This window comes from Phyllobates terribilis, unplaced genomic scaffold (assembly GCF_046119375.1).
Source record: "Phyllobates terribilis strain yellow unplaced genomic scaffold, ASM4611937v1 Scaffold_10__3_contigs__length_209671492, whole genome shotgun sequence".
In the NCBI taxonomy this organism is placed as follows: Eukaryota; Metazoa; Chordata; class Amphibia; order Anura; family Dendrobatidae; genus Phyllobates; species Phyllobates terribilis.
In genome coordinates this window covers 133,592,092-133,664,180 of record NW_027362770.1, presented here as the reverse complement: position 1 = coordinate 133,664,180, position 72,089 = coordinate 133,592,092, and the positions used below count along the sequence as shown (strand labels likewise).

General features: G+C 48.2%; 1 protein-coding gene across 1 annotated transcript; it reads left to right on the top strand.

Annotated features, from left to right (window-relative positions):
* The first annotated feature begins 37,341 nt into the window (after positions 1 to 37,341).
* On the top strand, positions 37,342 to 70,581 carry LOC141164485 (protein NDNF-like). Its single transcript, XM_073649812.1, has 5 exons — positions 37,342 to 37,574; positions 37,657 to 37,818; positions 44,751 to 44,947; positions 65,505 to 65,605; positions 66,812 to 70,581. Exons 3-5 carry the CDS (start codon positions 44,790 to 44,792, stop codon positions 68,179 to 68,181), a joined length of 1,629 nt encoding a protein of 542 aa, XP_073505913.1. The 5' UTR covers positions 37,342 to 37,574; positions 37,657 to 37,818; positions 44,751 to 44,789; the 3' UTR covers positions 68,182 to 70,581.
* The last annotated feature ends 1,508 nt before the right edge of the window (positions 70,582 to 72,089 follow it).

Here is a 72,089-nt window from a genome sequence, read left to right as displayed (position 1 = left end):
TTGTGCAGTTTAGGGTATTTACTCACTGCTGATGTTCCGGTCACTCCAGCTTCAAGTGACCACCCGAGCCGTGCTGCGTCCACCAGGTCCTGGATTCAGCAAACCCCCAAACAAGTCCGGAGCGTGACCCTGAGCTCTCCTTCTGTCCTTTCCTCTGGCCGTCCCCACTAGTGATCCACCTAGGTCCAGCTCCCTCGGGCCTTCTGTTGGGAGACCCTTGGCCTTGGGTTCCCTGACCCTCCACGTGGTTTGCCTTCGGGGTGGATGTGGTGGGTGGCCGTGGCAGACGCTGCCCACGGCCTCCGGTCTCTGGCTAGGGTGTGCTTTTGCCCCCACCAGTTTGGGATCCGGTACCCTATTGCCGACTCTTCACCCGGGGATTGAATTTGGGTTCTCAGAGTCCTTTCTTTTTCCTCTCTGGGTCTTTCCTTCTCTGCTCCTCTCTCTCTCTGCAGGCTCATCTGGACCTCTGCTTCTTACTGACTCTGACAGACTGACCCTGATCTTTGATGGTGCCCACCTTAAATACTCCCTCTATGTGTGAGCTCAGGTGACCAGCACCCAATGAGCTCCTATCTTTACCCAGACTGCTCCCCCTATCTGCCCTACACTACTTGGGATGTACCACCCCCCTCCCACTCCAGCCAGGAACAGACTCGGTCGTACCTGCACATTTCTAAGTGGGAGTACCGTTGGTCTGTTCCTCGGAAATGGGATGTGTGTAGTGCATGCAGCTTTCTGAGCTCAGTCCCACACTCCATCCTTACCCGGGAGTGGAATATCACACCTCTGGGTTGAGGTGCAATACCCCTGTAGCAGCCGAATCCTCAGGGTGCTACATAGAGACAGAGAAGAGAAGCAGCATAGGAAGAAACAACAGGAGCTCTGTGGGAGCAGTGCTACAAGGAGTCAGGGGCTGGCAGCTGCAGAGCTCGCCCTGACTGAGAAGATTTCTTACCGGACCCGGAGTCCGAGGCTGTGGGGACTAATCCTTACCCAGCAGCAGAAACCGACCGGCAGGGGATTGCAGGTCCTCTGGCCCAGAAACCCGAAGGCACGGTCACACGCGTGGGACCAGCACCGCCATCGTGGAGCGGAAGCCAATAGAAGGCCCCGAGTCACCGGCCATACGGGTGAGCACCACACGGTACACTCAGGGACATGGGCTACTTATACCCGCTTCTAGCAAGGTAGCCAGAAGAGTACAGTTAGCTGGGAAGGCCTACAACTCCGCCTGGCCAGGGGAGATCCCATCTGCTCAAGGACTGACCAGGCCCCGATCGCTAGCAAGTACTCCGGGAGGGTCTATCTTTGTCACCAGTAAAGACCCTGAACTACACGCATCGTCTCTGAGTGGTTCCTGCTACCCCCATCATCCACTTCGGCTGCCCTGAGGCCATACCCCTCCCGTTGGGGGTTATACCATCCCCGCTGCACCATCCTTCCACCGGCCTCAGCGGTCTGCCCTGCAGCGGCAGCTCCAAAGCTGCATTCAACGGGTGGCGTAGTCATCCAACATCTACTGCTAATAGACTCGCCACTTAGTTTGACTCCCTGGGCACGGACCGGGTCACCGCCACGAGACTACTACCCCCATCTGATCCGGCTCCGGGTAAGCCCCCGTGCACGCGATGCCGCACGACACAGAAGGCCCAGGGGCGCGTCAACTTTTGGCGTAGTCGGCAGGATCTCGTGCCCGCAACCACCGGGTACTGCGTGCCTGAAAAAGACTGTTCAAACTTACCAGTGGTGAAGATTCCCGCCATCCGGCGCCATCTTCTGTCTTCTTCCCGCCATCCGCGAAGTTTTCCCGCCATCCGGCGCCATCTTCTGCCTTCTTCCCGCCATCCGTGGAGTTTTCCCGCCGTTGGACGCCATCTTGAAGACGCCGCGTGGGAAGAAGAGGGGCGTGGACTCCGAAAGCGCGCGAGAACTGAAGCCCCGCCTCACGTCCGGACGTTGCGTAAGGTCCTGGAAGGAGCCCAGCAGACGCCGACGTCACAGGAGCGCGACGGAAGGTCCTCAACCCTGACGATCCACTGCGGAGCCGCGGCCTACGGAAGAGGATCATCGCAAGGTAGGCCACGGTCCACTAGGGGGGAGGAAGATGTCGGATACGGAGGAGAGCTTCACCGCTTCAACCCCCGCCAGCGCCACCGCTGTTGCGGTCATGCCTTTCACCATGCCCTATATCCCGGGGGCAGCCTGGCTACCCCAGTACTCAGGGGAGTCACATACCCTGCATGACTTTAGAGAAAAGCTGGATAGCCTCTTCCAGGTGTATCCCCTCACAGAGGAGCAAAAAGTGAGCATCCTGGTGGCCCAATTAACCGGGGCAGCCCAAAGGGAGGTAAAGTCCTGGCCACCTGGGAGGAGGACTGTCGCAGGGATACTAACCCAGCTAACCGAGGAGGAGCTGCAGTACTACCAATACGAGGAAAGCCAAGAGGACCTGGACGGGTCTGAGGACTACCCTCAGGAGGGAGCACAAAGAGGACATAGCTACTGAAGGGAAGTAGCGTGAATAAAGAGCTGTAAATAGTTACCCGTAAGGGTACAAGGACTGCTGCTAATTAAAATATGGTCCCCGTTGGGATTAGTGAATTGTTCCCCATGTGCCCCTATCTTAAACCAGGCTGAGGACTGTGAGCAGCCATTCCTTATCCCCACTGGCCGAGGACTGAGAGCGGCCATATCCTGTAAATAATTATGTGTTTCTAGTAATTTATGGGAGTCTTTGGTGGATTTACCGGGAATCCTTTGTACATGGTTGGAGCGTAACCCAGGAATGGACTAAAGACTGTTAAGGACTCGGGGCAGGACAGACCCCTACCTGGTTACGTCTCCCTGTTTTGGTGAAATGGACACCTTGCTTTTCTTCAAAACTGCACCCGGTAGCGGACACGCCGTAACCATCTTTATGTGTTTTTCTTATTGTATTATTATTGTTTATACCTTGTTATGTTTTTCTAAAAATATGTTTAGTCCCGGAGTACTAAATTTCACTAGGGGGGAATGTGGCACCCCAAGGGTCTGGTTTCCACAGTAACAGCAATGTTATGTCTGAGAGCAGGTGGGAGGTCTCTTGGTCAGGAATCCTATGCATGCCACACCTCCTGCCCAGTCCTGGGAGGGGAAGAACTTCCCCTATATAAACCTGGGGCTGAGGCAGGGTTAGAGAGTTCAGAGGGAGAGTTCAGCCAGGAGGGCTGACAGGGAGCTGTGGCTCCGGCTGGGCCCAGCTCCTGGGCCATGCCAGAAGTAGAGACAGAGAAGAGAAGCAGCATAGGAAGAAACAACAGGAGCTCTGTGGGAGCAGTGCTACAAGGAGTCAGGGGCTGGCAGCTGCACAGCTCGCCCTGACTGAGAAGATTTCTTACCGGACCCGGAGTCCGAGGCTGTGGGGACTAATCCTTACCCAGCAGCAGAAACCGACCGGCAGGGGATTGCAGGTCCTCTGGCCCAGAAACCCGAAGGCACGGTCACACGCGTGGGACCAGCACCGCCATCGTGGAGCGGAAGCCAATAGAAGGCCCCGAGTCACCGGCCATACGGGTGAGCACCACACGGTACACTCAGGGACGTGGGCTACTTATACCCGCTTCTAGCAAGGTAGCCAGAAGAGTACAGTTAGCTGGGAAGGCCTACAACTCCGCCTGGCCAGGGGAGATCCCATCTGCTCAAGGACTGACCAGGCCCCGATCGCTAGCAAGTACTCCGGGAGGGTCTATCTTTGTCACCAGTAAAGACCCTGAACTACACGCATCGTCTCTGAGTGGTTCCTGCTACCCCCATCATCCACTTCGGCTGCCCTGAGGCCATACCCCTCCCGTTGGGGGTTATACCATCCCCGCTGCACCATCCTTCCACTGGCCTCAGCGGTCTGCCCTGCAGCGGCAGCTCCAAAGCTGCATTCAACGGGTGGCGTAGTCATCCAACATCTACTGCTAATAGACTCGCCACTTAGTTTGACTCCCTGGGCACGGACCGGGTCACCGCCACGAGACTACTACCCCCATCTGATCCGGCTCCGGGTAAGCCCCCGTGCACGCGATGCCGCACGACACAGAAGGCCCAGGGGCGCGTCACATGCAGCACCTCCTGCCTCAGTCCAGGGAGAGGAGAAACCTGCCTTTTATAAACTGGATCTGGGGCGGGGTTAGACAGTCAAGTTAGAGACAAGTTGCAGATAGGGACAGGTCAGCAGCAGGCTGAGGAGGAACACGAGGCCAGGAGGGGAGCTAGCAGAGCTCATCCTGGCTAGACACTTACAAAGCCGGACACTGGAGTCCGAGGCTGTGAGGGTTATACGCCCAGCAGCAGAAAACCACCACACAGGGGACTTCAAGTTCTCTGGCCCAAGGAAGCCCGGAGGCTCAGCCACACGAGAGGGACCACTACTGCCCCGGAGGGGTGAGAAGTACGGAAGGCCCGAGTCGCCAGTCATACGGGTGAGAACAACACGGTACACTCAGAGACGTGGGCTACCACCACACTACAGCGGGATAGCCAAGAAAGAGTGAAGTCAGCACGGTAGGCCTACAAACTCCCCCGACCAGCGGGATTTCCCAGTTGCTCTCAGACTGACCAGGCCTCCATTGTTAACCTGTATTCCGGACGGGTCCCTTAATACCACCAATAGTAAAGACCCTGAATTGCATGACAGACTCCGTGTGGTTACTGCTGCTCCCGCGCACCATCACCACCAACATCCCTATTTACTGCCCTGAGGCTATACTCCTCCTGTGGGGAGTTATACTACCCTCAGCTGCACCCATAACACCAGCCTCAGCGGTCTGCCCTGCAGCGGCGGTTCACTCTGACCGCAATCCACGGGTGACGTAGTCGGACATTCAGCATATAGACTGCCATTTATTTTGACCGCCCTGGGCACGGACCGGGTCACCGCCACGGAGACTACAACCCCCAGCATCCACAAAAGGTCCGGTTCCGGGTATCCCCACACACACACGGCCCAGGGGGCGCGTCATACTGACTGCTGCCTTGTGTGCTTAAGTGTGTTGCCAAGTAAAGAGTGCCTTGTTTTTAAGAACGTGCCTGGTGTCCTTGTCTTGAAGGCCAATTGACCTGGCGAGGAGTGGAACGGGACCAGCCTGGAGGTGAAAGTACCATTAGCAACACTGCCAGCCCATACACACACACATCCAGAACTTTAGTTTTTTCTGTAACGTGCCTGGGTGTCGGACTCATGACACTTGCCCATGGCTACCACCCTGGCCACTGTTACAAAATAGGGATGTTTATAAGGGTTGTCCAGTGAAAACAAGTTACTACCTATCCAATGGATCGGTAGAATGTGCCACTTTTATTCCCATTACAATGGAGGGGCACTGCGTTTGCTTATCTGCCCCGCTATTCATTCCCAATTGGGCTGCTGAGTCCTGCGCTCAGCTTTTTCCAGCAGCCCCACAGAGAATGAATTGAGCCGTGGTTGGGTGTCTGACCAGCTGCTCCACTTGTAATCGGGGATGAAGTTCCCCGTAGGGGACACAAATTCCCAGTTCTGCCAATTGGTGCGGGACCCTTACCGATCACCGGACAACCACTTTAAGTCCCACCTATCAACCCTTACCCGGTAACGCCTCCTGGACTAATGCCCAATTTTTAAAAGTGGGCTACAAAAACAACGCCCCTTTCAGTCCAGGATGCCCAAAATTTGCCAGGTTTGTGTTTAAAAATTCAGTACAGTTTGGGCAAATTCAGGACGGTTGTCAGGTATGGCTTTATGACACCTCAGGGATTTTTTATCACTTACTGGTGGGGTCTCGTATTGTGACGCGCCCCCTGCACCGTGGGGTACTCAGTAGCCAGGCCGGTCGGTGCTGGGGGATGTCACGGTGGCAGTGACCCGGTCCGTGACTCAGGGCGGTCAATTAAAGGGAAAGTAAAGGGGAATAAAGTTTTTAGGATAATAATGTTCGTGACGCCACCTGTGGTATACGGCTATATGGAACCGGCGCTGCAGTGCAGATCCACTGGAGCTGATGGTGACGCAGCAGAGTTGGTTCAGCTCTCCACAGTTAGAGCTTAGCTCCAGGGCAGGATATTGTGATGCTATGAGGTAGATGTTGGTGCAGTGTAGTGCAGGGCTGGTGGCACAGTAATGAGCCAAGGACACAGTGGGGTGCAGTCTTCAGGTTTTACTCACAGTTCAAGGCAGTTCCAGGTCACCGCTGCAGCCGGTAATGACCGCCCACGTTGTCCTGTGTCCACCGGGGTAGGGATCCAGCAATCTCTCAGGTACCTCAGGAGCACTTAAACGGGACCCCGTTCTATGTACCTTTCCGGTCAGCTCACTGCGCTGGCTCTCGCCCTCCTGCCCTGCGCCTCACAATCAGTGTCCCAAGCCAGTGACCTCGGGCCTTGTCGGGCGACGTGCTCTCAGTCCCCTGGAACCTATGCGGCCACCTTTTCGGCGATATAATTGTGGATTTTGGCTGCAACACCTTGCAAATGCTGCGTCCTCCGGTTGGCTAGCTGAGCCTGGTTGTTCTCCACTAGTCTGGGGCCAGTCCCCTTCTGAGGCCTGATCCCTCCACGTCAGCATGAATTCGGGCGCCCGGGTGGATTCTGCACTCGCCGTGCCCCTGGGATCCCCTCTGTCTCTCCTGGAGCCCTTCTCACTGCTCCTCTCTCCTCTCGTGCCTCTCTCACTAAGCCAGACTCTTCTCTTCACTCCCCTGAGCAGAGCTCCTCCTGAGCTCCTGCTCCCAACTCAGCTCTGAACTCTGACCACTTCCAGAACCTTCCGCCCTATCTTTTATACTCCTGCCCTCTGTGCTCCACTGATCTACTTCCTCCACCCACACTCACTACATGGTTCCCCCTCTCTTAGTTCCCCCCCTTCCAGCCAGGGACAGGGCTCAGCAGTGGACAAATGCATCTTGCCCTCCTGCTGGTCTGGAGTGGTGTAGTGTTGGATGTAGGTGGGTGGGTCCCGGGTAGTGCTCCCTCCTTACCTGAGAGTGGGGTACCACACCTCTGGGTGAGATGCAGTATCTCTGTGGCAACTGGATCCACAGGGGGGCCACAATTGCACCTCAGCTCCATTTATTTAAATAAGCCTGAGCTGCAATGCAAGAATATTCCTATGGACAAAAATGGCGCTCTCTCTAAAAAAAATAGATTTTTTTCTAATTGTAAAATATAGAAAAATGTCGAATTTCCATGGAAACTATTTAATCTTGGTTTGATTCTGCTGTTTTTACATCCAACCACCATATCCATTTATAACCGCTATTGACCACCATGTGGTTGTAGAACTTTATGCAAAGGAACATTTAGCACACTGCTCTGCTCTGTTATCCCTATGCTTTATTTTTACAGAAGGTTTCCAGAGCAAAACACTAAAAACCTCTACAAAGCCCTAAAAGTGAACCAGATGTTGTACTGGATGATGTATTTGTAGTAGGTGCCAAACATAATGGAACAGCTATGGGGGGAGTATAGGTAGCAGACGTTACCAGTTCCTGCTGCCTACAGAAAAAGGCCCCTTAACCCATCATTTTTTTTCTCTAAATCTGGACATAAACATATGTGTATTTATTATATAGCACGAGATTGTATTGAATTTGGTACCATTACAACCAGTGTAACCTAACACAATTCGGTCTGTGACAAGTCCCGATTTCATCTGTATCAGCGTCCTCGGTGCATAGTGTGGGGGGGCACTTTTGGACCATTATATTGTTTCTGTGATTAATCATTTGTGGGAAAGGCAATGTAGGGCATCAGTTTGCGTGTGGGGCTATGTCAGAGCGTTATATTGTGAGGGCCACCGTGTGGTCATGATACTGTGGGGAGGTAGCATGGAGGTGTCATAATGTGTGGAGGAACACTGTAGGAGCCACATACTATCTGTGGGGGCAATGTCGGGACATAATGTGTGGGGGAGGAACTGTTGTGCACTTGATTTTATGTGGGGGCTCTGTGAGGGCATTATATTATGTGGGGGGCACTGTAGAAGCATTATACTGTGTGGGAACACTGTAGGTACATCATACTGAATGGGACACTGTAAGGAGTGTTTTGTGGGGGCACTGTAGGAAAATGATAATGTATGAGAGGGCACTCTTTTTATTCTTTTACTCACTTATATAGCGCCATTAATATATAGCCATTCTGGGGCTTAATCGTGTGTGTTTGAACACCATATTGTGGGGACATTGTGCTGCTTCATACCATAGATGGTCATTGTGAGGGCAACATACTACAGAGGCTTCATGTGTGAGAGGGCACTATGGGGGCTTCACACTGTGTGTGGGGGCACAGTGGGAATATAACACTGTATTGACGCTGTGGTGGTAGCATACTAAGTGTTTGAGGGGGTGTGTTTGAGGATCATACAATGTGAAGGGGAATCACTCAAGCATTATACTCCATGGGGAGGCATACTGTGAAGGCGAGGCATAAAAGGGTCACTATTTTTGTGAGGGTGCATAGAAAGGACTAGTTGGGTTAGGAGTGCGGCTTATCATGCGACAATACGTGTCCCTATTTCCTGTCTTTCAAAGTTGGGAGATATGTTATACACGGCACATAGTGAGGGACCTGGGTGGAGAAAAGTCACCAGGGACCAGCCTCTTGGACTAGTCATTAGTGAAGAGCGAGCATGCTCGCTACTGCTCGGTGCTCACCCGAGTATCTCACTGCTTGAGATGCTCGGGGCTCCCCAAGTATTTTCAGGATTGCTCGGGTCTCTTCCCTACATGTTAGAATATGCAGGGATTGCCTTCCACTCACTGTAATGCTGTAGCCATGTTGTGGCTTAACAGTGATTGGCTGGCCGCACAGCGTCATCAGGTCTATATCAGACCTGGCGCCGCCATGCTCGTCACAGTCACTCCGGAATCAGACAGTGTATGGAGAGGTGCTGCTGAGCTAGGGAGAGATTTGCTTGTTTCTAGTTAGTGTAGCTGTACCAAACTATATTAGAGACACATATCCATCTCAACAATCAGTCCTTCTGGGGACTAATCCATCTGCAGAGATATCAGGCAGGCAGTGTATATAGGCAGGAAGGCAGTGTAAAAAGCAGACTGCAGTGCATATAGCACAAGAGGCTCCATTCCAGTTCTGTCTGCTGCTGCTGTTAGACATTTCTAGAAATAGGCCTAGGTCTCAGGGGCCAGGAATAATTTTTTTGGATCTTAATCCTCATTATTTGCTTAAAAAGCAATCCAGAGAACATCGTTGTTCTGCGCCATTTGCTTGTTGGCACTGCAAAATACAGCCAGGTCCTTTCCATATTACAGCGCTAAAAATCCAGCTATTTAAAACTGTGGTTTGTCCGTCACACGGATCACATATAATTGCGCTGAAAATACTGCCATTTCTGACCTCCATTAAAAATTTGTTTCAGTGTATCAGTGAAGCAATTGATACCAGTTTGCTGTTCAAAATAGTTACCTACAGGCCAGGTATTTAAAACTATGGTTTGTCCGTCACACGGATCACATATGAGTTCGCTCCAAATTCAGTAATTTGTAATGAGCGTGGAAGATATTGTCCTCCATTTAAAATGGGCAAGGCACGTGGCAAGGGACAGGGAACTGGACATGATGGTGATGATGGTGCATGCAGAGGCCGAGGCCGTGGGCAAGTTGAAATTGTGCCACAACAAACATCCACATCTTCTCGCTCGACCTTCCTGTCCCAATTAATAGGGGACCACAGAACACCACTATTGAACACAGAGCAGTGTGAAAAGGTTATTGGTTGGATAGCAGATAATGCTTCCAGTCACTTAGCCACCACCACCACCTTGTCTTCCACACGGTCAAGTCTCAGTAGCTGTGAGTCTGGACCGCATATTCCTCACCCTGAACCTCCTTCCTCCCACCATGCCGAGTGCCCAGAGGCAACTGATCCCACACTTGGACACTCCGAAGAGCTGTTCACTTTTCCATTTATAGATTTGGGCCTCTCGTCCGGTCCACTTGAAGCGGGGCAAGAGGAGATCGCATGTAGCGATGCCCAAATATTTGAGCAGAATAACGAAGGTGTCGGTGGGAAAGTGTCGCAAGAGGTGGACGATGATGAGACACAATTTCCAGAAAGTCAGGAGGAGGACCAGAGTGCGGAAGTGGAAGACGAGGTGGTGGATGATATAGTAACTGACCCAACCTGGCAGGAGGACATGCTGAGCGAGGACAGCAGCACACGGTGGGAGGGAGGCAGAGCACCCCAACAGGCAGGAAGAAGCAGTGTGGTGGCCGCAGAAAGAAGGCAGGCAACCATTCCCCATAACACCAACACGAAGGAAGTTGCCAGTACAACTGTTAGGTCTTCCCGAGTCTGGTTGTTTTTTAAAGACTCTGCCGATAACCCCAAAAAGGCCATTTGCACCACCTGCCAGGCCAGCATCAGCAGGGGTGGCAAAACGACCAGCCTGACCACCACCAGCATGATCAGGCACATGGCAGCAAAGCACTCGACCTTGTGGGCCGAACCCCAGGGTCCAGTAACAGTGTCTGCAGGTAGCACCACTGCTTCTTCCGCTGTTGTGCATGCAAGCCAATCCCCTCTCCATGGTGCATGCGAAGATGCCTCCTGTCTTGCACCTGTCATTGCACACTCTCAAGTAGCAGCATCAGGAGCCATGTCCACAGCCTTGTCCCAGCGCAGCGTTCAGTTGTCCATACCCCAGTCCTTGGAATGCAAACGCAAATACGCAGCCAACGCCCCACAGGCCACACAACTAAATTCCCACATTTCGCGACTGCTTGTGCTAGAAATGTTGCCTTTTAGGCTCCTGGAGACGGAAGCATTCTGCAACCTGATGGCGGTGCCTGTTCCTAGGTACTCGGTCCCCAGCCGCCAGTATTTCTCCCTGTGTGCCGTTCCCGCATTACACAAGCACGTGTCCCAAAACATTAGCTGTTACCTCAACAACGCAGTTACTGGGAAAGTCCACCTAACCGCGGACACGTGGACAAGTGCTTGTGGGCAGGGACGGTACATCTCGCTGATGGCACACTGGGCTGCCCCCACAGTCTACAGCTCCTGCACCTCATCCTCCTCAGCCTCCTCCTCCTCCTCTTCAGCCTCCATCTCCGAAATGACCACATCAGTCACAAGCTGGAAGCACTGCAGCACTGCCTCGGCCAAGTGGCAACAGGCAGTGCTGAAGCTAATATGCTTAGGTGACAAACTGCACAATGCTGAAGAGTTGTGGACAGCTCTGAAAGAGCAGGCGGATCTGTGGCTCACACCGCTGAACCTACAGCCAGGCATGGTCGTGTGTGACAATGGCCGGAACCAAGTGGCAGCACTGAGGCGAGGCGAGCTCACACACGTGCCATGCCTGGCCTATGTGCTTAACCTCATGGTTCAGCAGTTTCTCAAATCCTACCCGGAGCTGCCGGATCTGCTTGTGAAAGTACGCTGCCTGTGTGCCCAATTTAGAAAGTCACCTACAGCTTCCGCCGCCCTTGCCATGTTTCAGTAGCATTTGCAGCTTCCGGCTCACAGACTGGTACGTGATGTCCCCACACGCTGGAATTGTACACTGCAGATTTTGGGAAGGATTTGTGAGCAGAAGAGGGCAGTTGTTGAGCACCAGCATCAACAAGGCTGTCGGCATTCAGTTCAGGCTCCACACATAAGACCTCAGGAGTGGACATGGATGTCAGACATATGTACCATCCTCCAAAACTTTGAGGACTCCACCAAGATGGTGAGCGGCGATGACGCCATAATTAGCGTCACCATCTTGCTTCTCTGTCTTCTGAAACGCTCTCTGCTCACAATCGAAGAGGATGCATTGCAGGCGGAGCACGATGAGATGGAGCAAGGAACCATACAGGGTGATTACACACAGCCCAGCCTCATCTCATCCCAACATGGATTGGGTGACAATGAGGAAGAGGAGAAGGAGGAAGAACAGGAGCTAGTTTCATGCACTATACACGGCTACCTGCACAACTGTCATACCGTCTGTTCAGCGTGGATGGCCAGAGGACAGAGAGGAGGAGGAGGAGGAGGAGAGCATGGTCAGTCATCCTCTTGGTGAGGTGAAGTCTTGCCTGTTAGCAGTCTGGCACGCATGGCTGAGGTTATGTTACGATGCCTTTCCCATGACAATCGCGTTCTCAAAATTTTGGGTGACAGTCATTACTGGTTGGTGACACTTCTAGACCCACGATACAAGGAGAACTTTATATCTCTTATTCCTGAGGCAGAGAGGTCTACAAAAATGGGGCAGTACCAGAAGGCCCTTGTTGCGGAACTATTAAAAAAATTCCTATCTGAAAACGCTGGCGGCAGAGGTCACAGTTCGTTGGACAACCAACGAGTACAGGCGAGAGTGACACGACTTCAATCCAGCACGGGAACACTGTCAAAGTTCTGGGAGAGTTTTCTCAGCGCCTCCCATCGCACAGGCCCTGAGGCATGGGGTACTCTTACAAGGAGTGCAAAGTTTGGGAAGATGCTGAGAGAGTACCTTGCCGAACGTACCAACGTCCTCTGTGATTCCTCTGTGCCTTATAATTATTGGGTATCCAAGCTGGATATGTGGAATGAACTGGCTCTCTATGCCTTGGAGGTCCTGGCCTGCCCTGCCGCTAGCGTTTTATCAGAGCTTGTTTTTAGTGTCGCTGGTGGAATTATAACTGATAAGTGCATTTGCCTGTCAACTGAAAATGCTGACAGGCTGACTCTGTGAACACGGGCTGGATTGGGCCAGACTTCTCAACATCACCGAATGATAGCAACGTAACATACACTCAAATCCATTGTCTTTTTTTGGGAGGTGTATTCCCAAGCACCTCTTCACACCCACACATGGGTGTACGCTTCCTGATTTTGGCTGTTTGCACTTGTACTCCTCCTTCTCCTCATCCTCATCCTCCACCATATCACCAGGGTGACCGTGGTCCGTGATGCAACACCCACATAATTTTTTTAAAGGGTGTTTATGATGCCCGTAAAAAAAAATTTTTATACAGTATGTTCATGTATACCCCCCCAGGGGTAAATGTCTGTCAGCCCATACACTTAGTGCATGGGCATTCCAAGTATAGGAGACCCGCTTCTTTCTAATGGGAACATTTTTTTATGAGGCCCTCTAAGTCTCTTTCAAGGGGCATTGGAGTGCCTCCCAATTTTTGGCAGCCCTTGCATTCACTGCATAGGCCAACACTATGGGAGACACTCTCCTTTCTAATGGGAATTTGTCGTTACTGTGGCCCTGCTCTATGTGTCTTTAAATTCTTAGTGGGGTTTTTCCTAAATTTGGTCAGTCGTTGGACTCACTGCATACCCTATAACTGTATAGCAGACCCTCTCCTTTCTAATGGGAACATGTTGTACTCGTTACTGTGGCCCTGCTCTATGTGTCTTTAAATTCTTAGTGGGGTTTTTCCTAAATTCTGTCAGCCTTTGGACTCACTGCATATGTGGCGCCCCTGAGGGTTTAGTCGCCACAGGGGTACTGCACCTCAGATAGAGGTGTGGTATCTCCTCTTTCAGGTAAGGATGGACCCCACTTCACACTCAACACTACACCACTCCTGTCCTGTAGGGGGCCTAAATGCACCAGGGTGCTGCCCCGGCCCGGGATAGAGGAGATGGGGGGAACCAAAGATAGGGGGAACCAAGTAGTGGGTGAGGGTGGAGGAAACACTTACAGGAAGCACTTATAGAATCATCTATATATATAATCGTCTTATCCCGTCTGTCTGTCTGTCTGTCCAGGAAATCCCGCGTTGCTCATTGGTCCGGCAGCGGCCAATCAGCGCCGCGGGATTTCTGAAAAAAGATGGCGGCCGTTAGCGGCTCACCTGCGGGACGGAGCTCAGCAGCGATGCAGCCGGGAGATGAGCGTCGCGAGGCGCTCATCTCCCGGCCGGTAGCAGCAGAAGGACCTCGACCGCCGGACCCATCTGCGGGATGAGGCGCTCATCTCCCGGCCAGTAGCAGCGGAAGGACCGCCGGCGTCGCTGACCTCCATGCGGAAGAGAGGATCGGGGAGCGGCGCTGCGGGTCGAGATACTTCTGCTGCGAGCGCCCGCTCATGTCCCGGGTTCTCGCAGCTTAAGTACCCGCACAGGCAGCGCCGCTCCCCGGTGCTCACCAAGACGATTCGATGATTGGTCGCGGTCTTCAGACCCGACCAATCACTGATCTTAGAGCAAAAGTTAAACACCGCTGTGCTGATTGGTCGCGGACGCTGCCCGCGACCAATCACCGATTTTGGCGCCACATTTAAATATTGGCCGCGACCAATCAGCACAGCGGTGTTTAAATGTGGAGCCAAGATCGGTGATTGGTCGCGGCCGATATTTAAATTTGGCGCCCAAATCGGTGATTGGTCGCAGGCAGCGCCAGCGACCAATCAGCGATTATTAACACAAATGTCCGGACCTTTGTAACACCATGCAGATACTGTGGGGACATCAGCGGCTAGGGTGTGAAAGGAGGACCGGGGAGTGGCGCTGCGGGTCGGGATACTTCTGCTGCGAGCGCCCGCTCATGTCCCGGCTTCTCGCAGCGGAAGTATCCGCACAGGCAGCGGCGCTCCCCGGTCCTCACTAATACGATTCCGCTCCCCGCTCCTCACCAATACGATTCGCTGATTGGTCGCGCTCTCCGCACGCGACCAATCAGTGATCTTGGCGCTAAAGTTAAACACCGATTTGGGCGCCACATTTAAATAGCGGCCGCGACCAATCACCAATTTTGACGCCACATTCAAACACTGGTGTGTTAATTGGTCGCGGGCGCCAGCCGCGACCAATCAGCGAGCTTGGCGCCAAATTTAAACAACGCTCTGCTGGTTGGTCGCGGTGGCCGGCCGCGACCAATGAACGAGATGGGCGGCAAATTTAAACTCCGCTCTGCTGATTGGTCGCGGCTGGCTACCGCGACCAATCAGCGAGATGGGCGGCAAATTTAAACGCCGCTCTGCTGATTGGTCGCAGCCGGCCTCCGCGACCAACCAGCGAGATGGCCGGCAAATTTAAACGCCGCTCTGCTGATTGGTCGCGGTGGCCGACCGCGACCAATGAGCGAGATTAGCGGCAAATTTAAACGCCGCTGTGCTGATTGGTCGCGGTGGCCGGCCACAACCAATCAGCGAGATGGGCAGCAAATTTAAACGCCGCTCTGCTGATTGGTCACGGTGGCCGGCCGCGACCAATCAGTGAGAAGGGCGGCAAATTTAAACGCCGCTCTGCTGATTAGTCGCGGTGGCCGGCCGCGTCCAATCAGCGAGATGGACGGCAAATTTAAACGCCGCTCTGCTAATTGGTCAGGGCCGGCCACCGCGACCAATCAGCGATATCGCCGGCAAATTTAAACGCCGCTCTGCTCATTGGTCACGGTGGCCGACCGCGACCAATCAGCGAGATGGGCGGCACATTTAAACGCAGCTCTGCTGATTGGTCGCGGCCGCCGGCCGACTGCGACCAATCAGCGAGATTGGCGCCAAATGTAAACACCGCTGTGCTGATTGGTCGCGGCCGCCAGCGACCGCTACCAATCAGCGATTTTGGCGCCAAATTTAAACACCGCTCTGCTCATTGGTCCCGGCCGCCGGCCGGCCGAGACCAATCAGCGAGGTTGCCGCCAAATTTAATCAACGCTCTGCTGATTGGTAGATTTTATCGCCAAATTTAAACAAGCTCTCCGGTCCTCACTAACACAGTTCGCTGATTGGTCGCGGCCGCCATCCGTGACCAATCACCGATATTGCCGCCAAATTTAAACACCGTTTTGCTGATAGCGCCCGGTCGGCCGCATACGTATTCTAGAATACCCGATGCATTAGAATCGGGCTACCATCTAGTATATAATATACGGCCATCTTTAGTTCAATGTCTTTGATTGTGGTCTTCTGTCAGGGTCCAGCAAGAGTCTGCAGCTGGCTGAAGATTCACGGTTCTCGTTCTCTGGCCTTGAGGCGAGGAGCGGGTCAGAGTTAACCAGTGTCTCTGCCCGGTCAGGGTCCTGTTCTAAGAAGACCTTGGAGGGGAGCAGAGGAGATAGGCTCCACAGGCAAAAGGATCCCAGGGGGATATGATATGGACGGAGCAGAGTCGCCACCTATATTCTTCACTCTGGCCTAGCCAGAGGGATTCCTGCTGCAAAAGGGGTAACCGGCCCCCGATATCTGACTTTGTTACTTCACGTCTCAGTCAGAGAAGCCCAGAGGCTTAGTGGATCCCAGGGGGATACGGACGGAGCGGACTCGCCACCTGTATCTCTCAAACTGCTTTTACCCAGTGGGACCCGGCCTTACACCACGTTCTTACCACACACAGTGAGGAGAAGACTCAGTGGGATAACTTACTAAGGGGAGGAACACACCAGCGGGTTCTCGACAGGTGCTCCTGATCTACCTGGGAAGTGCTGAACCCCCTACCCGGTGGCTGCGTACGCCGTGTGTAGCAGAGAGAAGCTTTGTGAAAGTTCATCCCAAGTGAGTAAAGACCCGGATGACTTCATACACCGCCTCCGCTTTTTTATTCCTGCGCGGCACTGCACCCACCATACTTCCACATAGCCCTCCAATCCACTGCCCTGAGGCCTACTCCGCCTGTGGGGAGTAGTAACAACTGTGCTGCCAGAACACCGGCTTCAGAGGACTGTCGCAGCGCTGGTGGCCTTCACCAGAAAACACAGGTGGCGTAGTCGAACAACCACTCATCACCTAAAAGCCCATCTTTTATGTGACAGCCCTGGGCACGGAACGGGTCAAGGCCGCGACTGCATCCCCACAACATCTACACTGACCCGGCTCCGAGTAACCCCACCGCTCAGGTAGGGCGTCACAAACACCCTATAACTGTATAGCAGACCCTTTCCTTCTAATGGGAACATGTTATACTTGTTACTGTGGCCCTGCTCTGTGTGTCTTTAAATTCTTAGTGGCTTTTTCCTAAATTTAGTCAGCCGTTGGACTCACTGCATACCCTATAACTGTATAGAAAACCCTCTCCTTTCTAATGGGAACATGTCGTACTCGTTACTGTGGCCAGGGGTGGATTAAGAGTAGCAAGGGCCCCGGGCAGTTTAGAAGACGTGGCCCCCCCCCCTCCACACACACACACCTGATGTATCACGTGACATGTCACTTGATCCCCTGTGATAGATCATGTGATAGTTCACGTGAAATCAATTTGACACAATATTAATATATTAATTATAATAATATTTTTACATTAATTGTATGACTTAATATTGAGCACAATTAAGTATGTTGACATCCCCTATATGCAGTATGAGACCCAACACACAATATGAGCTGCCATAATCCTCTTATGCACAGCAGGAGGCCGCACGTATCCATCTATACACAGCAGTAGGCCACACAGTGCCATCTATACACAGCAGGAGGCCGCATATAGCCATCTATACACAGTGGGAGATCGCACGTAGGATCTATGCACAGGGGGAGGCCGCACGGCGCCATCTATACACAGCAGGAGGCCGCACGTAGCCATCTATACACAGCGGGAGGCGGCATGTAGCCATCTATACACAGCAGGAGGCCACACATAGCCATCTATACACAACAGGATGCCGCACGTAGCCATCTATACACAGCAGGAGGCCGCATGGCGCCATCTATACACAGCGGGAGGCAGCACGTAGCCATCTATACACAGCAGTAGGCCACACGTAGCCATCTATACACAACAGGATGCCGCACATAGCCATCTATACACAGCAGGAGGCTGCACGGCGCCATCTATACAAAGCGGGAGGCCGCACGGCGCCATCTGTACACAACGGGAGGCTGCACGACACCATCTATCCACAGTGGGAGGCTGCACGTAGCCATCTATACACAGCAGGGGGCCGCATGGCGCCATCTATACACAGCGGGACGCCATACGGCGCCATCTATACACAGCGGGAGGCCGCATGGCGCCATCTATACACAGCGGGAGGCAGCACGGCGCCATCTATACACAGCGGGAGGCCGCACGTAGCCATCTATACACAGCAGGGAGCCGCACGTAGCCATCTATACACAGTGGGAGGCCACACGTAGCCATCTATACACAACAGGATGCCGCACGTAGCCATCTATACACATCGGGAGGCCGCACGGCACCATCTATACACATCGGGAGGCCGCACAGCGCCATCTATACACAGCGCGAGGCCGCACGGCGCCATCTATACACAGTGGGAGGCCACACGTAGCCATCTATACACAGCGGGAGGCCGCACGTAGCCATCTATACACAGCAGGGATACGCATGTAGCCATCTATACACAGCAGGAGGCCGCATGGCGCCATCTATGCACAGCGGGAGGCCGCATGTAGCCATCTATACACAGCGGGAGGCCACATGTAGCCATCTATACACAGCGGGAGGCCGCACGTAGCCATCTATACATAGCAGGGGGCCGCACGTAGCCATCTATACACAGCAGGGGGCCGCACGTAGCCATCTATACACAGCAGGGGGCTGCACGGCGCCATCTATACACAGCGGGAGGTCATACGGCGCCATCTGTACACAGCGGGAGGCTGCACGCAGCCATCTATACACAGCGGGAGGCCGCACGTAGCCATCTATACACAGCGGGAGGCTGCGCGTAGCCATCTATACACAGTGGGAGGCCGCACGGCGCCCCCCAGATATAGCGGGAGGCAGCACATAGCCATCTATACACAGCGGGAGGCCGCACAGCGCCTCCCCGGAGACAGCGAGAGGCTGCACGCAGTCACGCACACGCACAAACATATAGAGACATATACACTGCTCAAAAAATTAAAGGGAACGCTTAAACAACACAATGTAACTCCAAGTCAATAACACTGCGAAATCTACCTGTCCAGTTATGAAGCAACAGTGATTGTGAATCAATTTCTCCTGCCGTTGTGCAAATGGAGCAGACAACTAGTAGAAATGATAGGCAATTAGCAAGATACCCCCTATAAAGGAGTGGTTCTGCAGGTGGTGACCACAGACCATTTCTCTGTTCTCGCCCTTTTTGGCTGTTGTTTTGGTCACTTTTTCATTTTGCCATTGCTCTCACCCCTAGAGGTACAGTAGCATGAGGCGGTGTCTACAGTACAACCAACAGAAATTGCTCAGGTAGTGCAGTTCATCCAGGATGGCACATCAGTGCGAGCTGTGGCAAGAAGGGTAGCTGTGTCTGTCAGCACAGTGTCCAGAGCATGGAGCAGATACCAGGAGATGTGGAGGGAGCCATAGGAGGGCAACAACCCAGCTGCAGGACCGCTACCTTCGCCTTTGTGCAAAGAGGAACAGGAGGAGCACTGCCAGACCCCTGCAAAATGACCTCCAGCAGGCCACAAAAGTGCATGTGACGCGCCCCCTGGGCCGTGGGGTACTCGGTAGCCGGGCCGGTCGGTGCTGGGGGTGTCACAGTGGCGGTGACCCGGTCTGTGACCCAGGGCGGTCAATAAAAGTGGAAAAGGGGATGTTGAGAAAAGAGGAATTAAAGTTTTATATAAATGTTCGTGACGCCACCTGTGGTATGCGGCTATATGGGGCCGCCGCTGTGGTGCAAATCCTCTGGAGCTGATGATGACGCAGCAGAGTTGGTTCAGCTCTCTACAGGTAGAGCTTAGCTCCAGGGCAGGAAATGGTGATGTTATAGATGTTGCTGTGCAGTGTAGTGCAGGGGATGGCGCAGATAATAATTCTAGGACACAACTTAATGGCAGTTTCCTCTTATCTTTACTTGCGGTGCTTAGGCAGACTGAGGCACGGGTACTAGCTTGTAGTAGAGGTCCGGGCACCCTGGCAGCAAGTTGGGAATCCACCTCGCCAGGTGAAGTTGGAGGCCCTCCCGTTGCGCTAATCTCTTTGGTCCTGCTGCTTATAGCTGTGCTGTAGCCCTCGTCCCTGAGTAAAACGTCTTTGTGCTCACCCGTATGGCAGACAGATTGGGCCTTCCTGGAGTGTCGCTCCTACGTGGCGGTGCTGGGCCCTATGTGTTGCGGAGCCTCCGGGCATCTGATGGGGCCAGGAGACCTGCAGTCTTCTGCCCTCCGGTTTCTGCTGCTGGGCCTTCAGTGCCCCACAACCTCGGACTCCGGTGTCCGGTTCTTCTACGCTCCTCTCTGGGGTGAGCTGCCGTGTAGATCTACTCCCCAGGTCTTTCCTCTTCGCTGTCCTGTCTTCAACTCCTCACACTAAGTCTAACTAACCCCGCCTCCAGATCCCAGTTGCTAAGGGGAGGAGCTCCCCTTGCTGGTCTGGAGCCAGGAAAGTGTTGTATGCTAGTATACCTGACTAGGGGACCCCTGCTTGCTTCCAGGCATGGCATCAACTCTTGTGAGGGAGGCAATGCCACTGTGACAACCGGACCCCTGGGGTGACACATTCCCCCCTAGTTAAATTCAGTACTCCCGGACTGAGGATACCTTTTTCAATTAACAATCAACAATAATAACAATTCACATTACAAATAGTTTACAAAGTCAAAAATTATTTAAAACCGAACCAAAAATTTATAGCAGTCATTGCGGCGCTTCTTTTTCCGGATAACTAAAGTTTGGCTGGTGGGAACCGTGACGCGCCCCCTGGGCCGTGGAGTACTCGGTGCCGGGCCGGTCGTTGCTAGGGGAGATGTCAAAGTGGCGGTGACCCGGTCCGTGACCCAGGGCGGTCAATAAAAGGGGTTATTTACAGGGGATTTATAGTTTTTATATAATGTTCGTGACACCAAAAGGGAGCCGCCGCTGCAGAGCAGGTCCTCTGGAGCTGATGTTAGTGCAGCAGAGTTGGTTCAGCTCTCCACAGGCAGAGCTTAGCTCCAGGGCAAAAAGTAGTGATTTTATAGATGTTGCTGTGCAGGGGATGATGGCACAGTAGTAATAATTCACAGAGACAGTGGGATGCAATCTTCCGGATTTACTCACAGTTCTCACTTTGTTCCTGGTTACAACTACTTCCCACGTCGTCCTGTGCTTACTCAGGGAGGGGTTCAGCCAAACCTCAGGTACCTCCGGAGTACATAACGGGACCCCCTTCTGTGTGTTCCTTCTGGCCGTCTCCCTGCACCTCACACCCAGTGTCCCAATCCAGTGACCGCGGACCTTGTCGGGCGACGTCTTCTCTGTCCCCTGGGTCCTCTATGGCCACCTTCTCGATGAGATAGATGTGGCCTGTGGCTGCAGCACCTGAAATGCTGCACCCTCCGGTTACCTAGTTGAACATTGCAACTCTCACTAGTTAGGGGCCGGTCCCCTCTGCGACCCGATCCCTCCTCCGCCTGGTAGATTCGGGCGCACGGGTGGCCTCCAGCACTGCCCGTACCCCTGGGACCCTTTCTTCACTCCTGGAGCCTTCTCTCTGCTCCCGTTCCTTCCTCCTCTCCTTCTTCTGGGCCTCCTCACTCAGGCCCGCGCTTCCCCTGAGCATAGCTCCTGCAGAGCTCCTGCTCCCAACTCGTCCTTTGACTCTCTCTCACTTCTTCTTCTGACTGGAACCCTTCTAGATGGTTCCATCCCTTTTTATATCACTTCTTACTGAGCTCCCCTGAACTCCTTCCTCCACCCACACCCACTACATGGTTCCCACTACTTTGATTCCCCCCACTCCAGCCAGGGACAGGGCTCAGCAGGAGAGGGACGCATCTTGCCCCTCCTGCTTGTCTGGAGTAGTGTAGTGTTGGATGCAGGTGTTAGGGTCCCGGGCAGTACTCCTTCCTTACCTGAGAGTGAGATACCACACCTCTGGGTGAGATGCAGTACCTCTGTGGCGACTGAACCCGCAGGGGCGCCACAACCGCATTAACCCACTTTGTGTATCGTCCCTGGGCGTGGCTTCAGGGCACTCTTTCGGTTGGCCTGGTCTTCGGCCACGCCTGCGATTTATTTTCAAGGCCACTTACCAACTATTTTCAATATTGTCCTGACCACACCTAGTCCTGTGGTCCGATTGTCCATAAATTTAACAACTATATATCCAAGATTATTTAACGGTTACAACTATATATAACATACACTTTAGTTCCTCCAGCGGGCAGGGAGCTGACCTTTAGTACTTCGGGTCGATCTACGTAGTACATTTGTTGTCACTGACCTATCCTGGTCTCTAGTGTCTATCCCTGGTGTGGTGGGTTTAGTGTGAACTACACTACGGGTAGTCTGAGGTAACACCGGTAGGCTGGGTAATCTCCTACGAATTCTTTGACTCACCCTGGGTACGACAGGTTCACTGCTAGCAGCGGGTAGATTCTCCTGATCTGCTGCTGATGAAGCATCTGTCTCTGGGGCCGATTGCTCTCTGCTGTTCTGGAGCCTCTGCAGCTTCCGGTGAGGCCACTTGGAGAAAGGTCAGGACCGGTTCCACAATTGCTCTGTTCACCTGCGTCCAAGACCGGGGAAATGCTCCAAGGACTGTCTGGACCGTTTTCTCCACTTTTTCTATGGACTGAGGACTGTCTTGGTCTTCTTCTTTGTGTTTCAGCTCTTCAGGGCATATCTTCAGGTGGTCTCTTGAGACTGCCGCTGAAGTTTCCCCTCCATCTTTACTGATGAGGCACACTTTGGTGTTATCGTAATTCGAGGGTAGGACGGTGTATGGCTCAACCTCCCACTGGTCATCTAATTTGTGGGCTCGTCTCTTCCTTTTGAGTACTTGTTCTCCAGGTGACAAGGGAACTGCAGGTGCATGCTGATTGTTAGTTTTCTCCTGCTTCTGTCTCGCCTGGGACAAACTTCTCTCCGCACATTCTTGCACCTTGCGGTATTGTTGCTGCCGCTCTGTATCCCAATCTGCATCTGGGGAATTCGTCTCTGGTGTTAAGACTCCCATGTCTAAGTCAATGGGTAACTTGCCAGGTCTTGCTCTCATCAGGTAAGCGGGTGTACAGTTGGTGGAGTTCACCGGGATGTGGTTATATAGGTCCACCAAATCTGGTAACTTCTCTGGCCACAAGCTATGTTCTTCAAGGGGCAACGTCTTCAACAGGTCTATTACCACCTGGTTCATTTTCTCGCACAACCCGTTGGTCTGGGGATGATACGGCATCGTCCTTATTTTCTTGCAGCCGTACAAGTTACAGAATTCTTGAAACACTTCTGCTTCAAAGGCTGGACCTTGGTCGGTGAGCACTTGTTCAGGGTAACCGTGCGGGCGTCTAATCTTTCACTGGCACTACTACCAGGAATCGGGAGTAGTGGTCTACTATGGTGAGAGCGTAGACATAGCCTGACCAGCTTGGGGCTAGCTTCACATGGTCCAAGGCTACCAGTTCAAGTGGTTGTTTGGTGATTATGGGCTGCAGGGGAGTCCTCTGGCTGTCACGGTCCTTCCGTCTCAGGTTGCATGGACCACATTCTCGACACCATCTCTCGATTGCTTTCCTCATGCCAGCCCAGTAGACTCGCTCACGTAGCAGGGCTTCCAACTTCTTACACCTGAAGTGTCCTGCTCCATCGTGGTATGCTTCTAAGACCATTGGCGCATCCCGCCTCGGGACTACCACCTGCCAGACCAGTTTGTGTATCCGGGAGTTGATACTACTTCGACACAGCTTTCCCTCGTAGATGAACAGTTTGCCCTTCTCCTTCCACAACTGTTGGGTCTCCTGTGGAGCATCTGGATCAGGGTGCGAGTCAGCTTGTGTCAGTAACTCCTTGACTAGACGGGCAGCTGGGTCACTGTCCTGCGTCTCTGCCCATCCATGGTGGGTCAATAGGTTGAACGTGGCCTCTCTGTTGGCGGAGTGCTTGTCCCTCACACAGTGGGAGCACTGGGTCACCCCGTGACGATGGAAAGCGGGTAGCTCTATCTCCTCCAGCTCTTCCAGGTCTTCTCCCCCATCTGGCAAGTTGGGCATCCTGGACAGCGCATCAGCATTTGTGTTTTTATGCCCCGCCCGATACTTGATGGTAAACTCATAGTTAAACAGTCGGGCCATCCATCGTTGTTATAGGGCACCAAGCTTCGCAGTCTCCAGGTGCGTCAGCGGGTTGTTGTCCGTGAAGACTGTAAATCTGGAGGAGGCGAGGTAGTGTTTGAAGCGCTCTGTTACAGCCCAGATTATGGCTAAAAACTCCAACTTGAAGGAACTATAGTTGTTGGGGTTCCTCTCTGTGGGCAGGAGCTTCCTGCTGGCGTAGGCAATCACTCTCTCTCTGCCCTGCTGTACCTGGGACAGCACTGCTCCCAATCCCACGTTGCTGGCATCCGTATGAAGTAAAAAGGGTTGGCCATAGTTGGGGTAGGCTACGACTTCGTCTCCAGTAAGAGCTATTTTCAGTAGAGTGAAAGATTCATCTTCTGGTTTACCCCATTTGAACGGAGGTTTCGGGTTCTTGGCCTTCTTGGACTGGCCCACTAAGAGGTCCTGCATGGGTGCCGCTATCTTAGTGAAACCCTTGATGAATCTCCTGTAGTAGCCTACCAGCCCGAGGAACTGCCGCACTTCCTTGATAGTGGATGGTCTTGGCCAGTCCTTGATCACCCACACTTTTCTTAGCCAGGGCTGCTTCTCGGCAGGGTTGGACGGTCCCACCAGAAAACCGGAGACTCCTCCGGTGGGCCCTGGCTTCTCCTTCAGGAGAGTTCATAGTGCCGAGGTGAGGCCATGATGATGATAGAGGCCACCATCTGCTTAGTTTTCTGTTACTTGGAATGCAAGCGCAAGAATGCAGCCAGCCACCCACCCACAGGCCGCAATACTAAACTGCCAGATTTCTGGGCAGCTGCTTGCACTTGAAATGTGGCCTTTTAGGCTCGTGGAGGCGGAAGCTTTTCACGGCCTCATGCCGGCAGCAGACGGGTGTCCATACTCGGTCCCCAGCCACCACTGTTTTTCCCAGTATCGTCTTCGCCTTCCACAAACATGGGTCCCACAACATTACCAGTGCCCTCCTCAGTCCACTTACTGGGAAGGACCGCCTAACCACAAACACGTGGACAGGTGAATGTGGCCAGGGACGGTATGGAGCCAGTCCACAGATTTTTTTGCTGAGTTGTATTTCACCACAGCCATATTCTTTAGCTTGGTGAAAGGACTTGGGAAACCATATCTACCCAGCTGTCATTTCTCCCAGGAAGTCCCCTTAAGCTGCTTTCGCTTGAAATGTGGACTTTTAGGCTCATGGAGGCGGAAGCTTTTCACAACCTTATGCCTCATGCCTCGTGTCCATACTTGGAGGTCTTCCCCATGCTGTTCACATGTCTTTTCAGCATTGTATGCATGAGTCTCATGATGTGTCACACACCACATGGCTAGATAAGGTTGTAAAATGTTAAAATGACATTTCCCAGTGAATGCATTTGTCTTGGTTGAAAGCAATACAAAAGTGCAAAAACGCATCAAAAACGCTACAAGTCATTACCCTGGAAAGGATGTTCCTTAACATATTTCCCAGGAAAATCCATTTTTGTTTCCTTTTTGTATGTTTTATTGTGAGTCCGTAAAAGTGGCGTAATACTCTGACAACGTTGTTGACAGCAGTGACCTGGGAGTCAGAAATGCTTCCCCATGCTGTTCCCATGTCATTTGAGCACTGTTCCCATTGATTTGGGCAATTTTTAGGCCCTCTGCAGACCGCTGGGGGGAGCCGTCGGAAAAATGCTTGAGTTTCACATAGACTTACATTGGGCTCGTTGCTTGGGTCGAGCACCCGAGTATTCCAATTTGCTCCACCCGAGCATCGAGCACCCGAGCATTTTAGTGCTCACCCATCACTACTAGTCATCCAAGTCACATTGTCCCCAACTGGCTTCTAAAAGTTTCTTTGTGAATGATAATATATGTAAAGCGCTGGGGAATATGATAGCGCTATATAAGCAAAACATAAAGAAAACAATACACGTCTTCAATAACAGTTACAGAATCTGATTAATGCTGGCCATAGTTCGAGCAACACGGTTCAGATATCAGGTTCACTTTAAAGGGAGGAGTATCTGAATACTGCATAATAATTAGGTACTACACTGCTCAAAAAAATAAAGGGAACACTCAAATACCACATCCTAGATCTGAATGAATGAAATATTCTCATTGAATACTTTGTTCTGTACAAAGTTGAATGTGCTGACAACAAAATCACACAAAAATCATCAATAGAAATCAAATTTATTAACCAATGGAGGCTTGGATTTGGAGTCACCCCCAAAATTAAAGTGGAAAAGCACACTACAGGCTGATCCAACTTTGATGTAATGTCCTTAAAACAAGTCAAAATGAGGCTCAGTATTGTGTGTGGCCTCCACGTGCCTGTATGACCTCCCTACAACGCCTGGGCATGCTCCTGATGAGGTTGCAGATGGTCTCCTGTGGGATCTCCTCCCAGACCTGGACTAAAGCATCCGCCAACTCCTGGACAGTCTGTGGTGCAACGTGACATTGGTGGATGGAGCGAGACATGATGCCCCAGATGTGCTCATTCGGATTCAGGCCTGGGGAACGGGCGGCCCAGTCCATAGTTCAATGCCTTCATCTTGCAGAAACTGCTGACACACTCCAGCCACATGAGGTCTGGCATTGTCCTGCATTAGGAGGAACCCAGGGCCAACTGCACCAGCATATGGTCTCACAAGGGGTCTGAGGATCTCATCTCGGTACCTAATGGCAGTCAGGCTACCTCTGGCAAGCACATGGAGGGCTGTACGGCCCTCCAAAGAAATGCAACCCCACACCATTACTGACCCACTGCCAAATGCTGAAGGATGTTGCAGGCAGCAGATCGCTCTCCACGGTGTCTCCAGACTCTGTCACGTCTGTCACATGAGCTCAGTGTGAATCTGCTTTCATCTTCGAAGAGCACAGGGCGCCAGTGGTGACTTTGCCAATCCTGGTGTTCTGTGGCAAAGTGTCCTGCACAGTGTGGGGCTGTGAGCACAACCCCCATCTGTGGACGTCGGGCCCTCATATCACCCTCATGGAGTCGGTTTCTAACCATTTTTGCAGACACATGCACATTTGTGGCCTGCTAGAGGTCATTTTGCAGGGTTTGGCAGTGCTCCTCCTGTTTCTCCTTGCACTAAGGTGGATGTGGCGGTCCTGCTGCTGGGTTGTTGCCCTCCTACGGCCCCCTCCACGTCTCCTGGTGTACTGGCCTATCTCCTGGTCGCGCCTCCAGCCTCTGGACACTACGCTGACAGACACAGCAAACCTTCTTGCCACAGCTCTCATTGATGTGCCATCCTGGATCAGCTGCACTGCCTAAGCAACTTCTGTGGGTTGTAGAGTCCGTCTCATGCTACCACGAGTGTGAAAGCACAACCAACATTCAAAAGGGACCAAAACATCAGCCTGAAAGCATTGGCACTGAGATGTTGTCTGTGGTCCCCACCTGCAGAACCACTGCTTTATTGAGTGTGTCTTGACAATAATTTCCATCTATTGTCTATTCCATTTACACAACAGCATGTGAATTTGATTGTCAATCAGTGTTGCTTCCTAAGTGGACAGTTTGATTTCACAGAAGTTTGATTGACTTGGAGCAGTAGTCACAGTTCACAATGTTTGTGTTTGTTTTCACTCTCACCCCCTTAATCCTTCACCTTTTCCAACCTCCCTTAATCCCTACACCTAGTAATGAACTCTTCATCTCTCCCTCCATCCTCCCCACCCATCTTACCTCCTCCTTAGAGATATTCCTCAACATACAATCCTTTTTCTTCAAACACAGACAGCCAGCTCATGCCCTCTCCTGCTCCCACCTACTAACGCTTTCTCTGCTCCTCCTCACTGCTGGCGACATCTCTCCAAATCCTGGCCCTCCTCACCACATCCATACAATCACTTCCACCTCCTACCCACGATCTATGCAAAACTCTCATAACCCTTCTAACCTTATACCCATCTGGCCAGCACCCGCTTCCCCAGTCCCTCTAACAGGAGCTCTATGGAACGCTTGCTCCGTCTGCAACAAACGTTCCTAAATTCACGATCTCTTCATCACTAACAAGCTTTCCTTCCTCGGCATCACTGAAACCTGGCTCACCCCCTCTGACACAGCCTCTCCTGCTGCACTTTCGTACGGTGGATTCCACCTTTCCCACACCCCCCGCCCCACCGGCAAGCATGGTGGAGGAAAAGGTTTCTTCCTATCAGATAACTGCTCCTTCTCCCAAATCCCACTGCTGCCCTCCATTACTCTTCCCTCTTTTGAAGTGCACTGCGCGCGCATTTACTCCCCTTCCAACCTCCAACTGGCTGTCATTTACCGCCCCCCAGGATCAACCACCACCTTCTTTGACCACTTCACCACGTGGCTACTTCATTTCCTCTCCGTTGACATCCCCACTATCCTCATGGGTGACTTCAACATCCCTATTGACACTTCCCTCCCAGCTGTCTCTAAGCTTCTATCCCTCACTTCCTCCTTCGGCCTTACTCAGTGGTCTTCCGCAACCACCCACAAAGACGGCCACACACTGGACCTCATCTTCACCCGCCTCTGTTCCCTATCTAACCTCTCTAACTCACCTCTCCCTCTTTCTGACCACAACCTACTTACATTCTCTACCCTCTCCTCTCCAGGGCAACAATCCCCACTCCACAAACTTGCACACCCTTGCAGAAGTCTTAAACACCTTGACCTACACTCACTCTCTGAATCCCTTCTCCCTCTTACAGACATTAGTTCCTTACATGATGCAGATGTTGCTGCCACTTTATACAACACCACAACAGCTGCAGCTCTATAATTCAGGCGCCCCCTCACACATACCAAAGCTCGCACAATCAACAGACAACCCTGGCACATCAGCCTAACTAAAGAACTGCGACGGACCTCCAGGGTTGCTGAGGGTAGATTGAAAAGGTCCCACTCCAATGAGCATTTCATCTCATTCAAACAGTCCCTCACTACCTTCTAGTCTACACTCACTGCAGCAAAACACGCATATTTCTCATGTCTCACATCCTCCCTGTCTCACAACCTCAAACTAACTATTCAACATCTTCAATTTTCTCCTCCGTCCCCCAGTGCCTCCTCCCTCTCCTCTTATTTCAGCGGAAGACTTTGCCTCATTCTTCAAGCAGAAGATTGACACCATCAGACAAAGCTTTTGCCTAAATTCCCCACAGCCCCTCCCCACACCTACTCAACCCTCCTCTTCCAAAACCACCTTCTGCACCATTACGGAAGATCAACTTTCCTCTTTACTCTGAATTGTAAAGCGCTGTGGAATATGTTGGTGTGGCACCCCCGGGGTCCAGTTGCCACAGTGGCATTGCCTCCCTCACAAGGGATGATGCCATGCGTGTAAGCAAGGAGGGGTCCCCTAATCAGGCATACCAGCATACAACACTTTCTTGGCTCCAGACCAGAAAGGGGAGCTCCTCCCCTTAGCAACTGGAATCTGGAGGCGGGGTTAGTAAGACTGAGTTGAGAGGAGTTGGAGACAAGGCAGCGACGAGGAAGGACCTGGCGAAGGGAGCTGTGTACAAGCTCGCCCCAGAGGAGAGAAGTGCAAGTGAACCAGACACCAGAGTCCATGGTTGTGGGGCACTGAAGGCCCAGCAGCAGAATCCGGAGGGCAGGAGACTGCAGGTTTCCTGGCCCCACCAGACGCCCGGCGGCACAGCAGCACCATAGGGCCTAGCACCGCCACGTGGGAGCGACACTTAAGGAAGGCCCAAGCTGCCTGCCATACGGGTGAGGAAAAAGACGTTTTACTCAGGGACGAGGGCCGCAGCATAGCTTCAAGCAGCAGGGTCAAAGAGAATAGCGCAGAGGGAAGGCCTACAACTCCACCTGGCTAGGTGGATCCCCAACTTGCTTCCAGGCCGCCCGGACCTCCACTACCAGCTAGTACCCGTGCCCCGGTCTGCTCTGACAAACCGCAAGTAAAGCTAGAGGAAACCGCCATTAATGTGTTGTCTGTTCATTACCTGCGCCCTCAGCCCTGCACGACACTGTCCCAGCCGACAACATCTACTCTTCAAATCATCTACACTGCCCTGGAGCTTAGCTCTGCCTGTGGAGAGCTGAACCAACTCTGCTGTGTCACCATCAGCTCCAGTGGATCTGCACTGCAGCGGCGGCCCCATATAGCCGCATACCACAGGTCGCGTCACGAACATTAACTCTAAAATCTTTATTCCCCTTTTACTTTCTCTTTAATTGACCGCCCTGGGTCACGGACCGGGTCACTGCCACCGTGACGTCACCCATAATCGACAGGCCCGGCTACCGAGTACCCCACGGCCCAGGGGGCGCATTTTCGCTATATAAATAAAGATTATTAATACTCTCCAAATCACACCTCACCACCTGTGAACTTGACCCAATCCCATCCCACCTCATCCCAAACCTTACCACTATCTTCATCCCAACCCTAGCCCACCTCTTCAATCTGTCACTAACAACTGGCGTCTTCCCCTCATGCTTCAAACATGCCTCGATCACACCCATCCTCAAAAAGCCCTCCCTTGACCCATCCTCTCTGACTAGCTATCGCCCCATATCGCTTCTCCCCTATGCCTCAAAACTACTGGAACAACATGTCCATTCCGAACTGTCCTCCCACCTCTCCTCCTGCTCACTCTTTGACCGCCTACAATCTGGTTTCCGACCGCACCATTCTACTGAAACTGCACTGACTAAAGTTACGAATGACCTACTAACTGCCAAATCCAAGCGACAATACTCTGTCCTCCTCCTCCTGGACCTGTCATCTGCCTTAGACACAGTGGACCATTCCCTCTTACTCCAGACTCTCTCATCACTCGGCATCACAGACTTGGCCCTATCCTGGATCCCCTCATACCTAACAGACAGGGCATTCAGTGTCTCCCACTCACACACCACCTCCTTATCTCGCCCCCTATCTGTCATTATCCCCCAACGTTCAGTTCTAGGACCTCTGCTCTTCTCCATCTACACCTTTGGCCTGGGACACCTCATAGAGTCCCATGGCTTTCATTATCACCTCTGTGCTGATGACACACAGATCTACCTCTCTGGACCCGATATCTCCTCCTACTAACCAAAATCCCACAATGTCTGTGTAGCAGCGGCGTCTCTGCCCCCTGCCAGGCAGAGACGCCATCTCTCTCACCTCCCCGCTCCCCACGCGGCGTCCTCCTGTGCTCCTCTTCCTGCTGCTGCCGGCGCGCGCAGCTTCCCGGGCACTGTGCTTAGGGCGCGCGCGCGCTCCCTCTCTCTTAAAGGGGCCGCGCGCGCCATCCTAAGGAGTCCTCGTCCAATAGCCGAGGGTCCTCCCATATATAAGGCACCGCCTCCAAAATGGAGGTGCCCGAGCAAAAGTTGATGCACAGCATACTTACCTCTGCTTCAGCCCTCAGGTCCTGTTGCCAGCCTGACTACTGTTCCAGTCCGCCAGTCTGACTACTCTCCAGCCCGACAGTCTGCCTTCCGTTCTACCCGCCAGTCTGTCTATGGGCAAGTCCGCCTGCTTACCAGGAAGCACCTGCCAGTTACCTGCCTGCTACCTGCCGTGCCTTCTAGCCCGCTCACCTGGGAGCACTCGCCTGTTACCTGCCTGTTACCTGATAGCCTACCTGGAGGCTCCTGCTGTCACTTGCCGTGACCACCCGCCTGCTATCCTAGAGACTTCTACCTGCCCTGCTGTCACGTGCCGTGACCACCTGTCAGCTATCCAGAGACTTCTGCCTACCTGTTGTGTCCATTCGCTATACCGGTCAGTTCCAGTCTGCTGACCCGTGGGAGCCACCTGCTCTCTTACAAGGTCGTCCCCAGAGTAGCATCTGGTCCCTCTGCTCGGTCCCTCCCTGGTCACGGAGTCGCTAGCCGACGTACGACCAGGGTCGGTCTGAGTTGATACTTAGTTACGCCCCTCTGGGTCCCTCCCTGCACCTCGGCACAGAGGTTCCACCACCCGGATCCGTAACAGTCTGTCTGCTATTTCATCCTTCTTCTCTGCTAGATTTCTGAAACTTAACATGGACAAAACAGAATTCGTCATCTCTCCGCCATCTCATTCATCCCCCCCAACTGACCTATCTATCAACGTCATTGGCTGTCCACTCTCCCCAGTCCCTCAAGCTCGCTGCCTTGGGGTAACCCTGGACTCTGAACTCTCCTTCAAACCACATATCCAAGCCCTTTCCACTTCCTGTCGACTTCAACTTAAAAATATCTCTCGGATCCACACATTGCTCTACCATGCATCTGCAAAAACACTAGTGCACGCCCTCATCATCTCCCACCTTGACTACTGCAACATCCTGCTCTGTGGCCTCCCTTCCAACACTCTCGCACCCCTCCAATCTATCCAAAACTCGGCTCCCCGACTAATCTACCTGTCCCCCTGCTACTCCCCATCCTCTCCTCTTTGTCAGTCTCTTCACTGGCTCCCCATTGCTCAGAGACTCCAGTTCAAAACCCTAACCATGGCATACAAAGCAATTCACAACCTGTCTCCTCCATATATCTCTGACCTAGTCTCCCGGGACATACCCACACGCAACCTCTGATCCTCATAAGATCTCCTTCTCTACTTGTGGCGCCCCTGCGGGTTCAGTTGCCACAGAGGTACTGCATCTCACCCAGAGGTGTGGTACCCCACTCTCGGTTAAGGAGGGAGTACTACCCGGGACCCACACACCCACATCCTTCACACTCCACTTCAGTAGGGAAGGGCGAGATTGCTCCTGAGGGAGAGCACAGTCCCTGGTCCCTAGCTGGAGGGTGGAACCATGTAGTGGGTGTGGGTGGAGGAAGTAGATCAGGGGAGCACCGTCAGTAGGAATATAAGAAGAAGGGGAACCATCTGAAGCAGGTCAGTGGTGAGGAGAGAGCTGGGAGCAGGAGCGCAGAAGAAGCTCTGCTCAGGAGGAGTGGAGAAAGCAGTCAGGCCTAGTCTGAGAGGCCCAGGAGAGCGTGAGAGACGATGGGAGCAGAGGGAAGGCTCCAGAGGCAGAGGGGATCCCAGGGGCATGGTGAGTGCAGGAAGCCACCTGTGCACCCGAATCTACACGGACGTGGAGGGATCAGGCCGCAGAGGGGACCGGCCCCTAACTAGTGGAGAACAACCAGGCTCAGCTAGAAAACCGGAGGCTGCTGCATTTGCAAGGTGCTGCAGCCAACAGCCACAATTACATCGCCGAAAAGGTGGCCGTATAGGGTCCAAGGGACTGCACGTCGACTGACAAAACCTGAGGCTACTGGCTTGGGACACTGATTGTGAGGCGCAGGGCAGGAGGGCGAGAGCCGGAGCAGGAAGACGACCGAGAAAGGCACATAGAACGGGGTCCCGTTTAAGCGCTCCTGAGAGACTTCCGAGTTGCTGAACCCCTTCCCTGGTAGACACAGGACAACATGGGAGGTTACACACTGGCCTTGGTAACCTGGAGTCTTGAACAACTGTGAGTAAAACCTGAAGACTGCACCCCACTGTGTCCTGGAATTATTGCTGCGCCATCACCAGCCCTGCACTACACAGCACCAGCAACATCTACCTCATACCATTCTACATATACTGCCCTGGAGCTTAGCTCTGCCTGTGGAGAGCTGAACCAACTCAGCTCCAGAGGATCTGCACCGCAGTGGCGGCTCCATATAGCCGCATACCACAGGTGGCGTCACGAACATTATCTCTAAAAACTTTATTCCCCTTTTACTTTCCCTTTAATTGACCGCCCTGGGTCACGGACTGGGTCACTGCCACCGTGACATCCCCCAGCATCGACCGGCCCGGCTACCGAGTACCCCACGGCCCGGGGGCGCATCATACTCCCCTCTTATCTCCTCCTCCCACAATCGCATACAAGATTTCTCCCGTGCATCCCCCTACTTTGGAACTTCCTACCCCAACACATCAGACTCCCGCCGACCGTGGAAACCTTCAAAAGGAACCTGAAAACCCACCTCTTCCGACAAGCCTACAACCTGCATTAACCATCGCTCCACCATACCGCTCCACGACCAGCCCTACCTCCAAATACTGTATCCTCACCCATCCCTTGTAGACTGTGAGCCCTCACGGGCAGGGTCCTCTCTCCTCCTGTACCAGTTGCCGTCACGTTTTGTTCAAGATTATTGTAATTGTTTTTGCTATGTATACCTCTTTTCACATGTAAAGCGCCATGGAATAAATGGCGCTATAATAATAATAAATAATAATAATAAATAGGGAATCAAACAGTTTTATTTTGTAGGCAATATATGGCAGTGATACATGGGCACCATATGGTGCTATTTAGTTACTCTGTGGTGTGTGCATGGCTGGTATGCACATGGTGGTTTATTTGGGCATTGAATGGCTGTATTATGGGCTCATTATGGGCTATGGAATTATTATTTGAGTATTTTTGACTTAAAAAGTAAACATTAAGGTAAAGGTTGTTCTGAGATTATAACCTTTACCAGTGTCATCTTATGACATATATCTATAACATCATGACGACTGCTCCTCCCAAACCAAATAATATCAGCTTTGGACGATCCCCCAGTCCGTCAGTGTTCAGCCTCATTTCTTATTATTGTCTAAGAAGCCAACAACAGTAAATCCTGACGATGTTGGCGTATAAGTTTGGCATTTCGGTGTAGGTTCTGGGGAAGCATGGCTCTGTTTCAGTAAGGTGTCTGATAGATTTAGGATACCAGCTCGATGTCTTGCCGTGGCTTCGTGCTGTCAAACATTCTTGAACACAACAGTAAAACATATTTATAGCCGTCATTCTTGAAATATGTGACATTTTCAACTAGAACACAGTGCTTTAGGCGTCCAGAACATCAACATTCAGAAAATAAAGCTATCACCTCATTGTATGGTTTATGTGTATGGGCAACATGGTGGCTCAGTGGTTAGGACTGTTGCTTTGCAGCGCTCGGGTCCTGGTTTCAAGTCCCACCAAGGACAACATCTACAAGAAGTTTGTATGTTCTCCCCGTGTTTGTGTGGGTTTTCTCCGGCTTCTTCCCACACTCCAAAGACATGGGGTATTTAGATTGTGAGCCCCAATGGGGCCAGTGATGATGATGTTTGTAAAGAGATACAGAATAAAATGGCACTAATAAAGTAAAATAACTAATAAAACATACTGTATGTGGACATTCTGTGAGCTGTATACAGAATATACTTTATGGCCTGGTAAGTAAATAATGGGACTACTTGTTGCCACCAGTTTTGCTACCATGGGTTGGGGTTTAAGGACTCTCTAGTCCTGACTCAAATCCATTTGTGGGCAAATTTTGTGTAAACCCTGTCCATCTTTTGCCCACGACACCATGAAAAATTAGGACAGTCCCATCAAATTTGAGACAGTTGTTATGTATGTATTAGATGAGCACAATGGTAGACGTCAGTATTATTAATGGTATAGGACTATTGATGAATAAAGCCTATCTGTCAGCTCAATATACTCTTCTTAGTAAGGGTAACATATTACAGCTAGGCTACAGCTAAGGTATCCAAAATGGCACAAAAATGTGCCACTTGATAAATATAAGCCATCCAAAAATTTCGAGGACTCATAGTCATGATGAGTCCAGTTTATTCATGTGGAGGACGCTCTCAGCTTAAGAGACAGTGGAGATGGGCAGAAGTCTGTTGTCAAGAATTCACTGGACACCGATGGGTCTATTTTATTCTTTCATTAGCCAAAATGGTCAATATTTTTGTATTGTTTTGAAGTACAAAATTTGGTGATAATATGCTCTAACATAGGGAAGCATATTCAAACTAGCTCTATTAATTAAAGGGGGTTTCCAGTTTCAGAAAATCCCTTCTCCCACCCCTACTGCAGTTTAAAGAAAACAAACAAAACTTGGCTGTATTTACCCTCCCCAGGTCCAGCCCTGAGCCTCATCTGCAGCTCCCATTGTTTGTAATTGTTAATGGCATAACGTTGACAGCGCTGCAGCCAATAACGGAGCTCAACACGCTGGCTGAGTTGACAACAGCAGCTGCAAAGCTCATCGATTGGCTGCAGCGCTGTTGATGTGAGGTCAACACTGCAGACAATTACAGAAACCGGGAGCAGTAACGGAGACAAACTGCAGCAGGGAGACATGGATTGGGGAGAACAGCAGCATTTACACCTGGGGAAAAATTACATATTTATGGCAGGTGACAGGTTCTCTTTAGTCACCTATTGACTTGTTATAGAAAAAGAATGATGTATTCCGCATGGTGCACTTTTTTTATGGTGCATAAAAGGTATGTTGACTCATACTGTCTCAACTGTTGCCAAAAGGACTCTTTTGTGGCATACTGGCAGGACTCATTTTAATTTGAGGATTAGACCGAGATCTATTCAATCATGTATTGCAGTTTCTATTGTGAAATCTGGTGACAGATCTGTTATGAAAATTTAAGGGGGTAGGGCGATATTTAAAAAAAAAATATGGCGGCTTCAAAAGACAGCTCCACACGTATCCATAGGTTTTGCATGGTATTACACCTCAAACTCATTCACTTCAATAAAGCCGAGCTGCAATACCAGACACAACCAATAGACTTTAGGGGTGCTGTTTCTGGGGAAAAAAAAAGAAGCCATATTTTTCTAATCTTGGACCATGCCTTTAATATGTTGTATTGAGATCCTACTTGGATTAGATTATATACATGGAGTTTTTTAAGGAGTTTTTGAATGGATCCTCTCCAAAATAATCTTCAAAAACTCTTGGGAAACTATTCCAATTCATTTTTTTAGGAGGAAATCCAATCTTGTTTTTGAGCATTTTGCTTCTGGAAAAGGTTTTGAAAAACAGCTGGTGGAAAAAAAGTCCACTTCTATGAAATGGATCCTGAAGAAACTTCTCTAAACTAAGTACTGTCCAATCAAAAGCCTGCAAAGAACAATACAGCAAAATAAAAAAAACGCTTTCAAAACTATGCAAAAAAAGGAAAACAAAAACTCCTTCAAAAATAATTTCAAAATGCTCCAAAATACATCTGGACAGCTCTATAGCTTTCACATTGACTTGTAAAGTACAGAGCTTCTTTTGAGCGGAAAATGTCAATTCTTTTAACCACTTTGCGTTTTTAGAATCCTGAAGACATTAAAAAACCTGAACATGTGAACGGCAAGTAATTTTTACATAGAAATGCTTATGTTCATTTGTTGGTAAAAAGACGTGTTGTGCACATATCCAAAAAGGGAGGGTTGTTCGGAAGCAGCTTCTGCTTGAAATTTTTTTTTATTTTTGAACAAAGCCTAATTTTTGACTTTCTTCCAGTTCTTTAAGAGTAATTATGAGATCCTTTACCAGTATCATATCACCACGCGTGTGGGCGCCTTTAGGCGCATGCCATTTTTTTGGCTTCAGTAAGATTATCTTCTTATCGACACCCGCCTTTCTGTATGTGATATATCCTATAGCACAGGTGCTCGCTCTCTTCAGTTCTTCATCTTCCATGCCCTCAAGCATCAACTGAACTAGTTTTAACACAAGTGTTTAAACTTTGCTTTTACAACCATACAACCATTTAATACCTCCACATCAAACACATACTTTAACCCAGTGCTGCTCATCGACTACTACGCCGGTGCCTGTGATAGTTATCCTCTTATTGTCCTTGACCAACCACATAATTAACAGCAAGTTCTACCGCTGCGCTATGTAATACGGTCATAGGACATGGCAACTTCTTAAAAGAAATGTGTACTTCTAAGGACGGTTGTGACTTACTATACATGGGTTAAATATCTCCGAGGTACAGTACATACTTATTATACAGGCCAGCATTCCTGTTTTTATCATATGTAGATTTTTACTGATTGCATGCAAACCTGCAGGTGTGTCTGCACGGGGCGCGGTCGCGTCAGGAGAACATTGCTACATTTCTGTGTGTGCTCCGATACATGGAACAGGTAAATAGACCAGAGCAGGATATCCATTGGACAGAGTCACGGCAGATACTACAGAGTATACGGTCACCGGACACCAGATCTTCTCAGGTAAGACAAAAATTTTTCTTTTTCTTCAAAATGGAACCGATTTTTTTAGGGAATCTGGGTGCAATGCGGCAGATTTACTATTTCTCCGCTTGCTAATTCTACATCGAGGTTCTTGAAAATGGAGAAATGTATTTATTTGGCACATAGCAGTATATTCATTTAGATCGTCTGTGAATTTGCCAGATTTTGGCACAATTTGATCACATGTCCGAATGGATATTCCATTTTTAGAACAGACAGACGGAGTAAGTGATCCGTTACATCAGGACGCAGAGGGGCCTCATTAATTGGGGTCAGTTTGGTTTCGAAAGATTCCGGAACTTTTTCTATTGTTCTATTGTTCTAAAATATGGAACCCAGAGGGACCCTATAATAATCAATGGGACCCTTCTGCTTGCGTTCACATAATTGTTGCAACGGATCACTTACCCCTTTCATCTCTTTTAGCGTTAGACTAATTAGCTGGTATTGTTTGGACAAAAATTTTGCACCACAGTAATTGTAAATTATCATTAGTCGAAGAGCCATAAGCCATCCAGTTGCAGTACCTAAAATTTAGTGCCCTTCACCAATAACCATACATTTTCTTATAGACCTTGTGCACACAGTGTTCTTGCAGCAATAAACTTTTTAAATATAAAACCACAGGGCTCTTGAAGGGTTCATGGAAAAATTCATTGAAGAAATGCAAGATAAAAGTAGATTACAATTGATGATCTTCAGAGTTGTTTTAACACGTTTATGGGACCAGTGCAATTTTTCCCTTATTTTTCCATCCTTTTTCCTTTCCCTTAAAGGTGACCACCATATACTTGCATAGTCTACATAATAAACTGAAGCTGCTTTAGCAATTCCGCAGACTTCAAAGCTGAAATCTGTTTTTATGTGTATTTTGTGTGTTCTAGGACATGTAGTTTTTACTGTTCTTTACATTATGCAATAATATGCAATAGGAAAAACTAACCAAAACCAACATTAGCTAAGCTGTGAAAGGCGAGTTTTTCAAAGAGCTCATGCAAAATGAATAAAAAAGAAATCAAAATCAATTCAATATTTGGTGACAGCCCTTTGCCTTTGACACATCATCATTTTTAAGCACATTTGTACACAGTTTTTGAAGGAACTCGACAGGAAGGTTGTTCCAAACATCTTGGAGAACTAACCGCAGATCTTCTATGGATGTTGCTTGTGCAAATCCTTCTGTCTCTTCATGTGATCCCAGACAGACTTGATGATGTTATGATCAGGGCTCTGTGGGGGCCATATCATCACTTCCAGGACTCCTTGTTCTTTTTTTTTTGCTGAAGATAGTTATAAATGACATTAATTGTATATTTGGTGTCAAAATAAATTTGGATTAAATCAGATGCCTCCCTGATGGTGTTAAATGATGGACAAGTACGGGCCTGTATTTCTCATCATTGAGGACACCATTAATCCTCAACAACTCCATTTGCATGTGAAAGCTCTATTATGCAAAGCAGAAGCCACATATCAATACATTCCAAAAACACTGGACCAAAGCTAATTTAAAATTGACTAAGGCAAAATTGAAAACTGTTCTGTGAACTGAAGAGGAGAGGGACCATCTCTGCATCTCTGATGGTATGGGGCTACATTAGTGCCTATGGTATGAGCAGCTTACAAATCTTTAAAGGTGCTATCAATGCATTATATAGAGATTTTAAACAACATATGCTCCATCCAGACAATGTCTATTTCAGGGAAGGCCTGGTATATTTCAGCAAGACAATTCTTAAACCACATACTGCATCCATCACAACGGTATGGCTTTGCAGAAGAAGACTAAGGTGATGAATTGACCACCTTCAGTCCAGATCTTTCAGCAATACAAAACATTTGGCGCACTATGAATAAAAAAAATCGGCAAAAAAGACCCCGAATTGTGGAGCAGCGAGAATCCTACATCAGACAAGAATGAGACAACATTCCTCTCCTAAAACTTCAGCAATTGTCTCCTCACTTCTCAGGTGAGGAGAAAGAAGGTGTTGGAAAAAGAAGAGCCGAATGCTACACAATGGTAGACATGACACTGACCCAACTGTGTTTCTGCCATCAATTTCTGACTTAATTTTTCAAATAAAATGGTAAAAAATGCCTAATGTTCACCTTCTGATCTCTGTTCTATGCTGTTGTGAATAAAATATTCACAATAAAAATAAATAAATAATAAAATAAGGGATTTTCAGATCATTGTATTTTTGTTTTCTATACATTTTACACATTTTTGGAAGTGGGGTAATTGTAATTCACATTTTGACTTCTCAGTTCCGATTACCTGCTGCCATTTATCTGCACCGCACATCCTTCTTTCCAAGTCAAAGGTATGGGTTTTTGGTCACAATTCTTCCATGAAGATCACTTCTGCCAGACGTCTCCAGACAGTGGACAGATGTAGCTGGGTCCCACTGGTTACCTACAGTTCTGAATTGATGGCACTGCTGTACATCTTCAGATTTCAAAAGGAAGTAAGCATGATATGTATTCCATCTGGTGCACTAAGTGTCCTTGAGCAACTATATGCGCCTTCGGTCGTCAACATTGCCCATTTATTGGTGCATCTTCAAAAGAGCTTGAACAGCACATTTTGAAACCCCACTTTGCTTTGAAATCTTTGCCTGGGAGAAACCTTGCTGATGCAGAATAACTACCTTGTGTCTTGTTTCTGTGCTTAATCTTGCAATGGTGTATGGCCATTGACATGAAACTGTCTTCTAGAACCTCACCTTTGTAGCAGTTTGGCTGTTCCTCACCCAGCTTTAAGCCTCCTACACGTTTCTCTTTAAATTAATCATTGTGTTTCAAACTACATATGAAAATAATGATCATTATCACCTGTTTGTGATAATTGGTTACTTACTTACACACCTGACTATAATCCTAAAAAAAACTGATTTTGTGCACCTGTACTTAGAAGTATTGATGCTGTTCTGAAGACAAAAGGTGGTCCCACTAAATATTAATTAGATTTAGATTTTATTTTTGTTCATACACTTATATTAAACTATTAACACTTCTATTTTTCCAGAATTCTTACTATGAAACATTTTTTTCACACCTGCCTAAAACTTTTGCTCAGTACTGTATGTTAAACATTTTATATAGATCACAACTTTGGTGTTAAAGAGTGACCAAAAACCACACTTTCGAGTATAAAAACTCATAGAGAAGAAGGATTTATCAATGTCTGCATTTAAATTTTCTGGAATAGAAAAGTTGAAAATTTTTGATCAGGCCATGTTTACGCAAAAAAAAAAATGTTTTTTTTTTTTTGCTGTTTTCCACTTCATAACTTACAAAGTTGGTGAGGGTTAACAGGAGATTTACTCCACTAATTCTATTTTCTGACCCATGAACACAATTTTTTTGGGGTACATTTCATATTTTATAGCATGTTTGTCACGACTCTGTTGTCGTGTGTCCCGGGGGCCAGGGGTTCCTATCCTGTCCCTAATGCTAGGGGCTCTGTTCCCTGGATTACTTCTGAAGGTGAAGACGCCAGGGCCACGTACCTTGTCTGAGCTCCTCAATCTGTCCTCAGTCTGTTCCCCTCCCCCAAGGAAGAGGGGAGTAGAAGTGTATGACAGTACACAAACCACACTTACAAGGTAATATAAACAGGGCTAAAGGAAAATACCAATCATACAAATATATGCACACAAACAACAGAGGTAACACAGGGAAGTGGAAGATGGGAAACAAACCAAAATATGAGAAGAATAGTATTAACACGCAACCTAAACCACACAACAGTCTAAGCTGAAATCCACCAAACTCCTTCTCAAATAACCACTTTCCACCACACTCCTAGAACCATGCAGCATAAGCAAGCTCCGGCAATCATAGCCTGCCAAAGCCCAGTATATATAGGAGCAGGGAGTGGCTAACACTGGACAGCTGAGAGCCTAAACTCAGGTAAGCTTCCAGGAGCTCACAACTGAGCAGATTAAGCCTTGCACTGCTAAAAGAAACTTGCACCAATGATGACTTTCCTCCATGGCGTTCAAGACTCTTCTTCTTTGTTGTCACAGTATGTTTCCACCATAACACTCTGTTCTATCTATTGCATTTTTAATAAACCTCTTGCAAGCTCCGACAGGGCCATTGATGGGCCATGGGTGCGGTTGGAAATTGGCAAGTGGCCTCTGGTCACACCTGAGCTTCTTAACAAGAATATATCATGAAAAGCACAATCAGGGCTGAAACGCTGCACTGCGACACAAATCTACACTCAGAAAATAATTTCCTTTTCTTATCAGGAGCCTTTTGTTATATCGCTGACTAATGAGATGGGCTTCTGAATTATTTGTCAATTTCCATGGAAACTATACCAGCACGAAGGGAACAAATAATATCACTTATCAAGTTCTTGAACAGAACAAGATCTTCATTTTCAGCACATTGATATTTCACATAATATACCCAGAAGCCATAATAGACTCACGTATTGTTGCATGTGTTCACCTTTTAAGAACCTTTTATCACCCATCTTATTTCCCCTATAATAGTATGATTTGCAAGTTCACAATGCTATATATCAATGTCTCACTACAAACTATTAGAAATGTTATTCAGATACTCGGCTGGGACGTGTCAGGGTCCACGACACTTGGATGATCCACTCTGCCCAGGTTTCAGTTAGCTGAATTTTACATATGTACGGCAAATGTGTGCACTGTGTTTATACAGCGGGCTGAGGAGTTGAGCCTGCCCCATACAGCACAGATGTCGGCTGTGTCATACAACTGGCACCCGAGTATAACTGATGCGAGCTAGCTCAGATCACAGCAGTTTAGCCTCTTGATTGCAGGTAGTAACCATAGCTGTGGCATTTAAAGAAGTTGTACACTACTACACTACTTGGACAACTCCTTCACGTACCCCACGCTTGGCTCCGATAAAATAAAAAAGCTTATACTCACCTCCTGTACTGGCGCCATTCCCACGGTGTCGGCACGCACTCTCCCCGGGGTGCCCATGCTGCTGTTGTGACACATGAGCATGGCGCCCAATCAGCGCTGGTGTCACGGTCTCTGACTAGCCCGGGTGATGGGGACGACTCGGTACCCGGGCCTTTTGCCTGACCTTGGGGATGTCGCGGTGGTCGGCTCCCGGGCCCGTACTCTGGGGTCAGCTTTTAAAAGGGTGGTTTGTTAATTATAAGAAAGTTTGTGACGCCACCTGTGGTTTCTGTTGAGAATCACCAGCGCTGCGGCAGTCCGCTGAGGCCGGTGATAAGGCAGCTCGATGGTATAGCTCCCCACAGGTGGAGCTAGGCATCAGGGCAGCGTATGGAGAGGGGGATGCAGGACAGGCGAGACCCAGCCGGGTCAGAGCAAGAACAGGGATACGATAGTCACTTCAGTATCTTTCACTGGTGGAAATTCAGGCACATCCCGGAGCACTGTAGGGTGAAGGGTGCATATCAGAATCCTCCCCAATGAGCGGGTGTAGGGCCTCCTGTTTCTTGCCTCTGCGTAGTAAGTTTCTGACCTGCCTGAAGCTAAGCCTAACTTTGTCTCTGTCCTGCAACGGCTGACGTTGTGGTAGGGCCTTCTCTTGGAGTGCACGCTCCCAGCTTACGGGGCCTATGTGTCTCCTGGCACTGTTACGTATCAGCTTTCTGGTGATCCTGGGACCTGTAGTTCTCCAGGGATTCCGGTTATGCCTTACTGGGTCGTAGAGATCCCGGTACGCTCGGACCCGGTGTCCGGTAAACTTTTCGGGGTGAGCTGGGTAAGCTCCTCTGCCCCCACTGCTACTAACTCCTCTAGCCTTCGGCCTACTCGGGCCCTCACTAGGCTACTCACACTAACGGCAGCTTGCCGCTCTTCACTTACTTGAGCTCCTAAGTCTAGACTGGGCTTCAGGACCGCTGGAGGCCTAGCTTGCCTCACACAGCAACCCTCGTGCATCTCCGCACACACAGCTCTTCACTCACTGTGCACTCCAGACTAACTCTAGACTCTGACCGAACTGCCTAGCTCCACCTTCCCTATTTATATCCCTAACGGGCTCCCTCTGGTGGTCTGAGGTGGTAAGGTGGAGATGTGTGAATGCTTATGGGGGCCTCTTGTGGGGGATTCCATTAATGCACACTTCTAGGATCTTTGGTACCAAGCGCAGCTGGGCGCCACATCTCCGCCATCGGACAAATTGAACATGAAGAGGAAGTCAGAGATCTGCTGCAGCCCAGACTTCCTCTTCATGTTCGATTTGTCCGAAGGCGTGGACAGTGATGCCCAGCGCTGACTGGGCGCCGGGCACCACGTGTCACAATAACAGCATGGGAGCTCAGGGACCGCGAGTGCCGACACTGCGGGAATGGTGCCAGCGCGGGAGGATTTTTTATTTTATCAGGGAAAAACATTTGGACCAAAAAGGGGTTGTCCTAATAGTGGACAACCCCTATAAGAGGTTGGAAATGGAGGAAGGTTTTCTTGACTTCCATCAGCCATCCTGCATCAGGATTGTGGGGAGCACAGCCAAAAAATGCCCCTGTGTCTGCAATGTTTGTACACCAATCAAGCTCAGTCTCTGGCTGGGCTTCTTAGGAGATAGGTAATATTACAATGCACTTCAATATAACAGTGCTGCAGTCTATTGTACAAGTGATCCCTGGTGGTAGTCCCCTAGTTGGACCTATGAAAAAAAAACTAAAATAAAATGAAAAATATTTTTAAAAATGATAAATATTCATATCATCCCTTTTTTTCCAGAATCTAAACTAAATCTAAAAAATAAAGAAAAATGTACATGCATGCGTAAATATCCAATTTAATAAAATATCATAACTTTTATCCAATATGGTGAATGTCGAAATGAAGAAAAATTGCTGTATTTCAATACATAGGACATAAAATGTTTTGCCATAGACATTCATACCTAACATATGTCATATTTCTTTGCAGGGCGGACTGCCGTGTATGCAAGCATAATACTCTTCAATCATGGAGAAAGTGATCCTAGTCCTTTTTCTCTATGGTCTTGTGGGTTTATTGGTCCATGAATCGTCTTCAAAGCACTCTAATCATTTGGGAGATATCAGGAGGCCTCTTCCCGTGGGACAAAGAGTGGATGGATTTCTACCCTTGGACCACCCAGTCAGGTAAGCATTCGCTTATATACTCTTGTCTAGGGTTGTAAGATGAGTCAGTAAATGCCAGACACAAGGTAAATGGTATCATAATAATTATTCCAGACAGATGATGTCAAATGTTTGCCAAGTCTAGAAATTAAGCACCCTCATAGTCCCCCTATCACAATTATACTCTATAACATTAATGGACTTTATTTTCATTACAAGACCAGATTATAACAAAGATGTATGTTCACATTTGGCATCTGGTGCCATCTGTATTGCACTGTGCTTCATTTCCATGATATGTGGTAATGAGGTGCATTGCTTTTGACATGCAATGAATTTCTATGGAAATTCCATTGCTCTTGTGATTGAGAGGAAAGTGGGTAGGTCGGTGGTCTAACTTTAAATAGACTGTCCGGTTATAACAGGTATGATAGGTGATAACGCTGGGACCGTCACGGAGCGGCAAAATGGGTGTCATGCGTCTAGGTTCGAACCCTTGAGCCTGTGCATTGTCTTTGAGCCGAGTCCTCATGATATCATTGAAGTAGACTTGGAGGAGGACAAGGAGTATGAGGTGGAACGAGTTATGGGTTTCAGACATGTCAGATGCTGACTACAATATCTTGTTAAATGCAAAGGTTTCGGTCTGGAATATAAGTCCTGGGTTAATGCAGAAGATTTGCAAGCGTATCACCTAGTGAGAAAATTCTGTCAGCGGTTTGGTTATCAGTGGGTCCTGTAGCCGCTCGTAGAAGGGGAGGTACTGTCATGCTTCAGGATTCAAACTCTTGAGCCTGTGCTTGGCTTCTCTATCCGCTGAGCCACAGCAATTACACCTTTTCTCTGGTAGCTTAATGTCTGTTATCCTTGCTTTAGTCTTTTTAAGGTAACAGGTGTTTTCATTTATTCATTTGTCTGCCCTATCACCTTTCGGGGGCAGCTATATATACTTTCCCCCTGCTGGTATTTCCTGCTGGTGATATTCTCATTTGGATGTCCAGCAATACTGCAGTAGTTTAAGCCAAGTTTAAGCCAATCAGTGAAAGACCAGCTAGGGTTTATCCCTCTACTGATTATGCTTTTCACCCTGCACCTATCTTCCGTTTCTTGTTTAGGAAGTAGGCGGCATATTCTCTAGCAGTATATACCTTATCTTTTAATTTTGTATTTCGTGGTTTGTTTTACTCACTCTGGGATCTCTTTCTATCTCAGCACTCCTTCCGTTGTGTAGATAATTTGCACTCTGCTCTGCTTCCTTGGGAGGAATGTGAAGCACTCGACGGCCTTTCAGGCAGCATAGGTTCGAGCTGCCTTTGTTTAGTCTGTTGTTAGGGCTATTCCAGCCCAAGTAGGAACCACTGGAGACTGCAGGGTCTGTACAGGAACCGTCTGGGCCAGTTGTAGTTTTTTAGTATTTTACCTATTTTCCCGAGAGAAGTGTTACACAATCATAACAATTGGGAACTTTTATCCCTATTGGGATGAAGTAGTAATGCACTCCATTCATTCCCTATGAAGCTGCTGAGCGCAGCTTTATTCAGCAGCCACATAGAGAATAAATGGAGTGGTGGTCCGGCACCCGATATTCTGCCACATTTTGTAATGTCGTCGAGGATAAAATTCCCTGATCGGGAGATCAGTGCAGGCCCCGACGGTCACACACCCACCAATCAGCATTTTATCATCTATACAAGGCTAGGTGACCATCATTTGTTTTCACTAGACAAGCTCCTGGCCCCCATTGCTAAATCTGTAACAGCGTCCCCACCTACAGTGTGCTATTTATAATACTGGTGTCATCTTAACGTGCTTTTATTGCCATCTTTGTTCCCCCTAAAGCTACACCTCAGGGTGGATCTTTAATAATAATGAAGTTGGTAATACGATATCATTATACTCCTATAATCCCATGTCATAATTAAAGGGAACTTTTCAAGTCCCATAAGTGTTCAAAACCCCTACTGTAGCAGTGCTTATGCCAAACCCTGTATTCTTGTTATAACTTTTAAGTGCTAAAGTCCCCGTGCCGCCATGGTCTAAAAAATGAAGTTTCTGCAAATTTGCAATGCTGTATATGTCAATAAGGCAGGACTAGTCTGATAGGGGGCAAAATACTCCTGCCTTGGATCGTCTAATCATGCCTCCCTGGGATTGATTGACAGCCTTGATGCAATCCTCATCTTGGTAGAACGGCTGGAAATATTGCACATGCAATTTGCCTTTAGTCCTACTATACCTGGCAGTGCATCCAGGCTGTCAATCACATCGCGGCCAGGTCAATACTGCATGTCTGCTGCAGAGGAGCCTGGCGCACTGCCTCTTCCTAACAGCATCCATGGCTCCTCTTGATTTGCTAATGTCATTTGTGTGTCAACAATGACGTTACGCCAGGCCAGCTAATCAAAAGAGGATCCGCGAATGCCATCAAGTAATAGGCATTTTGCAGGGCTACCGTGAATCGACCTTGAAATAATTACCTAGCCATTGGAATAGATTTCAAATCAATTCTCTCATTTTAGTGGAAATCGTGTAATGATTCATTTTCCCCTGTGGTGGCGCTGTTAGAAAATTAATCACTTGCCGCAATAAAATTTCGTAGGCCAGAGGAGAAATTGTTCCCAGAAACCAGTTTGAAAATTGGTATTGTGTATGACGCGCCCCCTGGGCCATGGGGATACCCGGAGCAGGGCCAGTAGATGCTGGGGGTTGTAGTCACCGTGGCGGTGACCTGGTCCGTGACCCAGGTGGTCAATCCAAGGCGTATTATATGTATATAGGTTATAATGTCCGACTACGCCACCTGTGGAATGCGGTTATTGGGAACCGCCGCTGAGGAGCAGTCTGCTGAAGCTGGTGGTATGTGCAGCAAGGTGATGTGACTCCCCACAGGAAGAGTGTAGCTTCAGGGCAGCGTGTAAGGATGATGATGGTGGTAGTACAGGGTAGCAGTGATAACAACACAGAGTCTTTGCGGTGCAGTCCCAGAGTCTTTACTGTTGGTAATCATATAGGCCCCAACGGGAGTACTGGCTAGTGATGAAGGCCTGGTCAGTCTGGGAGCAATCCTAGAGTCCTCCTGGTCAGGTAGAGTTGTAGGCCTGCCGTTCTGACTGTACTCTTTAGCTATCCCGCTTATAGTCGTGTTGTAGCCCACGTCCCTGAGTGTAACGTGCTGTGCTCACCCGTATGGCTGGCGACTCGGCCCCTATGTATTCCTCGCTCCTCTGTGGCGGTACTGGTCCTTTCGTGTGGCTGAGCCTCCGGGCTTCTGATTGGCCAGGAGACCTGCAATCTCCTGCCTTGCGGTATCTGCTGCTGGGTATACAATCCCCACAGCCTCGGACTCCGGTGTCCGGTCCTCTGTGTGAACAATCCAGGACGAGCTATCTCCAGCTCCAGTCCCTGGCTTCTTACTCCTGTGTCCTCAACTCGACTACAGGCCCTGTTATAAGCTAACCCAGCCTCCAGGTCCAGTTATAAATGGCAGGATCCTCCCCTTTCTGGCTTGGGGCAGGAGGTGTTGCATGTAGTGTGTTCCCTGACCAGGAAACCACCGTTTTGCTCCCAGACATGGTATTACTACCACTGTGACAACCAGACCCTCGGGGGTGCCACATTCCCCCCTAGTAAATTTCAGTACTCCGGGACTGAGCATATTTTGCAAAAATACAACAGGTAACAACAATACATTAACATATTTACAACCATTAGAGTCTTTAGAGGTCACGGTATCATCCGCAACCAGGTGTCCATTTCACTGAAACAAGGTGCAATCTGAGGGACCCGTCCCAAACCCTCAACGTAGGCCCTGGGGTGGCTACAGGGCATTGATGATCCGGAGTTGGACCACGTCTTCAGCCACCTCCACGGGTTTTTGTTCAGTGGTCTGCTGAAAAGGGGCACTTTACAGGTGCAACTATTTACAAGGTAAGTTTTTGGTTACTCATCGTCCATAACCTGAAAGTCTTTGAAACCTGTCGAGTAACTGGGAAAACATGGTTAACACACACATAAAACAATTCAACATTACAGTTATAGTTACATTTAGATTTTCCAACGAGCAGGAATTTGACCTCTGGTGCTTCTGGTAGACCTGCGTAACACACTGTCTGTCTGTGTTCTACCTTGATCCCCTGTATTTACCCCTGGTGTGGTGGGCTCAATGTTCACCTCACTACAGGTGTTTGGAGGTGTCTCTGGTAGGTTGGGCAGCTTCCTACGGATCCTTTGGCTTACCGTGGGTACGACAGGCTCGCTACTAGCAGAGGGTAGATTCTCCTGGTCTGCTGATGAGGAATCTTCTGTCTCCGGGGCCAACTGTTCTTCCAACTCTACTGGGACTTCTGCAGCTTCCTGAGGAGCTGGCTGGAGGAATGTAAGGACTGGTAAAACAATGGCGTTATTCACTTGTGTCCATGACCGTGGAAATTCTCCGAGTACCGTGCTGACCATTTCTTCCACTTCCTCTGCGGGTTGAGGGATATCCTGGTCTTCTTCAGCATGCTGCAGCTGCTCGGGACATTTCTTCAGGTGGTCTCTGGATACTGTGGCTGTTGTTTCCCCTCCGTCTTACTTATGAGGTACACCTTGGTGTTATCATGACTTGATGGTAGAATGGTGTACGGCTCTTTTTCCCACTGGTCATCCAATTTATGGAGCCGCCTTTTCCTCTTTAGGACTTGCTCTCCAGGTGACAAGGGGGCAGCAGGTGCATGTTGATTGTAAGTCTTCTCTTGCCTTTCTCTTGCTTGGGACAGACTTCTTTCAACCCTTTCCTGTACCTTGCGGTATTGCTGCTGCCGCTCAGTATCCCAATCTGCGTCTGGTGAGGCGTACTCTGGTTTCAGAACTCCCATATCCAGGTCGATGGGCAGCTTACCAGGTCTTGCCCTCATCAGGTAAGCAGGTGTGCAATTGGTGGAATTCACTGGGATATGATTGTAGAGATCTACCAGGTCTGGCAACTTTTCTGGCCACAGGCTGTGTTCCTCCAGGGGCAACGTCTTCAGTAGGTCTATCACCACCTGGTTCATCTTTTCACACATCCCGTTGGTCTGGGGGTGATAAGGCGTTGTCCGGATCTTCTTGCAGCCATACAGGTTGCAGAATTCCTGGAATACCTCCGCTTCGAAGGCCGGACCTTGGTCAGTTAGCACACGTTCTGGGTAACCATGCGGGCGGCAGAAGTGCTGTTGGAAAGCTCTGGCTGCTGTCTGAGCTGTTTGGTCCTTGACTGGCACTACTACCAGGAACCGGGAGTAGTGGTCTACGATGGTGAGAGCGTAAACATAGCCTGACCTGCTTGGGGTTAGCTTCACATGGTCCAGGGCTACCAGCTCGAGCGGCTGCTTGGTGATGATGGGTTGCAGGGGAGCCCTCTGGCTGTCACGGTCATTTCTTCTCAGGTTGCAGGGTCCGCATTCTCGACACCACCTCTCGATGGCTGTCCTCATGCCAACCCAATAGAACCGTTCACGTAGCAGGACTTCCAGCTTCTTCCACCCAAAATGTCCCGCTCCATCATGGTACGCTTCCAGGACCATAGACGCATCGCGCCTCGGGACTACCACCTGCCAGACCAGCTCATGTGTCCGGGAGTTGACAGTTCTTCGACACAGCTTCCCTTCATAGATGAACAGCTTACTCTTTTCTTTCCACAGCTGTTTGGTCTCTTCAGGAGCATCTGAATCAGGGTATAAGTCCGCTTGTGTCAGCAACTCTTTGACTAGGCGGACAGCCGGGTCACTGTATTGCGTTTCTGCCCATCCGTGGTGTGGCAATGGATTGAATGTTGTCTCCCTGTTGGCAGGGCACCTGTTCTTCACACAATGGGAGCACTGCTTTATTCCATGGCGGTGGAAAGCGGGGATCTCTATCTCTTCCAATTCTTCTGGGTCTTCTCCCCTGTCTGGCAAGTTAGGCATTCTGGACAGCGCATCTGCGTTTGCATTCTTGTGCCCAGCCCGGTACTTGATGGTGAATTCGTAATTAGACAGTCGGGCCATCCATCTTTGTTCCAGGGCACCAAGTTTTGCAGTGTCCAGGTGTGTCTGCGGGTTATTATCCGTGAAGACGGTGAATTTGGAGGAGGCGAGATAAGGCTTGAAGCGCTCTGTCACGGCCCAGACTACGGCGAGGAACTCCAACTTGAAGGAGCTGTAGTTTTCTGGGTTCCTTTCTGTGGGCCGGAGCTTCCTGCTGGCGTAGGCCATTACCCTTTCTCTGCCTTGTTGGATCTGGGACAGCACCGCTCCCAGTCCCACGTTGCTAGCGTCCGTGTGAAGGATGAAGGGCTGTCCATAATCAGGGTAGGCCAGGACCTCGCCTCCTGTGAGAGCCATCTTCAGCCTGGTGAAGGACTCATCTTCCAGCTTGTCCCATTTGAATGGTGGTTTCTGGTTCTTGGCCTTTCTGGACTTGCCTATCAGGAGGTCCTGCATAGGTGCCGCCATCTTGGTGAAGCCTGGTATAAACCTTTGGTAGTAGCCTACCAACCCGAGGAACTGCCGCACTTCTTTAATGGTAGAAGGTCTCGGCCAGTCCTTGATTACGGTGATCTTGTCGGGGTCTGGTGCTACACCGTCAGCGCTTACCACATGTCCTAAGTACTGTACTTTGAGCTTCAGCAGGTGGCACTTTGATGGCTTCACCTTCAGGCCAAAGCCAGCCAGGGCTTCAAACACTTCCGCCAGGTGCTACAGATGATCCTCATATGTCTTGGAGTATACTATGACATCATCCAGGTACAGGAGGACTGTCTCAAAATTCTTATGTCCTAGACAGCACTCCATCAACCGCTGGAAGGTTCCTGGGGCGTTGCAGAGCCCGAATGGCATGCAGTTGAACTCGCTGAGGCCCATCGGGGTGGTGAATGCGGTCTTCTCCTTATCCGCCTCTGCTACAGGAACCTGCCAATACCCACTAGTAAGATCCAAAGTAGAGAAATAATTAGCAGATTTTAACGCAGCTAGTGACTCCTCTATCCTGGGTAGCGGGTATGCATCTTTATGAGTTATGCGGTTAATTTGCCTGTAGTCTACACACATTCTCATTGTGCCATCTTTTTTCCTTACAAGAACTAATGGAGCTGCCCAGGGGCTACAACTGTCTCTTATTACCCCAGCCTTCTTCATCTCTCGTAACATCCCTTGGCATTTTGGTAGTGTGCTGGCGGTACAGGCTGGTACCTTTCCTTAATGGGTGGATGGTCTCCCGTGGGGATATGGTGTTGAACCCTCTTTACCTGCCCGAAGTCGAGTGGGTGTTTACTGAAGACCCTTTCATACTCCTGGGCCACCCGGTATACTCCTTGTTTTTGATGTGGAGGGGTGGAGTCAGTGCCCACATGCAGCTTCTGACACCAGTCCTCCATCTGTCCCTTGGAGCCATTATCCTCCGCCTGTTTGGATGGAGGTAAGGGTTCCACTGTCTTTATAGAATTTTGATTGACGGTGAATAGCTTGGCTAAGGTGGCATACTGGGGCAAATGGACTTCTTTTTCCCCAATGTTCAGGATGCGGACTGGCACTCTCCCATGGCGGACGTCAACCACCCCCCTGGCTGTCAAAATGGTGGGCCTACTGCCAGAGTAGATGGGCTCTACCAGGGCCTGGTAATCTCTACCCCTTAGACCGATGGCTGCCCGGCACCATATCAGCATTTCACTTCTTGGGGGCATGGCAATAGGGAATGGGTCACTCATCCTAACACTGCCAATCTCACCACCAGACAGTTCTACCTGTTGTCTTTTCATCAGGGCTCTGACCTCTCTTTGCAGAACCCTCAGCTGGCTGGAACTGGCTGTAACAAGACAATTATTTCTGCTAGTCAGTTTTCAATGATATTAGTGCCTAAAGTTATCATAGGATGATTTTCTCGGCGATCAATGTCGACAATAATCAGTCCTTGTGCTGGCAGTTCGACTTTGTCAACCTTTATGGTCACTTCTTTGAACCCCACCTGAGGTACGGGTTGACCATTGCTGGTATAAATGCTCAAATGTTCATCTGGATGGCGGGTAATGTCAGAGTCAGTCCAGTACCGTTTGAAAAGAATGTAGGGGATGGTGGTCACCTGGGATCCAGTGTCCAGCAACGCGCTCATTGGAAAGCCGTCCAGCACGACAGGTAGGACCGGTCGTCCTCCCACATATTTGTCTCGCCAGCTTGATGGGCCTGGTGGTCTTATGCCTGGGGGTTGGCCCTCTGCCCCAGGTTTTGCTCGTTTAAATGACAGTACCTTGCATAATGTCCTGGCTGGTTACAGCGGAGGCAGATGGGTTGTCCGTCCTGGTCGTGGCAGTCGCTGTTCCTCCCTCTGGATGGTGGAATCCTCTTCTGTCGGCGCCACGGGATGTCCTCCGGACTGGAAGCCAGCTGGATCTTTCCTTTGGGAGACACCTGCAAGGACTGCACAGTTTTGGTTAGCGCAGCTACACTTTTAGTCAGTTCTTGGACCTGATGGTGCAGGTCTCTAGACGGGGCATTGTCCAGAGTCTGTTCATCAGCTCCTACAGGCTCGGGGGAAAAGGGTGCCACCTCCTGGTGGTAGGTGATAGCTGGGCGGCGGTGAGCTGTAGCGCCACCTGGTGCTGGTTCTCGTAGCACCCGGATGGCCCTGTCCTTAAATTGAGCAAAGTCCAAATCAGGGTTTTGCAGAGCCATTATGCGCAGCTGGGTTCGGTGGGCGCTGGACAGTAAACCCTCAATAAATTGCTAAGTTAACAGTCTGTTTTCATCACGCACACTGTCAGGGTCTACCTGTTTGATGGCCCTCAGCGCCTCCTGCAGGTTTAAAGCATAGTCCCGTACACTGTCCTGTGCCCGTTGTTTGCACCCATAAAACTTCATCTTTATCTCTGCTGTAGTACGGGTGTCAAAAGTGTCCTTTAGGCGGGCCAGTATCTATTTACAGTCCCTTTTTCCCTGGTTGACCAGGACTTTACTTCTCTCTGGGCTGCACCAATCAACTGGCCTATAAGGATGCTCACTTTCTGCTCCTCGGACAGGGGGTATACTTTAAATAAACTGCTTAGTCTCTCCTTGAAGTCACTGAGAGTGTGCGACTCTCCTGAGTATTGGGGCAACTACGCTGCCCCCGGTATATAAGGCATGGTGAATGGCATTACGGCGGCAGCGGCCGCATCGGTGGTTGAAGTTCCCTCCATATCGGGTGTCTTCCTCCCCCCTCGTGAACCGTAGCCTACCTTCCTTCTCTTTACTTCCGTAGGCCGCAGTTCCGCAGGCGAGGGTCTCCGTCGAGGACCTGGCGTTGCACGCGTCTGACGTCAGCGGTCACGGTGGCTCCTTCCAGGACCTGGCGTTGCGTCAGCACGTGGGGCAGGGCTTCGGACTTCACGCGTTTTCAGCGATCACGCCCCTCTTCTTCCCACGCGGCAACCCGAAAATGGCGGACAATGGCGGAAAAACAGCGGCAATGGCGGGAAAACTACACCATGGTATGCGACACAGTTTCTTAAAGGCGCGCAGTACCCGGTGGTAGCGGGCACGTAATCCTGCCGACTACGCCAAAGTTGACGCGCCCCCTGGGCCGTGGGGATACCCGGAGCCGGGCCAGTAGATGCTGGCGGTTGTAGTCACCGTGGCGGTGACCCGGTCCGTGACCCAGGTGGTCAATCCAAGGCGTATTATATGTGTATAGGTTATAATGTCCGACTACGCCACCTGTGGATTGTGGTTATGGGTAACCGCCGCTGCGGAGCAGTCCGCTGAAGCTGGTGGTATGTGCAGCAAGGTGATGTGACTCCCCACAGGAGGAGTGTAGCTTCAGGGCAGTGTGTATGGATGATGAGGGTGGTAGTACAGGGTAGCAGTAATAACAACACAGAGTCTTTGCGGTGCAGTCCCAGGGTCTTTACTGTTGGTAATCATATAGGCCCCAACGGGAGTACTGGCTAGTGGTGAAGGCCTGGTCAGTGTGGGAGCAATCCTAGAGTCCTCCTGGCCAGGTAGAGTTGTAGGCCTGCCATTCTGACTGTACTCTTTGGCTATCCCGCTTATAGTCATGTTGTAGCCCACGTCCCTGAGTGTAACGTGCTGTGCTCACCCGTATGGCTGGCTACTCGGCTGTTAGAACTCTCCTGTTAGTTTTTTTCTAGTTTGCTGGTCACATGACCATTTTTGCCTATTTAATCCGGCTCCGCCCTCCTAGCCTTGCTGGACTTCATTGTATTTTCTACTCTTGAGCTAGCTTGGTACTCTGTTACCTTTCTCTGTTAGTTTTGCTAGGTCTTCTGACCTCTATGTTCTATGTTGTGTGTTTGTCTTTTACTGCTACAATTTCTGCTAGGAGGTGTCCAACTTTATCCCAGTCCCTAGTTCTTGTAGGGATCCCTCCCTTGCATCTATAGGTCTTCGTACAGACTAGCCGAGGACTTTAGCGGGTCTGATCGCAGGATCAGGTTCCCCGTTACATCGTAGGGATCCAGTTTAGTTCTATTGTAGGGACAGATCTCCTGTCTTTCCATAGTGCTTGTAGCAGATCATAACATCGGCCCCTATGTATTCCTCGCTCCTCTGTGGCGGTACTGGTCCTTTCGTGTGGCTGAGCCTCCAGGCTTCTGATGGGCCAGGAGACCTGCAATCTCCTGCCTTGCGGTATCTGCTGCTGGGTATACAATCCCCACAGCCTCGGACTCCGGTGTCCGGTCTTCTGTGTGAACAATCCAGGGCGAGCTATCTCCAGCTCCAGTCCCTGGTTTCTTACTCCTGTCTCTTCAACTTGACTACAGGCCCTGTCTGAGCTAACCCTGCCTCCAGATCCAGTTATAAAGGGCAGGATCTTCCCCTTTCTGGCCTTGGGCAGGTGGTGTTGCATGTAGTGTGTTCCCTGACCAGGAAACCCCCGTTTTGCTCCCAGACATGGTATTACTACCACTGTGACAACCAGTCCCTCTGGGGTGCCACATGTACATTAATCCCTTCATTCAGAGAATAGGGCCCAACAAAAATGAGACTTCGAATCTCTATGAGTGATTTCATCCATTAATTTACAAAATAATTTATATATCTTTGGATTGATATAATCCTAATTGGACAACATGAAGCAAAAATGCTCACAATAATAAAAAAAAACACAGCACGAAAAAAAAGAAAAATGATATATATATTTATGTATATATATACAATATATATATATGTGTACAAAATCTTATATTTTTCCTCTCGGAGCTCATCTATATTCCCTTTTTTTGTCTCATTATCCTGTATAAGAAAACTGTCTGCAGCAGGAGACTCCCCCTCTTCTCAATATGCAGTAGGAATTCAGTGTCGGTCTGGACATTATCCGCACTCACAAATTTGTATAACAATGAACGGGGTAGATTATTAAATAAATAAGATGCTGCCTTTGTCTGTACATAGTGATTCAAGTATATAGTGCCAAGTACTGCTCATATAAGAGGGTGGTGGCCCACCGGAGGATTCCCCTGTTCTCCTGAGGGCCAGTCCAAGCCTGAGTAGGATGAAAATATTTTTAGGTCCTGCCTCCTTGACTAAGCCCCATCCCTTGATTGGTCTTTCACCAAAATGGAACAGATTAGAAAGAGTCTGATCCTTGTGTCCTCTGCAGGATTTCTACAAGACTGTTTCAGGAACGTGCAGAAAATCCTGAGAAAGAGTCACTGTGCAAGATTAGCTTTTGTTAACGTTTATCCTCCATTTCTTGTCTTGGTGGGGTTTCTTTAAGCGATAATTATGCCATAAATGTGAAGGGAATTCTTTAATCAACATGTTTTAATTTACTATATGTAGAATTGTACAATGATTCTATCACTGTTGATCTGCAACTATAAGGGTTGCAGAGGTTTTGCGTTCCCTACCGGGTCCTATGGCCCCTAAGAGTACTATAAATGACTGGTGGGGGTCCTGATATGGATTATTTATTGGAGCTGAGAAGCTTGAGGTTATACCTCTGTATTACTGTTACATGAAGTTATTATTGTGGCCACATAGAGGCTATGAATAGTGTTACCTGCAGTGAACTTCTCAGCACTGCGGTGGGTTTGTCGTCACGAGGACTACAGTAATAGTCTACTCGTCATAGCTCAGTCCTGTCCTTGTATCACCTTACGCTGAAAAGGGCGGATGTAATGAGTAATAGGCCTGTTCTGTCTCTTTCCATAGAAGGTTATAAACTCTTCATTTTATTACCCGCAGCTCCTTGGCGTGCATTGTAGAATCCATTTATCATGATATTTTGTGCACAACTGGCTTCAGGAACTCTTGGGCACTTCTATGGGCACAATCCTTTTTCAAACAATGCCACTCTTGTCTATAGACTGTGCCTGGTATTGCAGTGTACCATCTTTTACATGAGTGATATTTAGTTTAGGTAGCAAGCGGCCATGTTTTTTTTAAATCCTCATTCCACCCCTTTAATGGTGCTTATTATAGTCCCCCCCCACACTCACCATGCATGACTGCACATGGACTAAATGCATTTTTTGGGAATGGCATGCTGTAGAATATGTTTGGGGGGAAAAACAAACTATGCTTGGACAGGCACATCCCAAAATGTGGTATTTTTATTCAGTGATGCAAAAAACACCAGATACAGACAAATTAAAACCAATTAAAAACATGAAAAAAAAAACAATGTGACGCAATGAGAATAGTAGTATAAGGAGATATCAGTAAATATCCAAGGAAAACCACCTGGAACTGTTAGATAAGCATGTGAGCAAGAAATGCACAAAAAAGAAGAAAGTATATATACAAAAGCAAAAATGGGAAAAAATAGCACAGCATTAAATGTGAATTAACACATTGGATAAATACCAGTCTAGAGGAGAGGATAAGGGAGATAAATGATAAGAAACATTTTTTTTTCTGGGAGGGACAATGAAATCCTTACTTGTATCGCCGAAATTCTGCTTCCTCAGGGGGGTCACCAGAATAGGTCATTATAGATTAAATAGAGAATTAAAGCAGCGCTATTGAGTGCAAAAAGAACCATACTCGTGGGCCTTGAAATGCACAAAGGCACATTATATAAAAGTCATCTGAACTTGATTTCGGAAGGATTGACAGATGATATTAGGGGAGAGGAGGATTCGGTTTGTTGAATTTCAACAGCTGATCCTTTTGTTCTCTTTCTTTTTGTTCTCCTTGATTCTAGTCCATAGTGAGGTCAGATGGAGGGAAAACAAAAGGATCCAGGGAAATCTTGGCAGTGGCTCTCTCATGGTGAACACAGGAGCACCTGGCTGAGCTGTGTTAAAGGGGTTGTCCAGGACTTTAACATTGAAAGCCTATCCTTAGGGTAAGTCATCAATATCCGATCGGAGGGGGTGCGACACCCAGCACCCCCGTTGATCAGCTGTTCCCGGTTTCGGCAGCTGGAACTGCTCAGTTACAGAGCTGCACCTGCCCCCTATTCAAATAGGGGGCGGATGTGCAGTACATGGATGCTACCACTATTCTGTCGGCAGAGCTGTGTAGCTCTTTATGTGAGCAGTTTCAGCTTCTGCTGACACCGGGACCAACTGATAGAGTGCTGGGTGTCACATCCCCACTGATCAGACATTAATAACCTATCCTAAAGATAGTCCATCTATGTTAAGTCCCAGACAACCACTTTAACTGGGAAAGATAGCTTTCACCAGAGCAACCACTTGGTAGACAGCTGGTGTACACGGCCAGTTTTACTTTTGGAGAGCACACTTGAAGACCAATTTGGTGGCACAGTCAGTGAGCCCACTCTCTATTCTACACTCATGGACGCACCAAATGACTCTCTCTTCTACTTTAAACCACTCACTGTAGTGTGCAAACTAATGTGAATTGACAACGTCCACCACAGTGGCCAACAATAATGCTGATAACAGCACATCCTTTTACATTGTCAGTGCAGCGTGCCATGTCACATTTGCAGCCACCACACAATTTTCCTTCTTGGCTTTGTTCATGGATGCACTGGGGCTGGCATTGTCTATCTAGGGGACCGGTATGAATGGCATTTTTAAAGATGCATTATTCTCTTGTCTCTAAAACTGACCATACACTCTATAGGAAAGTTGGCCTAACCAAGTCCCGGCTGACCATGTAATTTCTATGAGGGTCTCTCTGTTCTCCTTCTCCTTGGGCAGACAAAAAAAAAGAGGTATACATTTTCGATCCCAATATGCCTGCTCCAAAGTAAGCTAAATGGCTACCAGGTGGACCTAGAAGAATTCAATTCATGCCTCCAATTGCAAAAAAAAACAAACCGGCGCAGCAAATATTTATATGGCAACGTGGGGTATCCTCAAAGCCCTTTGTCTGAATGAGCAGTTGTACAGCACAGACAGATGACGTTGGTGCAGCAGGGAGATCCCTATAGAACATAGGGAGCTGGGGTGGCAGAACGGCAGCAGGAGTCAACGGGAATCACAGGATCTGAAGCAGAGTTGAAAAAAATAGCAATAGGCATGACAGAGTTGTAGTTGTTACATTACAAAGTAAAATGCAGAGCTGGGTGCAGAACAGCAGAGTTGACTCAACAATCTAGCAGAGCTGAGTTTGGCAAAGAGTCTAATATAGAAGAGGTGGTGAGTGGTATAGAAGAGCTAAGTTTGTCACAGAGTCCAGTTTAGCAGAAATGGCAGTGTTGGGCTTGTCACAGGGTCCAAGAGCTGAGGCAGTTCATCGTAGCAACATGGACGCCAAGTACCTGATTTCTCAGAAGGCATCACGTTGCCTGATTCAGCCTATAAGGTCTGGATGCATGAAGTCAGAGCTGATGCACCGATGAGTAGAAAGAGACATCACCAGGAGGAAATCACAGATGGAAGTAAGTTTGTTAAACTATAAGGGGTGAGTTGGCAAAAAGGTGACAAAAGGTGGGGTAGACATAGTCACTGTGGCACACTGACTTCCAACGAAACCTTGATGTAACGTTCACATAATCCATCATTTCTACTATCAAAACAAAGGCTTTTGATACAAAGTTCATGGTTTATTGCAAAACATTGGATATGTTCTTGCACAAGTTTGTACATACGTATTTGCATATATTTGTACACAAATGTGTTTATTAGATAACTTGGTATTTTTATCGGTGCGATATTCTCCGGAAGCTTTGCCAAGTCATATATTGCACATTCACAGCTCCCATTCCTGTGCCCCTTGGTACACACGGAGGTGATGTTTTCATGTGATAAAGAGTTCACTTTCAGGGCTGTGTTAGGACAAAGTTTACTCACTTGTTCCCAGTAACTGAATGCAAACAAATAGGAGAAAAATCGCCAAGTCCACATTAACTGTTTGGTTCCTTTTCACTGCACCAAGTTTATTTTTCCCTTACGGAGGAATGCATGTGGATTCTTTCTTGTGTATATAGAAATCACTGTACTCGTTGAGGTCTATGAAGGCAGCGCTTCCTTGGCTTCACTTCAACTTTCTCAAAGTACTAAAGGTGTCGTCTTGATAAGATATTGATGACCTATTGCTAGGATAGGTCGTAAATGTCGATCGTAGGGGGTGTAACAATTGTGACTCCTGATCATTAGAGGAGTTGTAGCTACAACAGTGTCCAATTTTGCTCTGTCAGGATTTTTTCAGAGGCCACATGAAAGACAATTAAAGGGGTTGTCCAGTTTAAAACCTAAACCTATTTTTGTTCGTCAAATTCTGAGTTATTTTATGGGGGTGCTCAGGATCTTCATCTCTTGCCTAGAGTAGATAGTGTCTAACTTGCTGTCCATTGCCTGTTGTCACTGGAAATCTGTCACTAGTAGCAGAAACACCGCGACAGATTACAGGAAATGGGGGTGGGTCTTTGTCTCTCTATAGGAAGTGTAGGTGTTTCTTTGTCTCTCTATGAGAAGGGGGGCAGGTCTTTGTCTCTCTATAGGAAGTGGAGGAGGGTCTTTGTCTTTCTACAGGAAGTGGAGGAGGGTCTTTGTCTCTCTACAGGAAGTGGAGGAGGGTCTTTGTCGCTCTACAGGAAGGAGATGGGTCTTTGTCTCTCCCTCTACAGAAGTGGGGCAGATCTTTGTATCTCTAAAGGAAGTGGAGGTGGGTCTTTGTCTATCTACAGGAAGTGGAGGAGGATCTTTGTTGCTCTATAGGAAGTGTAGGAGGGTCTTTGTCTATCTACAGGAAGTGGAGGAGGATCTTTGTCGCTCTATAGGAAGTGGAGGAGGGTCTTTGTCTCTCTACAGGAAGTGGAGGAGGATCTTTGTCGCTCTATAGGAAGTGGAGGAGGATCTTTGTCGCTCTATAGGAAGTGGAGGAGGGTCTTTGTCACTCTACAGGAAGGGGGCGGGTCTTTGTCTCTCTCTCTCTACAGGAAGTGGGGCAGATCTTTGTCTCTCTACAGGAAGTGTAGGCAGGTCTTTGTCTCTCTACATGAATGGAGGTGGGTCTTCATCTCTTCACAGGAAGTGGGAACTGGTCTTTGTCTCTATAGGAAGTGTAGGCAGGTCTTTGTTGCTCTACAGGAAAGGGGGCGGGCATTTATCTCTTTACAGGAAGTACGTGCAGGTCTTTGTCTTTTTACAGGAAATGGGGAAGGGTCTTTTTGTCTACTGAAAATGGAGGTGGATCTTTGTCTCTTACAGAAAGTGAGGATGGGTCTTTCTCTCTACAGGAAGCAGAGGTGAGTCTTTATCTCTCTACAAGAAGGGAGGGTCTTTGTCTTTCTACACAGGAAGTAGGGAGGATCTTTGTCTCTCTACAGGAAGTGGAGGCTGGTCTTTATCTCTGAACAGGACATAGGGGTGGGTCTTTGTCTCTCACTTTATACTTTTCTATGTATCCTACTGCATACAGGCTTAACAGAGATGTGAGCTTTCAGTTGAGGACTGGCAAGCAATTGGACAATGGAAAGCTCAATGCAAAGGGAAAAATGCAAAGTACTACATCTGGGCAATAAAAAATGAAAAAAGCATATACAGAATGGGAGGAATAGAGCTAAGCAACAGTACATGTGAAAAAGACTTAGGTATACTAATAGATCATAGACTGAACATGAGTCAACAGTGTGATGCAGCAGCAAAAAAGGCAAATACAATTCTGGGATGTATTAACAGAAGCATACAGTCTAGATCACGTGAAGTCATTATCGGTCTTTACTCCTCTTTGGTCAGACCTCATCTGGAATACTGTGTACAGTTTTGGGCACCACATTTTAAAAGAGACATAGACAAACTGGAGCAAGTTCAGAGAAGAGCGACCAGAATGGTGACTGGTCTGCAAACCATGTCCTATGAGGAACGGTTGCAGGATTTGGGAATGTTTAGCTTGCAAAAAAGAAGACTGAGAGGAGACTTAATAGCTGTCTACAAATATGTCAAGGGCTGTCACATTGTAGAAGGATCATCTTTATTCTCATTTGCACAAGGAAAGACTAGAAGCAATGGGATGAAACTAAATGGGAGGAGACACAGATTAGATATTAGAAAAAACTTTTTGACAGTTAGGGTGATTAATGAGTGGAACAGGCTGCCACGAGAGGTGGTGAGTTCCCCTTCAATGGACGTCTTCAAACAGAGGCTGGACAAACATCTGTCTGAGATGATTTAGTGAATCCTGCTTTGAGCAGGGGGTTGGACCAGATGACCCAGGAGGTCCCTTCCAACTCTACCATTCTATGATTCTATGATTCTATGATTCAATGCATGCTAGGAAGTGAGGGGAAGGAAATCAAAGCACCGATATATAGGTGTTTCTGGAAATTCAAGCACTTATAGTGCTGACAGAATGCTGACAAAGAGGAAGCATCATATTTCTTGATACAGTGACCCACAAGAGAGTTCAAACCCTTTTGTAATATATGGTTCCCTTATTGACAAAATGCAAGTCAAGAGGCAAAAGTTCATCATTTACCATGTATGATATATATTAACTTGTCACTATTTTACTTTTGTGCGCATTTGTCGTCATTATTCCTGTTTATATGTTCCTGAGTTAATTCATAATTTACAGTTGAACTATTTAACAGATACAAATATTTTCAGTTTTGCAGTAAATAAAGAGGAAACCAGTTTATGGTTCAGTAAGGGAAATTCTTCTGTCTATATTGTTTATAATGTTTTTTTTTTAGTATAATGCATTAACTATACGTTATCCCCTTAAAGGGAACATTTTAACATGTTTTCCTGTTTTTTAATGTATCTTCATAGGAGTAAAAGCTTTGTTTTTCTGATACAGAGCTTTACATTTCCTGTTTAAGATCTAAGTATAAGATTTATATCTAAATAATAAAACTCTGGCTGTTTGCAGCTACCACTATAGGGAGCTTAGGAGCTCCGATTCAGTTCTAATAGATTGCTGTGAGTGGAGGGAAGTGGTTAAAAAAATATAAAACAAAACCTATACACTTACCTTTCCTCATCAGTTCCTACACATCCTACGCAGCTCTCTGTTACACGCACGCCGCTAGGTTCAGATAGGGGCAAGACAGGTTACATGAATTCCTTGGAATCCTGGGGAAACCGTTACTCAGGGCGACCATAGACCATGTGCTGCAGCTTCTCTCAGGCACACAGGGGTATTGACCCTCAGGCACAGACACGTAGGTTGTTTCACTTGCTGACCAGACACACTTGACAAGAATCCTCATAAACAGTAGAACAGTAACATTTAATAAGAAGCTGCACAGCCAGTGCAAGTTAAGTCTTATTAGCAATAGGCTCCAGTGACAAACAGTACAGTTTCCTTAGCAGCACAGCAGTTCACAGTCTTCCCAGTAGTATAGGACAGCACAGTTCTAATGCAAAGGCACATTAATGAACACAGCATTCTTTACAGCACAGTGAGATGGAGGAGAGGGGAGGGTTTGTTGAGGGAGATGATCCCTGTGACACCATTTCTTCCAGTCCTTATCTTTCTGCTTGACAATACTCTGCACTGCTAGTTCAGGAACTCTACCTGACCTGTGCTTAGCTTCACTCCTGACTTGAATCCTTTTCACTTGCAGGGGTGCTTCTGTGAGATACAGAACACACACACCATCTTTCTCTTCGGCTCCAGACAGACAGTAAACAACTTCCCAACAGTTCCCCTGGGGCTCTGCTAAAACACTCCCCTTTTCCTGTGACTGTGTTAACCCCTCTAGTTGCTGGATGATTCTGGAGCACAACCCTTCCCGTCTCCCGTGCTTGTGTTACTTCTAATAGTTGCTGAATGCTTTTAAAGCAACAGTACTACTTCTGCATGTCACACTCTGCAACAGCGCTACTTCTGCATGTCACATCTCACGTCCCCAGCACCTGTCTTTTTTTCTTCCATCGCTCCATTCAGTCACTGGGGTCTGTGACTGGCCTCATTTCGCTGGATGTGTAAAACAATTGAGTCCCAAAAACTTTGTAACTAATGTGATTAACTACAAATTGAACAGATTTTCTTATCTTTAGTTCCAAACTACTCTTCTCCATGTTGGGAAGATTTCCCTGATAAGAAGCCTGTCCTTAGTTTCAAAATCCGTAGGGTACTCTTCAAGAAAACAAACTTTAAAAATAATATGCAAATTAGGTGTTTGGTGCTTCAAGGGCGGTCAATCTGGCCATCCAGCTCCTCCCCTGATTTCTTGAGTGACAGTGTTGTCCTCCTTTCTATGTTTGTAAAATCTTCAATAATAGCCAGGGGCATGACTAGGAGGTCCGTATCCCAAATGTCATACCTGTAAACGACGCCAATATAGTAGTAAGCTTGTCTAACGTAACACATTGATGTCACTGGTCCAAGGCAGTGGCATAATGTGGGTTTCCAGTGTCCAGGGCAAAGCAAGTACTTTGCACCCCCTTAACCAGTCGATTCTTGAACATACAAGTTAAAGACTAAAATTTTAAATAGTTTTTTTCCTTTTTTTCCTTTTTGTTACATTTTTGTGTTTGTTTTATGTAACTATTTTATTAACGAAACCCTAAACCTAACCCTACACCTAATTCTAGCACTATACCTAATCCTAGTCTTAACCGTAGTCCTAACTCTAACCCTAACCCAAACTCTATTTAAGGTTACTTTTTTTTTATAGTAGATCATTTAAAAAAATTAAATATTGGGACAGGTCCCCCAACATGTTTATTTTTTTTACCTCACAAAATTAGAAGGGGGGTGAGAGGCGGAAAGCTTTGGGAGAGCACAGTGCAGCCTTTATCTTCTCAGTTGCTGCCTATGCAGAGTGCAGCAGTTAAGATGAGTTGGTTGCGCTCTGTATAAACAGGGACCGAGATGACAAAGCTCACTTCATCATGCTCTGACTTTTGTTATCTCATTCGCTGCCCATACAGAATGCAATAGCTAATGACTAACGCGTCTTGACCGCTGTGTTCTGCATAGAAACCAGTTCTGTATGCACCCCTTGAAGGTGGGTACAAGATTTTACACCCTAATAGAATTTGGCACCTAGGGTAAGTGCCCCTGTAGCTCCTGCCCCCTCGCTATGCCACTGGTGAGCAATGCTGGTTTTGATTAATCGGGCCTCTATTTTTTTTTTTAGGGTCTTTGTGGCTTTATTTGCTATTACATTTGTATTCTTCATATATAATTTTTTAATTGGTAAGACCTATTTCAGAGATATATAATAGGGTCTGGTGTCATCTCTTCCCTTCACCGCCGTTACTTTTATTTTGCAGGTATTACTTTAGAGTGAACAAAAGTCAAAGTGCGGTAACGATAAGAGTGACGCCCTGTGAATCGCCCATTCTGTGGACACTGTCCGTCCTCTCCACTCAGGGTACGATATGACATCCAGTAATGATATCCTACAAACAGGACATACAGATTTAATGCATATTGACATGAGCCAGTGTATAAAAGGGCATCTGTGCTGTGTTTTCCATCCTTCCACTGTAGAGATCACAGGTCATGGGGAAATCATATTCTAAGCACAATTCTGCATGTCACTGAATGGATGAATTTAGAGTTACAAAAAAGTTCTACTTATTTTTTGAGAAACAGTGCCACCCCTGTCCACTGGATGTGTCTGGTAGTTCAACTCTTTCACTTGATAGAGGCTGAGCTGACTGTGGATGAGAGTGCTGATGCTTATGGATGAGAGTGCTCCCCTACACACCAGGGGAGGCAAATATTAGCCCCTGCAAAATCACAAGTTGTCACCTATCCATGTACTAGAGGATAAATTGCTGATCACTGGGAGTCCGTTCGCTGGGATTGCCGTAAGAACGAGGCTCTACCAGAGAAAGCAGAGTACAGCGCTCTGTTATTTCCAGCAGTCCCTTTGACAATTATTGGAGTGGAGGCCAAGCAAGTGTACTCCCTTCAAGATGGGGCTCTCCAGAACCCCTTTCTCGGGGTTCTGGAGTCCCATTCTTGGGAATGCTTGGGATTCCAGCAGTCAGAACCCATGGATCAGCAAGTTATTTCAGCCAGAAGCCAGGCATTAACCACAACCTTAGACTACCAGTGAAGCTAACATTAAAGTTAAAGGCCCTCCGTAAACATTAGATGGCTTTCGGCTGAATAATTGCAGAACATCTGTCTCACCCAGCCACTTATCTCCCAAAGAACAAAAGATTGTCCATTGAAATTCTACAGGTAGGGTCCTTCTCTTCCCTTACATCATCTGTCGGGGAGTCTAGAGGGCCCTCTACACATTAGACTGTTGGCTGATCCCACTGATGTTGGCAGGTTCAGCTGACTTTAGTCTAGTGTGTATGGAGGCCCTAACTCTGCCATCCCCGGAACCTCTTCTGCTTAGAAGGTCTGATGTGGTGTCATGCAGTGTGAAGGATGATGTTACTTCGGCACTACTAATCTGATTTGGCACCAGGAATGCCAACAGGTAGCAAGGGGATTGCAGAGCTCTAGATTGGTGACCACAAGCTACTGAGGTGTCCTCTGGACCTGGGCCTTGTAAATCAACTCTAGATATATGTATAATAATATAAATAATTCCATACATCTGTTCTTTTTCTTCTAGATTATTCTGAGCATGGCATCCATTATAAAAAGAATCATCACATGGGCCCTCAAAGAATATTTTCCTTCAAAGGAAACGGGGAAGAATCGTTCTCATACATAGCGAGGTCTGATGGCTATTACTTTCTTGATTTCATGTCACTTGAGTCTGACACCAGCTTTCAGGTCTTTGTCTGGACCCAAGGAGATGAAACTGTCCCATGGCCTACACTCCCTGAGGATCCTCGGGTAGATGTTGTTTCGGTGGAAGAAAACAAAGTTGATTTGTCTTGGGAATCAAGCTTGGGATCCTCTGGGGCCGAGTTTGAGTACTGCCTATTTATTAATCAGAGACATAATTACAAGACATTGTGTGCCACTGAGCCAAATGCAAAGAATGAACCTGACTATCATCAAGAATATTTAGATGCCAAAGCTAAGAAATCACTGAAAATAATTACGGACAAGTCCAAAAGTAAAGTACATTCCTACCCAATGTCCTATCAGAAGGCCCCAGGGATGGTGGGGAATGACAACTTTTTGTCTTCTAAAACCTCGACAGGGGGTCAGACAATGTGTGTAGGGACTTCTCTAAATGCTACTATTTATGGTCTAAAGCCTAAAAGCCTTTACTACTTTGATGTGTTTGCTGTGAACCCTAAGGATGGTACTAGTGTGGCTTACACTGGTACTTTTGCAGAGACCAAACCCAAACAAAAATCACAGATACCAAATCTTCCCGATGAAGAAATGGTGAACATTTTTCTGAAACGTAAAGGAGTTAAAATAATGAGCATCGATCCATCTCCACGTGGACTAAAATGGCTTTTTGTGCATTCTTGCCTCCATAAAGCTCATATACAAATCATGGTCAATGGTCGAATTGAAGTGTCTAGGAGTCTTCATGGAGCTCACAATTTCAAGCTTCTGGGAAATGCAAAAGATAACATTATCATTAGCTTAAAGTCAAGTAGAGGAGGTCCAGGCTTGGTGAAGCTCTTCACTACAACTGCACATGGTCATTTGCCATTTTCCAACTTACCTCCTGACATCAACATGTCCATATCTAAGAGATCATGTACTTCTGCTTCGGTGACCTGGACTGGAAGTGGTCCTGGGGTCAAGTATTGTATCTATGTCAGACACCTAGAACATCATTTGGATGTAAAGCTGATTCACAAGCACCAGAACAGCTGCCTAAACACCAATACTAGGTCAAGAGCAGAGAAGGTGGTTTGTCGACAGTCTGGAAGTCAAACAACTTCAGAAGAGCACATAAGTGATCTGAAACCTGGAAAAGCCTATCTCATAGATCTGTACTTTATTGGTCTCCATAATAACACAATAAAGTTCCCAAGTCAGGTTGTGAGGGCTCAGGAATGGTGTACTTGAGTTAATTAAGAGGACTTCTGACCTCAAGAACATTGCTGGCTGCATTCTCACTCCTTAACTTTTTATAAGATGTTACGGGCAATCACTTTATTCTGATGTAACAATGGTGGTCATCAACTATATTTGCATCTTATAATGGCTAAAGTACAATATATATATTTTCTGTAATATTTAAGGTGACAGCAGGATTTACCTCTAGAAGAAATTAAGAACACTTTACCAGCCTCCTAACACCGTTTTAATGATCCTTGTGTTATACCTGATCTTCCTGCCTCTGTCAGCAGGCTTTTGATTTGTAATCTGATAGTAGTATGATGTAGGAACACAGACCATGATTCTAGTGATGTGTCACTTATTAGGCTGTGTGCTGCTGTGTCAATAAAATCTGTGTTTTGTCAGCAGGAGATTATCATTACAGGACTAGGTATCTGGTGCCTCCTAGTCCAGTGCTCTGTGTAACCCCGCCCCCACCACTGATTGGCTCAATATACAGTGTACACAGAAAGCTGCCAATCAGTGGTGTGGGTGGAGTTATACAAAGCTCAGCATTCTGAGTTCTGCTAAATCTGCAGCAGAGAAAACTGTAGTTGCATCATTGCATCAAAATGTCAGCATGCAGCCCTGTAAGTGACACATCACTAGAATCAGAGTCTCTGCCACTACATCATGCTGATCTCAGATTACATACCAAACACTTGTTGACAGATTCCCTTTAAACACACATAATTAACATTTAGGTATAACACAGGGGTCATTAAAAACAGTATTAGGAGGCTGTTAAAGTGTGCATAATACCTGCTGTCAGGTTCCCTTTATCATCAACTTTTTGATGAGTTAGGACCCCTATCTGTTAGCAGAGGGCAAGAAATGACTGTTTTTTTTCCGCTAAAGGTTATGTACAGCATACTAATTTTAATGTGCAGCATGCAATCCCTCATTTTCCCTGTGGAGGCACTGCAGAAGAATCTAATTCTTGCGGTCAGATTCTTGGTGGATTGCAGCTGATCACTGGCGATCCCAGTGACATGACAACTTGTGATCAGCTTTTAGCTGGTAAATCCTTTTATCAAAAAAGCAGACAATCCTTTTATTTGACTATTTCACTTTCCCAGGTGGCAGGTTGCTGTAAATAATGTATTATACTTGTATGTTATGTTATTATATTAATAAGATACTGGATACAAATGTACAATGTTGTTCGTATTCCTTTATTATACACTTTTATATACTCAGTGTTTTATTTTTATTTTATTTGCTTTGTACATATAGAAAATGTTTTTCATTCATATAATACAGAACATCCAAGGAGACACAACATATGGACCAAAAAGTAATTCTACTTTTATGATATCTTTGTCCTGTGTCGGACAGGGGTACCAAGGGCCCACCAGTAACTAACTTCAGGGCCCCAATGAACTGGGTAGATTAATAAATGAATAAAATGCTGCCTTTGCCTGTACATAGTGATTCAAGTATATAGTGCCAAGTACTGCTCATATAAGAGGGTTGTGGCCCACCGGAGGATTTTCCTGTTCTCCTGTGGGCCAGTCCAAGCCTGTCCTTGTCTATTGACTATAACTGGTCAAGAATGATGCCTGTAGAACAAGTGGAGCCAAAAGGAGATTCGGGAGGAAATCATCAAAACTGCTATTTCATATGTCAGTCTTGGTCGAAAGTCCACAGAAAGCACAGAAAAAAACAACCTTACCAACACCAAGTCAGATTACCAATGCACTAGGCAAATACTAATATACTATATAATACTAGGCAACCACCCCATCCATAAATTGGTAGGTTTATGAGTAGTTGCTCCATCAGTATTTTGTACCTGTGCTGCCCCCGGCCTTTATCATGAGAGTCTACTGCATCCTGCCAGTGCATTGGTAATCTGACCTGGTGTTGGTAAGGCTGTTTTTCTTTCTCTGTGATACATACGCCAGCACAGGTAAGCCATACAGATAAACTTTCATAAAAGTTTTCAAAAACTTTTGCATGTTGCACAGCATTAAGGCAGAAAACCAAAAGTGTTATGGTGCTAGTGTCAGCCAGGTTCTACTGATCAGAAGAGTTCACAGATGTAGGGCTCCAACGAAGGGTAGGTTCACAAGATTGTATTTTCGGTCCAGGTGCTGTCTGTCAAAAAACAGACAGCACTCGGGCCAATGTTATTCTATTGGACTGTTCAGATTACCTTTTTTATCTTTGACCGAATCTGCATGAGGAGTTTCTTCCATATGTCAGGTGTCACAAAGTCACTGGCAGAGTGTCAGAGGGGGATATGTTTCACTGAGGCTGTTAGCCTCAGTAATGTGGAACATGGAAGTTGCTACTGCATATTAGGTGCAGAGAGGGTTAATGAGCCAGGTTTACAAGGGCATGTTTTTACGTTGATGGCTAAGTGCAGGATGGGAAGTCATCCACTATATCTCCACTCCAGGGAGTGGCCTGGGCTTTAAATAGCCAGCCTTTACACTCAGGTGTGCAGTGTCTGGAGAAACCTGCTCCAGAGAGGAGCTCGCACATGTTGTGCTGAACCGTGTGTGCCTAACCCTGAGTGGCCGGAACCCGGCCGAGATACGGTCTATGCTGCATATTTATATATTTTTTGTTTTGCCGTTATGCCAAATGGGCCGTGTTTACTTTATGGACTCCAGGTTGATTTATAACGTTTAATAAATCAACCCGAAATTTAATCCTTGTCTACCTCCGCACCCAGCCGAGCAAGTCGCTTTGCCATACAGGTCAGACTCGCCTAGTCAAGTCTGTGGCTGTGCAGAAAAAAAAACGGATTCTATACGGAACATCAGTATAGTATCTTTTTTTACGGATACTTTGCGATTCTTTAACATAGGAAGCTGTAAATGGTCTTGAAAATGATTAATAACTGCTGCTCTAAAAAAAACTGATTGCACATAGATAAGAAAAAATGGTTTCAGTTTTCTGCATGAGATTTTTTATACGCTTGTGTGAACTCAGACTAACTGGTATATTATAAATGCCTGTACAGAGACCAATATGAAGGATAAGCTGGAAATTTATCCTGGGGGTTTTCATAGACAAAATTCACAACAAAATTTAGTAGCAGACATGTGGATGATATTTAAAAAAAATAAAATAAAATGTTTAAATGGAAACTACGATAAATATAATGTGGATTTTAAAATTTGCAAAATGTCAATTTTTGTTGTGGATTTGCACCACGGATTTCACCACTCCTACTGAAATCTGAAATAAATTTGCAACAAATCTGCACATTGTAAATGTGCATTTTGCTGCATACTTGCGAGAATGGCCACTACCGACTGTATGAAGCAGTGTGGCGCCCTGCTGTGCATTAGTGCCACAGATCCTAGAGGGGTGCATGGACGGATTCCTCCACAAGAGGCCCTCACAGCAAACACACACCTCCACCTTCCACCTCAGACCACCAGAGGGAGCCCGTTATGGATATAAAAAGGGAAGGTGGAGCTAGGCAGTCAGTTCCTCTGGAGAGTTCAGCAAGTACAGATCTGAATACAGGGTTGAGCTCAGTCTTGAGAACAGAGTCCCTGCTCAGAACAGAGAGGGACAGAGTTCTCAGTTCAGTTCCTCTAGTGAGAAAGCCTAGAGTGAAGCTCAAGTTAGTGAGCCCAAGGCGTGCCGACGCCATAAGAGCGGTGAAGAGTAGCGAGGTCCACTGCCAGTGTGAAGCCTAGTGAGGGCCCCGAGCGTGGCCGAAGGTGAGTGGAGTGAGCGAACTACATAGGGGGCAGAGGAGCTTAACCAGCTCACCCCATAACCATATACCGGACACCGGGTCCGTGTCTGCAAGGATCTCTAGGACCAGCAGAAACAACCGTAACCCCTGGCGAACTACATGTCCCAGGTTCACCAGAAGCTGATACGTACCAGAGCCAGGAGTCAGGGAG

Bases quoted from the DNA above. Each gene is read 5' to 3' on its own strand.
- LOC141164485 (XM_073649812.1), top strand. From the start codon at position 44,790: ATGGAGAAAGTGATCCTAGTCCTTTTTCTCTATGGTCTTGTGGGTTTA. The intron at 44,948-65,504 runs GTAAGCATTCGC...TTTATTTTGCAG, and splicing joins CCCTTGGACCACCCAGTCAG to GTATTACTTTAGAGTGAACA. The intron at 65,606-66,811 runs GTACGATATGAC...TTTTTCTTCTAG, and splicing joins GTCCGTCCTCTCCACTCAGG to ATTATTCTGAGCATGGCATC.